Source organism: Hirundo rustica, chromosome 11 (assembly GCF_015227805.2).
Source record: "Hirundo rustica isolate bHirRus1 chromosome 11, bHirRus1.pri.v3, whole genome shotgun sequence".
Classification (NCBI taxonomy): Eukaryota; Metazoa; Chordata; class Aves; order Passeriformes; family Hirundinidae; genus Hirundo; species Hirundo rustica.
The window spans coordinates 10,065,928-10,137,267 of NC_053460.1; the positions used below are offsets into that span (position 1 = coordinate 10,065,928).

General features: G+C 42.4%; 1 protein-coding gene and 2 long non-coding RNA genes across 5 annotated transcripts; 2 read left to right on the forward strand and 1 right to left on the reverse strand.

Moving 5' to 3' along the window:
• Positions 1 to 1,618: 1,618 nt before the first annotated feature.
• On the reverse strand, positions 1,619 to 5,143 carry IRX5 (iroquois homeobox 5). Of its 2 annotated transcripts, none has more exons than XM_040075516.2 (3): positions 4,827 to 5,143; positions 3,170 to 3,575; positions 1,619 to 2,930 (listed from the first exon to the last, which is right to left on the reverse strand). In XM_040075516.2, exons 1-3 carry the CDS (start codon positions 5,073 to 5,075, stop codon positions 2,164 to 2,166), a joined length of 1,422 nt encoding a protein of 473 aa, XP_039931450.1. In that variant the 5' UTR covers positions 5,076 to 5,143; the 3' UTR covers positions 1,619 to 2,163. The 2 variants fall into 2 exon arrangements, with proteins under 2 accessions (XP_039931450.1, XP_039931449.1); XM_040075515.2 differs by having other exon boundaries at positions 1,619 to 2,927; positions 4,827 to 5,136.
• Positions 5,144 to 6,908: 1,765 nt separating this feature from the next.
• On the forward strand, positions 6,909 to 20,880 carry LOC120757858 (uncharacterized). 2 transcript variants are annotated; one of them, XR_005702696.1, is made up of 8 exons: positions 6,909 to 6,971; positions 7,768 to 7,817; positions 8,296 to 8,423; positions 10,912 to 10,972; positions 12,029 to 12,133; positions 12,822 to 12,986; positions 13,201 to 13,332; positions 20,659 to 20,880. It is a non-coding gene; the product is annotated as an uncharacterized LOC120757858 (long non-coding RNA). The 2 variants fall into 2 exon arrangements; XR_005702695.1 differs by lacking the exon at positions 6,909 to 6,971 and adding an exon at positions 7,283 to 7,524.
• A 12,948-nt stretch (positions 20,881 to 33,828) lies between these two features.
• Positions 33,829 to 59,807, forward strand: LOC120757975 (uncharacterized). The gene is made up of 3 exons (XR_005702714.1): positions 33,829 to 33,944; positions 42,823 to 43,100; positions 59,533 to 59,807. It is a non-coding gene; the product is annotated as an uncharacterized LOC120757975 (long non-coding RNA).
• The last annotated feature ends 11,533 nt before the right edge of the window (positions 59,808 to 71,340 follow it).

The following is a 71,340-nucleotide window of genomic DNA, read 5'->3' on the forward strand; positions in this document are numbered from 1 at the left end:
TGACTGGAAATGAAATATCTAACGGATGAATTCCAGCGTTTTTTTTAAAAAATCATTTATCATTAATAAAATGACAAAATAACATACTATTATCCCAGGAATATTTGATTCTTTGTACATTCAGTTGAAACAAATTTGATTTTAAACGAGATTATTTACAAAAAATCTTATAATCAAGCGAACATAGACTGTATCTTTAAAACTCAAAATACAAACTACTATTTAAATTCCCGTAAAGTGTAAATATGCATGATTAAACCTGTTACAGCTAATAAATGGCTCTGACAAAGTTGAAGAGATTACAAAATAATTATCTGGCTCGTAAAGAAAAAAAAAATATGCAAGCAAACGGAGGGGTGTCTCGGCACCAGCCCCAGAGGTCCCAGTCATACTGCCATCACATCAGCAGTGTCGATGTCAGCGTACAGCTGACACCCCCAAAATCCACACTGACCAAGGAGAGACCCTTGCCCGAAGCTGGGTGCTGGAACAGTCCTCACCGTTATTTCTTTGCAAGGGACCTGGGCTGCTCGGGCAGCCGCACGAGCGGGAACCGGCATTTGCTCGGAGGTTCCGCGCTGGGGAGCCCCCGATCCTCTGGGGGACCCTCTTCCCCCTGCCTTGGGCCGTGGAGCGGCAGAACGGCGCGGAAGGGGCTCAGGGCGCTCTCTGTCCCCGCACCCAAGGGACGTCTGGCGGCTGGGATCGCCCCGGCGGCGCGGGCCCCGTCCCACCATCAGCCGCGGCTCCGCGGGCTCAGCGCGGAGCGCGGCGCGGCCCCGCGGGACTCCCGCACGGCCGAGCGGGCGGCGGGAGCCAAACCCGGGCCGAGTGTGACACCTACCTGCCAGCGCCGGGAGCACCGCGCCCGCGGCCGGCCCTGCGCGGGGCTGCGCGCCCGCGGGCCCCGCCGGGACAGCTGCGGGCCGGGGGCAGCGGCGCTGCCCGCCGGGGCTGGGGAGCGGGGGAAGGGAAAGGGGCCGCGGCGGCCCCCGCCGCACCGAGCGCCTTTGCCCGGGCCGCCGGCGGCCCCGGCTGCCGCCGCAGCACCGCTGCTGCAGCGACGCGGGCTAAATCTGGCAGAAAATCGAACTCATTAGCAAAGTTCACCAGCTGATTGCTTTGCATAAAACACGACACTGATTGGAAGTAATTAGGTTAAAAGATGGGACTGCGCTTCGATTTGGTGTTTCTAACAAGTGCTTTTGTGCGTGGCCTGATTTAAGCCTTCACCTCTGGGAACGGCGTCCCTCCCGCATCCGGCCCCGTCCCGCTGCCGCTCTCGCCTCCGGAGCCCCCCGACCTTTTAAAAATTTCCTGCCGCATCCAAAAAGGCTTCAGGTACTACCGTGAGGTCCTAGATGGAGCCCCGCGTCTCACTTAAGACGTGCTTTTATTTTTCCGCACCTATGCACGTATCTATACATTGCAAAAAGAGAGTGGTTTTGATTCTGTTAAAAATCTCTTTTAATTAAACATTTGCATTTTACAAAGGCGGCCGCAGGTTGTTTTTTGTTTTGGTTTTTTTTAATCTAATACGTATAACCTATTTTTTTTTTTTTGTCTCGTTTTTGCGTTATAGTTTAACTCACACCCAAGGGAAAAAAAACCCAATAGGCATAAAAAATTAAATTAAACTTGTATATATATATTTTAAAACTATTAAACAATTTGGAAAAAGACACAGAAATGTATATATTTATATTACGAAAACAACATTAATGCCTGTACAGTTGTCTTGATTTCATAATTTACTTCAAAGATACTGTATTATCAATTTAAATACAAAAAAGCTACATTAAATATACAGAATAAGATTTCATACAAATCTTTCTGTTTTGTGTGTGTGTGAGAGAGCGTGTCACTCGTTTGCTTTTCACTTGCTTAAGACATTTCTGGGCGGCTTCCACCCAGCCATTTCAAATAGACTCTATAAACTTCTGAAGAGGGTGCTGGGAGGGAGGGGGGAGCTGGTCTTTTTCTGTTTGTTTTGTTTTTCTTTTGGTACTGGAAAAATAACTGCCAAAGCAATTTATTATTTCTCTCAAATAAATTAAAAAAAAAAAAAAAAAAAAAAAAGGAAAAAAATAAAGAAAAAGAAAAAAAAATAAAGAGGAGGAAAAAAACACAGTCCCAGGAGGGGTTAGGGAGGAGAAGCCGATATTAAATGTTGGACATACCTTTCTTCAGTTCGTAAGGTGAGTCTTTGCAAAGGTCTACTTGGGACTGGCTCCTGATCATTTTAGTGTCTTTAGCCAGGCTCTCGGCTCTGCTGAGAACAGTCTGATTTAATCCATTGAAGTGGGCGCCGGGGGCTGCGGCGGCAGGGCCGCCGGCGGGGTGCCCGTGCAGGGCCCCGAAGGAGCCGTAGTTCGTGTAGCCGGGGTAGAAGGGCGCCGTGTAGTAGAGCGGTCGGGGCAGGACCGCCCCGTTGGGGAAGGGGCACTGCGCGGCCGGCGAGCGCGGCCGCGGCGGGGATCGGGACGGGCCGCCGCCGCCCAGCACGGCGGGGCCGGGGGGCGCCGCCTCGCCGCCGGCCTCCTTAGCCTTGTCCGCCGAGGTGGCGATCTCGGCCAGCGACCAGAGCTTGGGCTTGGCGAGGGCCGCCTGCTGCGGCGAGTGGATGACGGAGGCGCCGGTGGCGGCGGGCAGCAGCGGGTGCAGGTCGGCGGCGTGCGGCGGCCCGGCGGCGGCGGAGGGCGGGCGGTACGGCGGGGGCTCCTCGCCGCCCGCCGGCGGCGGCCCGCGGCCCGCCGGGCACGGTCCCAGCGGGGAAGCGCCGGGCGCCTTGTGGGGGACGGGCGGCCCGTCGAGCCGCTCCTCCGCTAGTTCTTTGCAATCCGAGTCGCTCAGGCCGCTCTCGGCCTCCCGGGGGCCGGGGGACTCCTGGAGGCGCTCGCAACCCGGCGCTGCCTTGGGATCCGCCGCTCCTGGTAGGGGGAGAAAGGACAGGGGTGGGGGGGCAGCTCTCGGGCTCGCCCTGCGCCCCCAAACCCGCCCACCCGCTTCGCCGCCCACCCCTCGGTCCCCGCCGTGGCCGGGCCCGCAGAGCTGCCCGCCGGCTCCCCCCGCCCCGGCTGCCCGCTCGGGGGAACAGGCCGCGCCGCACCGGGCCGGGGGCAGCCCCGAGGGCGCGGCCGCGCTGACCCGGCCGAGCCTGCTGTCCTACCTGTGTCCGGCGTCCCGGGGTCCCCCTTCTCCTCCAGTTTCTGGGGCTCGTCCTCGTCGTTTTTCTCCAGGTCGATGTTCTCCTCTTCCTCCTCGTCCTCGCTGCGGTTTCGTGGGGTCCAGGTCATTTTGTTCTCCTTCTTGAGCCGCCGCCGCGCGTTGGCGAACCAGGTGGAGACCTGGGTGAGGGTCATTTTGGTGATGATGGCCAGCATGATCTTCTCGCCCTTGGTGGGGTAGGGGTTTTTCCGGTGCTCGTTGAGCCAGGCCTTGAGGGTGGCCGTGGCGTCCCGCGTCGCGTTCTTGCGGTAAGCGGGGTCCCCGTAGGGGTAGGAGCCGAGCGGCGCCGCGTACGGGTGGTACCCCAGGGAACCGGCCATGCCCGGCGTGTGGTCGTAGGGCGAGCCCTGGGGAGAGAGGGGAGAGCGGCCCGGCGGGGCGAGGTCAGCGGCCTCGGGGCGGCAATGACAGGGCAAAGGCAACGCCGGGGCCTGCCCGCAGCCCCTGCCCGCGCCCCGCCGCCTCTCCCCCCCGCGCCGGGCCCTGCCCGGCTTCTCCCCCGGCTCTTTCCCGGGAGGAAGGGCCTGAGGGCTCTCCGGAGCCCGTAGTCTCCGGCCCCAGGAGACCACCGGCTGCCTGCGGCAATCCAGCAGCTGTCCCCCAAACGCAAGAGCGGAAAAGCAAGTGGGCATCGCGGCGTGAGGGCGGACAGCGGCAGGGGGAGCGGAACCATCCCCCCCGCGCTGAGATCGGGGGCAGACAACCTGCCGGGCCCAGGCGGCCGGGCCACCCCTCCCTGCCCAGGGACGGGAGGAGAAAAAAATGAAGGGAAGAAGAAAGGAGAGAAGACAAGAAGATAAAAGAGAAACAACAACAAAAAAAAAAAAAAAAAAGGGGGTAAGAGGGGCAAAAATAATAAGGCAAAAGAAAATAAAAGGATAAAGAAAAAGGAAAGAAAGGAACTGTGAAACTCTGCCTTAAGCATGGGAGAGAAGCTGAGCCAAAGTCCCCGGTTTTTGGGGGGAGCTGCGGGGCGTTGGCTGTGGTCGCAGCTCTGCGATGTGGATGTCCCGCACTCGCACTGGCCCCGCGGTGCCCCGCGGGCGCGCACGGCGGCGCAGTGCCCTACCTTCCCCTTCCCCTTCCCTTCCCCGCGCAGCCCCGCGGAGCAGCTCGCGGCCATGGGATTAGAGCTCTGCAATATTTAAACCTAATTATCGCCGTGCAGGGGAAAGTTGCCTGGATTTATCGCCCGGATTTCTCTCATCGCCGACCGGTCCTGAGTTCATTCCCTTTTCAATCACAACAAGCTTATTGTTGCGGAACTACGATTGGTGGTTTTTATACGTTTAATTTTAATTTTTTTTCTTTTTTTTAAGGGAATGAAACCGGTCCTCGCCTGCCCTGCTCGCCCGGGCCGTGCCGGCGGCTCCCCCCGCGCCCGGCCCTGCCCGCCGCTGCCGCCAGCAACAGTGTGAGGCAGGGGACGGCGGCGATGCGGGAAAGTTGGGCGGTGAGGCGGGGAGCCGCGCTCCCTTTTGTCCCCGCGATCTCAAAAATAAAATGGGAACAAAAAGCAGGCCCGGGAGGGGGGGCGCAGGCACCCGCGGGATGCCGTCGTGCCCGGCGCGGTGCCGGCTGCCCGCGGCTGCTCTTACCACGTAGGAAGTGAAGGCGGCGGCGGCGGCGGCGGCCGGGTCGGTGCCGTACTGGAGGTGGGAGTTGTAACCCGGGGAAGGGGCGGTAAAGGCGGTAGATCCGGCATAAGGGGAAAAAGCGGAGCCCGAAGAAGATCTCCCAAGTTCATCGGTCCTGGGTCCGGAGATCACGCTGGTGCTGTACGCCGGGCAGGAATAGAGAGCCAAGGACGCTGACGGCTGGTACAAGTAACCCTGAGGATACGACATGGCCAGGCGCACACATATACCCGAGAGCCCAAGGCGCCGGGAGGGAGCCGCCGCGCTGCCGGGTTGGGGCGGCTGCGGCCGGGGCTTCGCGGGCGCCTCTCCGCCCTCGCCAGCTGGGCAGCGGCGGCACCTTGCTCTGCGCCGGGGCTGCTGCTCCGCTTTCGCCTGCAGCCGGGCACCGCTTCCTCCTTTTTCTCCCCCCCTTGCTTTCCCCTCTTTCCCTCCCCCCCTTCTCTCTTTCTCTCTCTCTCCCCCTTGCACTGGGGGGGCTTTTTTTTTTTTCCCTTCCTCCTCGCTCTCGCTTTCCGAAGGGTCCTGCCAAGATGCTAAGTTGGAAATTGCAGCTCCTGACGCCTTCAGCACGGCCCGGCGAGGCTCCTCCTTCGCGGGGTGTTGTCAGTGGAAGGACTGGCAGGACCCCGCTGGGCTGCCGCGGCCGGGCCCAACCAGCGGGAGGGCTCCGCGCTTCCCTGGCCCTCCCCAGCGCTCAGAGGCTCAAGTGCGCCGGCTCCTGGATTGCAGTCACCTCCGAGCCATTTAAGATCAGCTCCAACTTTCTGCATGTGCTAAATACTGTGCGGAGCCGCGTTGCGCCGGAATGCAAGCCAATCAGTATATGAAAAAAAAAAAAATAGATCTTTAATAAGATTTATTAGCCGCCCGGCTCCCCCTCTGCACAGCCACCCCTCCTCGTGCTCTCTGCCCCTGCCCCTCCCTCCGCTAAATCATTGGAGGTGGGATATACGGCGGACTGGTGCTGTTAGTTTTAATTTTCTTAACAAAAGAAGGAGGTTTTCGTCGGGGAAGAGCTGCAGCCCTGTCCCTGTGCTGCTCGGCCGGTCGCTCCCGCGGCCGGGGGCCACCCCGCCGCCGGACCTGTTGCGGCGGCTGTGCGGGCGGAGCGGCGGCGGGGCTCCGGCCAGGAGCGGGGATCAGCTTCGCGGAGGGCTCGGATTTAGTCTTTCCCAGATCCGGTCGCGGGAGAAGGGCGATCCGGAGGGGAGCGCAGGGGGCTGAGATGGGCCCGCAGACACCGCTCAGACGAGGGTGTGCCCGCGGATCTAAGGAACACACCGGGTATCCTCCCCCCGCCCTCGGCTCATTGAAGGGTCGAGGCGAAAGCAGATTAAAACCATATGAACCGGGATAAATCCCTGCCGATCAGAAGATGTAATCTCCTGTGATTCCACCAGATATATTTCCCAATAGAAACATATCCCGATTTATTCCTTTCTCGCTTTTTTTTTTTTTCCCCCCTTGCGACTAAGGAAAGGAGCTGCTCCAGCGGCTGCGGACCCCCGGCCATGGGGATCCGCCGTGCCTTTCTCGGTCGAGGGGCGATACATAAGATTTACATTTCTAGAATTTATTTTATTCTGTAACTTTTGCATTTCCCGACCCTAATGCTCTCGCCGCGCTCCCCCGCGGGACGTACGCGGAGACGCGAGGAGCAGGGGTGTGTTTTAAAACGGGCAGGCCGGGCCAGGAGCTCCCTGTGTCGCCGGGGAGGCGACACCGACACCGCCCAGCTCCCTCTGTCCCTCCCTCCCTCCCTCCCTCGCTCTCCGGGGCTCCGTCCCGGCGGCAGCGTCCACAGCCCCGCAGCCGGGCGCAGGCTGGGATCTGCCGAGCGGCCGCGCTGCGGGGCCGGGCGGGAAGGGCGCGCTGTCCCCGCTGTGTTCGGGGGGACGCGGCAGGACCGAGGCCGGCGGGGCGGGCGCTGCCCGCCGTACAGCGGGGTAACGCGCCGTACCCTGCCCTGCACTACAGTACCCATCAGGCCGCGGCCCCGCCGGTCCCGCCCCCGGCCGTGCCGGCGCATGACTGGCTGTTCCACCGCCGGCGGCGGGCGCTCCGCTTCTTCCACGGGCCCGCGGACCTGTCCCTCAGCGCGGGGTGCGGAGGGGCGGTGGCAGCACGGGCGCGGTTACGGCGGAGTCCGGAGGCGGTGCTGACGGGACAGCGCGCGGAGGCGCTGCGGGCCGCGGCGGCCGTCCCCGGCCCGACCCGACTGCGATGAGCCCGGCCCGGCTTGGCCCGGCCCGGCCCGGCCCGAGGCGAGCGGAGCCCGGCCCGAGCGGGGCCCGCGGAGCCGCTCGGCGGCGGCGCTGCCCCGCCCCTGGCGCCCCCTGACGGGCGGCGCGGTTCGGCCCCGGCCCCGCGCTGGTCCCGGCGGCGCCGGGCGGGACTGGCGGGGCCGCCCGGGCTCGGCTCCTCCTCGGCGCTGCTGCCCAGCCGCGCTCGGTCTGGCCGTTCCCTCCTCTGTCCTCTTGCACTTTCCTCGTCCCCCGTTTGGTTTTTTTTTTTTTTTTTTTTTTTTAATTTATTTACTTATTAATGTGCGGTGTGCGGAATTTCGTCTCTTTAAGCTCCATGCGGTTTTGCCCTGGTAAACGAGACGGGTCCATCGCCGGCTCGCACGCTCCCCTTACATGCTCAATCCACACAGGTGTGCACTTTCATCAGTTTTCGACTGCACGGTGTCACCGGTATTTGTCCCCGGCTTCATTATAGCGATCGCTCTAGAGCACTGCATTTCTATCTCCACTCGAAAGCTCTTCTGTCATAATCCTTTGACAATCCCCCTTGTTCAGGGAGTGAGATATCATCTGGTCAAGATTTATACATTTAACACTCATTTTATATGTGAGTAGAATAACTAACTGCTTTTCCGTGCTCCTTTTCTTTGTAGGAAGAAGTTTTAACCATCTTCCCATGGCATCTGACTTTTTTGAAGAGGAGGTAAGGTTAACGTCATGTAAAATTACCCTCTTTATTTCTGATGTTCCACTAATCTTTCTTCTGTAGGCATACATTTGGAAACTGTGGTGAGTTCATGCATACTTTCATGCCTTGCAAACATAATACCAGAGCTGATTAATAAACGGTAGTGATAGGACTCTTATGCCGTCAGGATTGTAAGTGCCTATCAAACTGACATTCTCACTACATTATGCCACTATTATATTCTTTGCAGTTTTAAAAGAACTGTAGATAATTATTCAAGATATTGAAACATTTAGTTTATAGTTCTATTGCTGTGGTTGTCACCTTCACTTTATATCAAATTTGAGGCTCATTTCTTAAGGATGTCTCTATTTTCTGCTTTATTTGCACATTGATAGCTCTATGAATGACTGAATGACTAGTCACAGCAACTTTTTCCTCTGATAGCAGCATATTAAAATGTGAAAGCCTATAAGACTAATCTGCTTTGCAGGACTTTTCAGCCACTTGATTGAAAGGAAATAAGAAGTTTGCTTCAAGACCCTTACGTCGTTCGTCAGTTGTGTTAACAAACATTGGGCTTGAGGATACATTTGCTGCTCCTCTGCATTTTTGCTGAAGGTATGTGCATTTGAAGGTGTGGATGAATTCTTGGTATCAGGAGTTTGTGTGTTTTGCAGCTGCCAGTGAAACTCTAACAACAAATCTAAGTGCAACTTGATTTTAAAGTTCTGGACTTTGTATATTTTTCTCATAAATTTTTTGGAAGACTAATTGTTAATGCAATGGAAAAAACACTTGCCCTTAAAATCTTATTTAACAATGGGAAGGATTTACATGCTGGCTGTGCGCTCTTCACTTTATTTAAATGTAGGCATGTGAATTTAGATTTAGCTTCTATAAATAAATAGTTAAAATCCATGTTTTTATAGCCTTCAGTCTGATGGGCTAGTCCTGCAAAGCTATTAAAAGGGTCTTTGGTTAGTTTAGTAGTTGAACTCCAGTAGGGTTTGTGGTGTGAGAGGAACTTGGATTTGAGATGACTGCACAAAACGTGACCCAAAATATAGCAATGTTTGAATTTGCATATATTTTTTTTCCCTACACTGGTTTCTTTTGCATAATTTCATTTAGATTGTGCAAACATGGTACAGCATAAAATGGCTTAATAAATTAGCGCATGAATGTACAGTAGGGATCTGCTGAGATTATTTTCTTTCTGGGAGAAGCAGAATGATCCTGAAAGTAACAGCAGACTATATTTTAAAGTATGGCTGTTGGTAGGCTTTAACTGTAAGTGGTTTGGTTCCAGGTGGCTTGTAGTGAATAGAATTAAACTTGGCTATCTTGGATATGATACATCTTAATTTAATGAATTTAATAGCTACTTTCTGTTGAAAGTTTAAAATCTAACGATCCTGTTTTTATTGCACTCTTTAAAGATCTAATCGTTCTCCTGTGTGTCTGAGATGTAAAACTTAGTGCAAGGAGAGGCAACAGATTGGTTCCGTCATAGGATTTTGTTGGGTTTTTTTGAGAGTACTTAAAAGATTATGATGGATAATGCTGTCTTGCCAAAGAATGCCGACACAGGTGTTCATCATTATCTTAATTAAGATCCTGAGAAAATGTCATCTTTCGGCATGAATTATGAAGGGAGATGCATTAGGAGATCATTTCAACTTTTTTTTTCTTTTTACAGGGGTAGATGAGAAGGAGGCTTTTTTCTCAAAACCTTTTTGACATTTCTTTATCAGAATACCTGACCTTAGACACTGATTTTGTTTCTCCAGTTCAGTTTGTGACGATATTACCAAGAGATCTGTGTGTGATGCTGAAAAAAAAAAAAATTAACAATAATTCCCCTACAAGATACCCTGTTTCATTTAGAGCTGTGCTTTGAAAGAAAAAAAAGCTGTAAGACTCGGATGGTAGTGGGAATTGCTGCTGGAAAGATCTGATAAGAGATGTTTTATGCAGTATATTTAAATGTATTAACAACTCATAACAGAGAAAAAGAAATACATGTGAATATTCATTTTTTTTAATTAGGCATGAAGAGAAAAGAAAATTTTCTTTCTCATCTTTGAATTACTGTAGAAGTAAAACTAATTCACATGCAAAGAGGAGGGAGGGGCCTGTGTCTTTCTGTGTTAAATCAATACATAATTAACTGGGCAAGAGCTAAAAAAAAATGGTGTAAAATATTGTCTGTAAAACTTAGGGGCCCTTTCCTGCAGACTCTGCTGCAGTTTCCCTCAGGTGCAGCTCTGGGAGTCCCGGGGTCAGGCAGTGCAGTGAAAGTGCTGCTGTTTTGTGGCTCTCGGCCTGGGTAGAGGATCCCAGGAGAAGCTCTCTGGGCAGATCACCCTCAGCTGCTCTGTTGTTTCTTCTGCCTGCACTTCCTTTGCCCGAGATGCTCCTTGTTCACGCTCTCTGTGTTTGTGGTCTGAGAGCGAGGTGTAAACTCGTGAACACCTAGGATAACTCTTCTGTGCCTAACATTTGGGTATTAGGTAGGTTAGAGTTTTGGTTTTTCTCTCCAAGCTTTTCTATGTTAAATCACTTATTGTCTGCTAAAAGAAACCAGATTATCAGTTCCAGCCTTTTTGTTGTTGTTGTTTTAAATTGCTTCAGCAACCTTTTTAGTGTGTGGAATAAAATACAGAAGTGCAGCTGACAAGCCTTTCAAGCACCTAGTTATTGTACTGAGCATGTAACTCCAGAGATCTTGACAGTATCATGGGAGAACCTGAAACTGTATTTCAGTTCCCTTGAAGTTTCCTGTAATTAACTTAAATGGCACTGTTTGCTTGAATTTGTTGTCATAGTATGGACTAAGTTAAGAATGTCTTTAGGGTTTATTTTACTTACAGTTCCATGGACATATGCAGAAAATAGACTGAGTGAAAAATGAAGAACTGCTTTCTTTCATGTCTAAAACAACTTTTTCACCTAAAGCAAGCCACGTCTACTGTTAATTGGCTCTTATAGTGAATGAGGAGAGCAGCTCAGTGGGAAGGGTGGCTGTGGCTCCCTGTGCCGTTTTATGGGATGTACGTGAGCCCATAGCTTCCCTCATGGTGGCAAATTCCCTTTTTGCCTGCAGGTGCTGCAGTGTGGTGGGAGCTCCTGTAGCTGGAATCTGGCCCCCAGTGTGGGTGTTAGAGGTGAGTGACTTAATAGCAGTGTTGTGTTCCAAAGATTTTTGTGCTTTATCTGCCTTACTTACATATATTTGCAGTCCTTATGGCTGGTGTTTGCAGGAGCTCAGCAGTACCTCTCTGAGGAGAAGCATAAAGCCAGCTAGCCTTTCTCCCCTTGCACCCAAGGAATTCTTAACAGTTCATAATTCCCGGGGTTTTATTAACATTAGAGCTTTTTAGTCTGTATTCTTTCATGTGGGTAGTGCAGATGTAGATGGTTCTTGAGGCTGTTTTTTGCAGATTAAAATGAATATATTTGTAGAACCAGCTTTTTTTTTTCTTTTTTTTTTTTTATAATATAAGTCATGGCTTGAGGAAAAAAAAACAAACCACTTGGACCTTTCAAGGTGAATATGGATCACAATAAAAGAGTTTACTGTACTAATAAACATGTGACTGATGACTCTTCTGCTCTTCCTGAAGGGGATGCACCTTCCTGAGCAATATCTTTTTTCCCAACTGAGCAAAAATGAGCTTTTTCTTTTCGTAAGCACATATTTTTCACAGTATTTCTTAGCGTTTCTAGCACAGATCAAGAACACAGCATTTACCTCTGAAATATTCTCTGCTGACATCTACAGAAATTTTCATGCCCTTCAGATTTAATTTTGTGTAGAATAATGCATGGTATAATATGTAGGTCTTGTGTTTTCAATTAAGCCGTATTAGGTAACTGTGCTCTCCTTTCATATCCCATAGCTAAGTATCAATATCCAGATGGCAGTGTGCTGGGATAAAAGATAGCTACAGGCTTGGCTGCTACTGTAAAGCCAAGAACAAACATTTTAGCCTGTGTGATAAATAAAACCCAGGTTGAGACTCTCGGCGCATTGGAGTTGCACTAAATAATTCTACAGCGCTGTTTATTACTGGTTTCATTGGATAATATGCAGCTGTAAAACCTGCTTGAAGCTTTTATTAAGAATACTCTGTCATTATAAAAAGGTGCCTACGAGTTCTTTATGATACTGGCAATGTGAGAATTACTTTGTTTGTGCTGACTTTCTGCCTTTTATTTAGGAAGGACCTTGCTGTCTCCTAGCTCCTGTGGGCCTTAGGCTTTGTGAATGTCTCTTGGGAAGAGGACAGCTCTGTAGACCCTAAGTTTCAAAAGTAATTTTAAAGGTATTTTTTTCCTTTATGCTTTTTCTTAAGTTTATTTCAGTATTTAATTTATTGCTTCAGTTGAAATTCAGCTGGATATTCCCTGTAGTATACACTGTGCTACTGTGTCCCTAAGTAAAACTTAAGCTGAAGTTGTCCAGGTAGTTCTTTAAGAGGAGGCTGCAGAAGGGTGGAGGGACTTTTAGACTGGCTGAGAAGGGATGGTTGGTAGCAGGCAAGGGGCTAGACCTGGGTTTGTTTTCTCCTTGCATTTCTGGCACATCCTGTGACCTAGATTTGTTCACGTAACCTCAGCCTCACTTTACCTAACAGGAACTCTGCTTGTCTCAGAAATGTTCAGATGTAAATTGGTGTCCATGCTCATATAATTGTTAGAATGTTGTGCTTTTGAGCAAGAGCAAGTGATTAATGCTGTTACTGGTTCATTAGCAAAATGCCATTAAACTTTGCCATTTAAACTCAGATTTCCATAGGCACCTGTTTGTGGTGCACCTCCTGGAACATGCAGGATTGAACACCATCCAGTGGGATTTAACAAACATATTGGATCAATGGGTGAAGAAATCTTTGCATTGCTCAGTCTGTAATCCTTGTTTGTCAGAGAAACATGCTGTCTGAATTAGTGACAGATACTATATTTTTGTTCCATCCCCCATTCTCCGTATGTTCCTTTTTCTTATTTTTATAGGTTGCACCCAAGGGAGAAGCAGGGAGATCCACAGTGGGGAAAATGAACCCAGCAGTCCATCCTGTCCTTTACCTGCCTGACTATGGGAAGAGACCTAGCACAAAGCCAGAATGCAGCTGGGCTTGCAGTCTTTTTAACCATATTAAGTCCTGTTCAGAGTTAATGGTAAGTAATCTGCTATGAGTATGATATGATTCATTAAGCAAAGCATTACAACACGGGCACTTTCCTTTGTGGTGCTGGGTTCAGTCACTTACAAAATGCAGAATTAATGTTTCCAGATACATCAACTTTATTCCAATTTCTGTTGAGAAACTCGCACAGTGCAGGTGACTAGAACTGTAATAAGTATGTTCCTTTCTATTTTTGTCTTCACCAGATGAGCTCAGTGAGATTGTCTCAGCAATGCTGAAGAAGGGAGGGGCAGAATTGGAAGGCAGGAGCTGTTTCAAAGCAGGATTCTTCATCTTTCAGTAATGCCCAAACATGAAGACTTTATAAACTTCATTAGGTAGAGTATTGCTAATAGTGTCATGTCAGTAATGTTGCATGATGTATTATGCCATTGCTATATTTTTTGGTGATCATGTGGAGCTGCATTAAATAAATGAATGTATACCAGTGACTTAAATGAACGTTATGAGTGAGAGCACTAAATGGAGAAGGTGGGTACTAGAGGAAATGCCAGTAGCTTTTTTTAAGCCGGTGTCTTTCTTTTTTTAGCTCTTTCCATAACCAGTAGTTCTTTTGTTTCTTGATAAAGATGGAATAAAGAAAAATACCTTTTCATTCAAGAAATTGAATCTAGTTCAACTTCTTAACCAGAAAGACTTCACAGTCCTACTAGCTGTTAGAGCATCATATTGCTTTGTCCAGCAGGAAATTGCACTCACGGTGCTGACCCATTAACATCTGTAGTGCAGCAGCGTGTGCTGCTCTTGCTCCTCAGGGCTTGTGAAATGTCTGCTGTGGCACAGCCCTCTGTGACCTCTTGCACTGAAGGATGGAATTCGTGAGTCCTTTTCTGTCTGGAGCTTGTGGGAGCTCCCTCCTGAGCCAAATAGTTCTGAAATACTGCAGAAAAAAAGATCTGACAGTGTTGTCTGGGAGATGTGACTGACTTAATTATTATTAACATTTATTAAGTGCCTTACAATGGAGTGGAAGAGCCATTGCCTTCATTTTTACAAATAGGAGAACTGGCATGTAAAGAAGAATGAATCTCTTCTATCTTCTGCAATTCTTGACCCACCTAATTAGGTGATTGTCACAAGAAATGAGAAGCTGGCTCAGGGGAATGGCACGGGGGAAGCTGCAGACACGTTCCGTACGCGCCGCGCTTCTCCCTCGCACAATGGCTTAGTGTGGGGAGCGGGGCTTCCCTCTGAGGGTCTCTGGGCCAGGGAGGAGATTTAAAAGGGCTGAGAGCCTGAGGCGGTCTATTGGATAGCTTCATTATAGATCTCATCCAGGGGAAAAGTGGGGACCTGCAACTCATTTCTAGGAGCTACTCTGGTTTTTAGCAATTCCTCGCCCACTGCCTCCTCCCGCTTCCTTTCGCTTTGGAGTGGCCTTTCCCCACAATAAGCTGATTCTCTTCATGGCTGATATTTACACTTAGTTAGCCTCTAAGGCACTAACTGCTTCTTCTGGTCTAAGACTTCAGTTTCTTTTTTTTTTTTTTTTTTTTTTTTTAATAATTTATTTTGCTAAGAAAGGGAATCTGTCCAGCTGTTACAAACAATAATGGTTTTGATGTATATCAATAAAGAGTTAGAGTTGTATGTTTTCCATGTAGAAGATAAAGAGACTTAAACCCTGCTTTATAAGAAGGCAAACCTTGGAGAGGTTTACTCAGATGTACAATATGCCCTATTCTATCATTTTTAAAAAACAGTACTAAGGGATTTTTTTTCAAAAAAAGAGAAAATAATTTCATCTCTTTGGTTGCATTTTTTTCTTAGTCTCACAGTTGTAAGATAAATATTCAGAATTAGGAGTTGCTAAGGCTAATGTGATTAAAATGAGTATGTGATAACAGGCTCTGCACGTTAAAGATTAAGAGCTCAAATTATAGACTCCAGAGGGAAACACTCCATGAGCATTTGTAAATTTTGTTTGTGCAAGAAATGCAGGCTTAGGCCTACGGTTGCAGTTGCACAACAGTTTTATCCTGTTGTATCTGCAGAGGAGTCTTTCAAACATTGTAGTGTTGGGGTGAAAATGTAGGGAAGTAGGGGGACAAATGAGGAAATAATTTTGGTCTAAGCATTAGTGTTACTCTGTAGAAATAGATTTGTTTTACACAGTTTATTCACATTTACAAAGGTAGGTTATAGCATTCTAAGTGCAGTAGTTAATCCTTTATCTATCAATTGAACCTTTATACAGATGTAATTCTATATACAACATTTAATCTTTGAATGCAAGTTGAAAATATATTAGCAATTAATTTATATAGGTTATGACTTTCTTTCCCATGTACTTTGCACTGGTTCCTACTCTAAAGTTGAGTCAGTGTGTGCTTAATGAAAATTAGATGTGAAATGTAATATGTAGAGGACAAAGAAATGTTGAAATCCTTATTGCTCTTAAAAAGACACAGGTACCTCAGATAATTCTCCTTTCCTAATCTCCTAAGAATTTGATGCATAATTCTTATGAGCAATTTGGAGTGAATAAAAATATTTTTAGAAGTAGTATTAGTACCAGATATTATTTCTCACCTTTTATGAAGCATAGTTTAGTTTTAAAATTTAAAATCCTTTGCATATTGAGAGGCTAATTTATAAGCAGTCTTCCCCTGAGAAGGAAAAGCGCCTTGGACGTTTGTGGAGAGGCAAGCTTTGTTGTTTTATCTGTGAAATTTGCTAATTTTACAACCATTGAAATAAAATGTTTGTTTACATAACAGCAGTGGCATTTCTCCTCCTCTTCCTTGTGGTTTTATCCAACTAGATGTTATGAGTGGCAGTTGCAGTGACTGCTAAGTGTTTAAATGATGACACCATTATGTGAAGTGATTTTGAAATGAGAGATTCCAGCCAAGAATTACATCTGCTCTCATCTCCTTCAAATCATACTCTCTGGCTGTGCAGATTATGATTGATTTGTTTGTGACAGATTGCAGGAAACAGTCATTGATTTTTCAATATTTTACCTTAAAATTATTTACAGTTGTAACCAAGGGGAGGTATTTCCATGGGCTGTCAGCCCCTGAAAGACTGGGATAATATTCCCTGCTCCCTGACAAGACAAATTACCCGTAATGAGTGCAGTAGCTGAAGGGTATACTTTTATTTTAAAATATGTCAATAACCCAGTGACTAAACGAATATTGATTCAGCATAATGAAGCCTGAGTAATGTGAAAATGAGCTCTTCAAGGAGCATGGTAAAGACTTTCTTTTTAGCTTGTAGCAAGAAGCTTTTCATTCTTTACTGTTAGGTAGTTGAAATGTGCAGTCTGAAACAAGTCATCCTTAAACATTGGTAATATGTGGAGTAATGTAACAAAAGAACTGCAGGGTTTTTTTCTGTTTATTTTTTTCTTTTTTTTTTTTCTCCAAGTTCTTTTTTCTTCAATATGTTTCAGTAGATCAAATGCTTAAAGAGGACAATGCAAGTTATCTAGGGTAGAGACAGAATTACTATTGGTGTAAATGTCTTTTGCAGTAATATTCTTAAGCTAGCTTAATGGCATTTTTAATGTGGATTCTGAATATGGGCATGGAAATATATCTAAATAAACTGTAGATTTGATTTCATGTTATTGACTTCTTGACATACTGATGCGTGTTCTGTGTGATCAGTCTAATATTCTTGTCCTTCAACAGTATAGAATGGCTGGTTTATGAGCACCTAGATATACTGTGGTATAAAACTTAGTTACCATAATGCACATTTTTCTTTCCATAGCATATAACACTGCGTATTTCTTACCAAATGAGAATTCTCAAGCAGTAATTCATTTAAATTACAGTAATTTATGCAGTGCCATAGGTGTGGTGTGGAAAAGCATCTAATAGATTAATACGAATGTACTTCAATTGTTCAGGGTAAGGATTAGATTAAAGACCATGTTGAAGTACAATTTTTTTTTAACATTAGAAGTATTGAATGCTAAAAAAAAAAACCAACCAAACAAAAAAAAACCCACAAAAAAACCAAACCAACAAAAAACCCACCCTATCATGTGAAAGGATCAATTGGTCATTTGTATTCAAGAGCATCATGCAACATTGGGAAGGCTCTGCAGAAGCACGGGGTATAAATAGCCATGTCATCCATAGACAAAAAGATATTTTCTTGCGGTGTTTGTGTGTAATGTGTCAATTATGAAATAATGTCATTGCCAGAAGCATTTAGTGAGCATGTTTGGGCATGAAGACGACTTTCCTTATTTTCTGAGGACTAACTTCAATTACATCCAACTAGCTTGATGTTTTCCTATCAGCACACAGGTGATTTTTTTCCAAATGTCATTCCTTTAGCACTAGAAACTATTTCAGGAGGCACTTGAGAACCGGTAGCATTGAGAGTTAAATGGCAACCCTGGAATGTGAGATATGCTCCTGGTTTTGTTAGTTTTCAGAAAAAAAAAAAAAAAAAAAAAAAAAAAAAAAAAAAAAAAAGTGTGATGTACTTTTGAGTGGGTAACAACTGTAAGTAATTGTAGTTTTGAGAGGGTTTGTGCACAGCACTTGGGATTTCCAAAATATTGGAGAATTAATAATGGTGAGACAGTAATAAGCTGAAATATATAGCTGTGACAACAGGAGAATTTGGGGCTCTTGCAAATGTTACAAGAGATGTACAAATGTTGCAATGTTGAACCTTAAGTTCCTGCTCAGTGGCATTTTAAACACCTCGAGTTCTCTGCCTGTTCTTTGTTTCTGTACCTTTTTGTTTCTTTGGCCGACAGCAGGAGATGGAAGGGGAGGATTCTTGTTCGGTAGCTTTCCCACAGTAGCGAGGAAGAGGGAGACTGTTCAGGGCTGCGTGCCAGCTCTGGTGTAGACTGAAGGGCAAATAAATGTTTGTTTTAACAACATCTCCTTTTCCTGAATAACACTGCATGAGCTCATGGTACCAAACTGAGTAACAGCAGATACTGCTGGAGGTACTGCTGGCAGTGAAGCTGAAGTGGGCTCTGCTTGCAAGGCGTTTTTCACTTGTGAGACAGGCAACAACTCCGGCTTTGCTGCCTTTCCCAAAGATGAGTTTGTTTATTGAATATCTGACATTCCAGCTCAGGCCTGAACCATGTGCTTGGCACTAAAGGCAAATGGTGCATTCTTGGCTTTTTATTTTAATTTGTGGGTGATACTGGAGATGTCTGATGATGGTGCCTTGGAAGCTCTGTAGTTTATTCATACATCTCTCTGTGTTAGAGCTGTGACAATTGTTAGTCCACTTTCAGATCGACTATGGAGGAGAAAATAATAGCCTTAGACAAAAAAAATCCTGAATTATTAACTGGTTAAAAGTTCTTGTGGTATTTGGGATCTTCCAGGAGCAGAACATAAGTCCAATTGCTGTTCAGTTAGGTAGAAGTAAAAGTAGAAAACACTGTGAAATTAAGATCATGGGTAGAGAACAGAATAATATAATTTGTGGCAGAGATGAGGCTGTTGGTCAGTCATGAAGGGCTAATATTTAGGGGCTGTATGTCCCTCAGCACTCAGCAACTTGCAAATTTTGACCCATTTCAGTTAATTTCACAGTGAATGCAGTGCATCAGTATGTTCTTGTAGTGGATGTTTTTGTGTGACAAATCTGATCTTGATTCCGTTTTGAATAAAGTAGCAACCAAAACCAGTGGTGGATTTTTATTTTGCTTTTTCCTATTTGCTCAGCCTCTATCTATCTGCTCTACAGATCAGCCAACTAAAACAAGTTTAGTTTAGAGTGAGAGAGGAAAGCATGTTGATGTAGGTGATGGAAATTGTGCTTACTGGCCGAGCCTTCTCTATGCCACCTCCCTCCCACTGCCAATTTACTTACTTGAAATCTAAGAACTAATATGTGATGGAACCCAAATCAGAGCAGTCTGCAAGTGGGCAGACAGCACTATGTCGAGTTTGCTCATCTAAATGTCACAATGACTTGAAACTCTTTGTGCCCTAAACTGCGCTTTGAAGGTGTTGTTTCTTTTTGTTTAAATTTGTGCACAAATTACTGCTTTCCCAAAAGCAATTCCTTATATGTGACTATTCTATTCGTTTGGAATGACCATTTTATGTACTAAAAGCTGTCAGTAGTGCCGATAGTATCAGTCTTTGGTGTGTTAGCATATGGTTTATGGTGAACTGTAAGACTGAGATAACCCTATGAAAATATGGGAGGGATCCAAGATGCTGTGAGAGTCTTGCTTAACTGCAATGGTTAAAAAGGCATGGCTGACTTAATGCTTGAGTGTTGAAATCTGTGTCTGGAATTATGGAAACAAGTTGAGAAACATCAACAGAATTGATTGTTGATTATTTTCCTTTTTAAGAGCTGGGAAAAAGATGTATTGTGCTTTTCTGCGGTCTTTAAAGGCCCGCAGTGTCCTTTTTTTCTTCTTTTTGTTTTCTTCTGTTAACTTATCTTTTAATATGAAGTGTCATTCCCAAAATGAAGTGGTGTCCTTGGGTTGGTGGCAACAGCTGGAGTTGCAGAATTCATAAATAATTCAGGGAGGGATAAAGGGTAGGGGAATTTTTTTGTCATTTGAATCTTTATTATGTGCACACATTTCATTTTAGATATGGCATCATTTGAATTCATTCAGTATGATGATTGCACTGACCTGTCATATTTATTTTGATGTCCCTTCGAAGGACCATATGCTCTGTCCTCGGCATGAAAATGATGCAAGTTGCAAAGTGAAAGGCAGCTCTGTTCCTGTAGGGATGAAGCCCCTCACTTCCCGTTGTCACGTCAGTGGATGTACAGCTGCACTGCAGCAGAGAAGGTGGAGTTGTTATGTCAGTGCAGTGGCTAAGTGGCAGTGTAGCCTAGCAAAAGGTGGAAAAAAGGGCAAAACCCATTTGCATCAAGGTATTGTGTGGCATTGAAAACTCAGCTGTCACTGAGGGCCAGTTGGTGTGAGGAGCCTGGCATGTGGAAGGTGGAAAGGATTAAAGCCAGCTAGAAATCTGCCAAGGTGGAGGTGTGCCATGGTAGCTTTAATGTGGGAATACAATTAATTACTCTGTATGTTGGAAGTGGGGTTGCTATGCACACAACCTCCTGGGGTTGCACGGGACTTAGTCTGGATATGCGAGGCTCAGAGCTTCTTCTTTGCCCAGTCTATGTCCTCCTTTCCTCTTGAAGCTGCTTGCTTACTCAGGCAAAATTTTGGGTAATGTTTTTTGGGGGGGAACAGGGGGAGAATTATGCAGTTGTAGTTTGCCTCTTCATTAATTCTGCTGTAACCATTTAATCTGGTCCTTCATTTATTTCACTGGTATGTTCCTGTGGATGAGTGGTACGTTTTCCAGAAGTTACAGGCTCAAGTTCAACCATGTCCCATAAGTAATGAACTGCATGATAATGAGTAATAAATATGGGGTCCCTACTGGCTAGAGCACTGGCTGGTGTTAGCAATTCACAGTTGGTGGATAACAGGACTCTGGTACCAGGACTTTGTTACTGTTACCTTTGTGTGTAACATTAACTCCAGAAGATTGCAACCACCTCCATATTTTCATGGTGTAAGGTGTGAATTTGTATGAAGCACATGGTCCACTGTGCTCATGCCAGGGGCAGAAGGCAGCCAATTAAGTGCAGGCTAGTGAAATACAGTAATTAGGAGCTGTGAATAACTGTATGCAAAATTGTTTCTTTTCTAGATCCTGCCATCAATGACTGAGCCTCCCTGAAATCTTCTTATCAGTTACTGCCAAGATGAGAAGGATAACGGGAAGGAGGAGTGCTTAAGTGGCTTTAATGACAGTTAATTTCATCTATTTATCAAATGACAGGTTGTTTTTTCCTCAAAACTTGATTGTCATGACAAGATGCTTTTGGAAGTCATCTTTCTAAAATAAAGCTGACAATTTTTAGGCTACAAAGAGCTATTGTATCTTTCTGTAGAATGTTGTCATTATGGTAAACTGCTGGAAAGTCTATTTCCGAGGTAATTTGACTTGCATACTTCATTCGTTTATTTGAATGTCTGTTGAATGCCATGTGAAAAGTTTCTTGCCAGAGTTCTTTTATTCAATGGAATAGTTATTGTTTCAATGCTAAATTTATTGTTGTCTGAATTACTGTTGCCCTAGCTTCCTGCAAAAATGTTTCTTTTTAGTAATTCTTAAACAAATAAGGAGTGAATGAGGTTTTGTTCCCTTTGTGTGTTGATCAGCATATTTTGCTTTTCAGTGTCTTCAGTTTTTGGAATGACATAACACAAACAAAGGTGATTTGGTTTTTGGGGTTTTTTTCCACAACAGCACATCTTTTGTGCAATGATTTTTTTAATATATACACTGCCAAGATACAATTACTGGAAAGAGAGAGAAGCTGTTGGGAATGTCATGTTATGCCAAATTAAGAATTATTAGCTCTTACTTTCTGTGCAATCTCTTCGACTAGAACTCGACCTATTGCGTCTGGCATATACTTTGACTCTAGTGGAACTAATGTGTCCTTGGAGTAGCATTTCAGAGTAACTTCAGATTCATGTTTTTTTCACAAGTCTGCTTTAAACTGCTGGGATTAACTTCAGAGAAGGCGAGAGATACAGGCTTCTTTGTCAGCAGCTGTGCTGCTTAAAGGAGGAGGCTTCATACACGCTTCTTGCTCATTCTCTCCCTGCTAGGGAAGCAAACTGAAATGTTTCCCTGAGCACACCCAGACTTACTTCAGCCAAAGTTGATCATGTTATCAAATATTCGTTATCCAGCGCCCTGGGTCACTTTGATGACAGGACAGGGCATACACAGACCAGCTGTGCAGACGTCATGTCTGGGCAGGGTGGGGTGTTGACAAGAGTGTTGCTGAGGGTTGGCCCTGGTGTGTCGCCCTTTCAGCAGGTGCACTTACATCTCTCAGATGCGTAGAAATTAGATGTGTTAGAAAGCTGTGCAGATCTGTCATGCATAATATTCACATTCCAGGGACATCCTGGATAATGCAAAATAAACCTGTGCTCTTTGACCTACTCCTTGTGTGTGCCAGTGTGAGGGGAGAGAACTGGTGTGAGTGTGTGTACATGGCAGACATCTACTTCAGGAAGATGTATCTGGTTGAGGTGTGGGAATGATACAAGTGTTTCCCTTGTCTAGAGAACACACTTTTTACTTTACTCATCAAAAAGGCTGCCTCGACCAACACATGCCTCAGGAGAACTACTTTTGACACATGAGCTGCCTTGAGTGGAGAAAGCAGTGGAGTGGAGAACACCTCCAGCAGGAGTGGCTGCGTTTGCTTCTCTGCAGTGTTGAATCAGTAGATGCTGGAGCATGGTGAGGCATCCAAGCTCTTGCTATTCCCTGTGCCAAAATTAGAATGGTATGGATAATCTCTAGTACTCAAAGACATACTGAGTAAAAGCAGTGCACTGAACAGCTCCTTCAGCACTGACCCTTCTTGTGCAAAGGCTGGGGAGTGTAGGTGCTTTCCTGGAACTGGCTTGGGCATACAAAGGGCAAGAGGTTTTCTCACATGTCAGGAACGTGAGAGCAGCAACAGTGCTTGCATCTCCTCTCGGGGCACTGCCAGGTGAAAAGAACACAGTCAAAGAAAGGACTGAGCCTCCAGCTCAGTTTGGGTGTCATCCATTTTCTTTGATTTGTCCTTAAGGTTGAAGGATGAGGAAAATACAGTGCCATCCTGTACATATGGAAGGGAGGAAAATAACGTGCCAGGTGTGTAAGGAAGGGGCAGGTGTGGCTTCAGGTGTGAGAGCTGTGCCCTGTTCCAGCAGCCCAGGGTTGAGCCATGGCTGAGCTCTCAGTGCTGGGTTCAGGAGTGATGTGCCTCCCCCAAAAGACTGTCATATGTCTCTCCTGACCATGAACTAAGTGCAAATGAGCCTCCACAGCTGTCTGGACAGCCCATAATTCATATAACTCTTTTTATCTTAAAATAGACTATTGTAGTACTGAGACTGAAACACTTAATGAAATGCTTGTGATTGCCTAGGAATCTATTTACCTGCCTAAGTGATAATACACAGTTAAACCAGTACTGCAGAATAACGTCTTACATAGAGCACTGTCATGGATGTTAAGCTGATGAGTAAAATTTTACACCCAAGCACTTAAAACGATCAAACTATAGTTAAACTGCCATACTGTTTATGTAGGGCTAAAGAGACAACAAAATTAAACTTCAGGGAAGGCAGATTTTCTTCTTATAAATATTCCAAATAATGGGTTGGTTTCAAGTAGACTTCCTGGCTCTTTGGTGATTGCTGCATTCAGTCTGAATCTATCAGGAATCTCAATCATAATGGTGTGTTTATTATTATAAACACATGATTTCTATATATGTTCTCCACAAATATGTTGGACAAAACATAGTTTACCTTCTTAACTGGTACTATATGGTTACTTTCTAACTCCTTTAATTTCATTTCTAACTTGATTGAATAAAAGGTGCATTCCTGACAATAATCTTTACATCTGTAATGGAACACTTGATTTTATATGTTTGCATACTCCAGACATAGCACAGCATTTTTGAAGCAATATGTGTTGACAATACAGAGATAAAAATCAGTTTATGACAAACTAAGGAGCAAACTTTCAATAAGACCAATGAATCATTAAAAATTATTAGAAAGGGAATATTAGATATTTTATCTTTTGAATAAGGATGAAATATTTCTATAGAGGCATATGCTTGAACAAATGGCTGGGTGTGGTAGAGGAATTCCTCACAAGCTTCTCTGGCTTTGGCAATACCTGGGGTCAGACTGGGTCATCTTAGACATCCTTCTGGCTCGGAAGGGAGTGAGAAGTCTCAGTGTAGCAAATATCTTCATAGAATAGCAGCTTCTGCTGAAAAGTTAGTCAAAGCTAATTAAGCTTATCTTCATAAAAGGATTGGGAGGGGCGTTGGGAATGTTCCTCTTGCCTAGTGCTATGCCTTTCTCACAGATCCTCTTTCACCTGACCATTTGCTCCTGTAGGGTATTTCATTGGCTTAAGTGTGTTTTTCTGGTTCATCCATCCTTCCCCCCACCCACATTAATCAAACAGCACATGAACATCTTTTTTTCAGAGCAAATGTCTTCTACAGAGTGTCTACTTCTACAAAGTGTAATCTTGCCTTTCTGCTAGAAACAATTATTGGGTTGAAAATAATCTGACAATATCCTGCTGTGGATAAATTAGGTTTGTTCTCTACTAAGATTAGTTAGCTGGCACCCATTCACTAACACGTTACAAGAAAATGATTGCAAGTTTATTGTATCCAGTTATCTGCCTTTTTCCTTTTTAATGGGCTTTACGTTGCCCTGCTGTCACCAACTGTGTGCAAGTGGTTACTCTTCCAAATACCCTACAGCCTGGGGAGATGGTGTTTGCTGTCCTGTACCATGAAAAGACTCGTGGGCAGAAGGGAAGAGGTTGTCTCTGTAGATTTCTGAATCTTGTGCACCTTTGGTTTTGGCCAAGAGGGGTGTGTTCTGTGCTATGGCAATCAATACATTGCCACCAAAGTCCAAAATGCCAGGTTTAATTAGCTCATGTATTTAAATAGGTGTTATTTTTCAGCTTGTATATACAAGCCTGTTTTCGTGCAGAAGTCCATATTTTTGGGGGAAGAATGCTGTGCAAATCAGAAAAAGCATAAAAATTATTTAAAGTTATGTGCTAGTGTTTAAGATTTTAAAAATAACAGTGAGATCTTTATTTCTTTGTTTACGATTGATTAAGGTTAGAGTTTTAAAAGCTTAATGCTGACTCTAAGTGCTTTACAGTCAGTCACTGAGAATTATGGGCTTGGCACGACTCAGTTTTTGTCCTTCAGTAAATCCATTTTTGTTAGATGCTGAGTGGTCATTGCACATAGATGACTGGGGTTTGTGTATTTTGCATGTTTACATGTTTAGAAAAATACTGTGTTAAAGCAGCTGCTGGGTGAATGGAGTAATTAAAGAACTGTACTGCTTTTATTGAAGCTGACATATGCTGCACATTCCGTAAAACTCAGTATGTGAGCAGAATGTTTCCAAGATTTATTGAAGGCAGACATCTAGAGATACTGGGGAGCTTTTAATAGTAGTAAAGATAACTTCCAAGTTTTATGCTGTTATATAAATCTGTCTTTAAGAAGAGAGCTGTTATTGCAATGCATTGCTCATGTTCTTCATATTTTCTCCATGTGTATGTTTTATGTATGTACTTGTACACCTACACACAAATGCTTGACCTGAGCACTTTTATTTGACAGTGATTGTATATTCTATTTAGTATTTATTTGGAAAAACATAGTGTTCTAATGCTGACTGAGAATCTCACTTTGATTGGTACCAAAATAAATCTGCAGTACATTGTGGGGGTTTTTAATTAATTTACTTTTTTAACTGAAATACAGCCCTGCTTAGTTTGAATTACAGCTCTTATTGTGTGTCATGGTAGCAAGCAAGGAATCTTACTCAGCATTAACTGAGGCTGGGTTTCATTTTAACTAGTATGATGAGTGCAATGTTCCACTTGTGTGATACTTTTGCAAGCTGTGAAAAAATAGACTTGTTTATCTATCATCCATATTTCATATGATTTCAGCGTAGAACGTTGTCATTACTGTTAAATTACTTGGCTAAAACTAGCAAACTTTCACCTGTATATTTTGTAATGTTTAGACTTTAAACACTTTTCAAGCAATATGTTTGACTTACCATTGTTGCAGACTGTAAAATAAAATACAATATTAAAATACATGCTGAAAGAACATTCTTCATCAGCTATGAATAAACATGTGGAAAAGCTATTTTCAAAATTTCAGTGGTTTTTTGCTAAATTTTTCCCCGTTGATTTTGCATTATCTTTAATGTGGGATTTGGAAAAGAGCTTAGTTTCCCTTACCAGGATACATAGGTGCTGTTGTGTGTCGGTGTTCTAAACTTCAAGGACTGTGTACATGGCAAATACGCTTTATAATTTTAGCATTGTGTTAGGTATACAGTAGAAGTTAGTTTTATACCTGGTTGTTGCATGAGCAGGCTAGGTATTTTTAAGTGTCTTTGTAGTCCAACAAACTCATTTATGGACAAATCTTTTCATGTTGGGTTCTGCAAGTTGGAGACAAAAACATTTCTAAACTACTCGTGTATTTTAATATTGTGAGTCAATTCCCATGCGTTAAAGTGTAAACTACTAACTAATCCATCGGAGTTTATGCAGTAGAAAGTCATTTAATTAACACTTTTAATTTCAGCTATGAAAGAAGGTGAAAATGAGGTCTGGAGAATGGAGAGAGGCTTTGTTTTTCATTGCTGGAGTCTCCCTGCACTGTAAGTCTACTGATGCCCGTGGTGCATAGACCATCTCCTGCCTGCTAATTAGGCCTCTCCAGTGCGCTCTCTAGAAATGTGCTCGAGAAGTTTTTTCAAAAAAACCACCACGCCATCATAAATAAGGGAATGGTACAGTATGTAACTATTATACACCGCTCATTTGGCAGACTATAATTTAATAGAACAACAATGATCAGACCAGTATATCAGTTAATTTTCAAAACATTTTATTCCACGCAAATTAGCTCAGGTCCTGGAGGGCAAAATGACAAGAGGTTACTCGTACACTATGTATTTAATTAATTGAAAAATGCTCAAATTGCTTTTACAGTTGTTATTAAAAAGTAGAATCAGTGTTGCCAGTGCTCAACCATAATTAGAACCCCGGGGAATTAAATATTTAGCATTAGTAATGTAACAGCACTTAGGACACAAATTTCTATTTTTGTAATGAAAGCAATACAGTGTAAGTGCAAATGGCTGAAACGACAGCTGTGACAAGCAAACCAGGCTGGGATATTTCAATAAGACACCTCGTTGGACAGCAAGTCTTACTGCATTACTCGTTTGTAAGAGTCTAAATCCCAATAGCCAGGCATTACTCCCAGTATTTAGATTTCTAATTGCTCACAGGATGAACGGTCGGGCAGATGTCAGCCGTCGGGGTGGGGGGCACGCGGCGTTTTCCCAAATATCACGGCTGAGGTGGGTGCCTTGGGCCGTGCGGGGCAGCCGAGGCGGCAACGAGCCCTTGTTTGTTTTAAGTTTAATTACATTTTAGGCATAAGTGCTTTCAGTGATACAACATGAAAAGTCGGATATTGGGCTCTAATGAGCTGTAGTGGTAGATGGCTGGAGACCCTGAGGGATTCATTCACTAAATTAACTGGATAACAGTACTTGGTTTGGGCATGGTAGGATGGCTGAGCTGTGCTTAAAATCTCCCTTTCAGAGCTGTCTCTCATTCCTGTTTTCATTCTAAACAGTGTGGTGACTTCCACAGCCGCCTGCTACAACTGTTCAGCTTGTCACAAGTATTACATTACCAACTAATAAGTAATAAAGCATATCTGACTTCATTTCTCTTCTGTTTTGCTGCATGTGTCTCCCCTGGAATGGCAGGGGAAGGAGGAAAGCTTGAAGGCACTTGTGTATCTTCTGAATAGAAAAAATAGCTGTATTTGGGCACGGCATGCTTTGGCCTTCTTAAGCACTGATTTGTTTCCCAGAAATAGGACAATTGGGCAGGGGGATGCAATACTTGTTTTTGAAGATGCTTTTGTTCCAGTTGGCACCTGCTTGCAGGATAGAGTTTGTGTTGGAGCTGAACACGAAGCAAGGACGTGCTGTTTGCATGGCACTAGCCCAGGACAGCCTGTTTCTCGGGAGAAGCAAGCAGGGACTGCACAGCACCACATCCAACACCAGCAGCAATGCCCCAGCTGCTGCTTTCCTGCTTTGCAAACACTTTTTTCTGCTGCAGGTCACTCTGTAGAGAATCAGGAGCTTCAGTTTTATTTCCTTCCTGAGCAAGTGAAAAATTCCAAGAAAATCAGCTTTTCTCGAGCAGGTTTATGAGTTCTGGGAGCAGAGTGTAAAAAGGAACATTTTTTGAGTACACTGAAACCTTGTGGGGCATCTCTGAACTTCCCTGGGTGCTTGCATCCCCACCTACTTTGATCCAGCTCCCTGAGCTTTTTCCTGGCTAACAGAGACTCACAATTAGAAACCCTTTGTGCTCTGTAATTTGTGTGTATGAGGCACAGAATTAAGGTACCCAAGGGTTTGATGTAATTGTGAATTGCTGCTGTGTGTAAATAATCCTCATCAGCTCTCACTTTCAGAAATAAAACTGTGGCATTTTCCCACTCTCCTTCCCTTTGATGCAATTAGAAGGCCTGGGAATAGGGCTGGGTCCTGCCAGCAGCCCTGACTCGCAGCAGGATGAGCTGCACCTGGACTGAGCTTTCTGTCCTGGCATCTAAAGCTGTGCTGAGCCTCTCCTGTGCATGAGCCAACAGCTGCACTGACATGGATGCATGGATGTCTTGTCAGGGATCTGGGATCTAAGAAGTCTCTATTCTGGCCTGGGATGAGATATCTATCTATCTATCTATCTATCTATCTATCTATCTATCTATCTATCTATCTATCTAGTTAGTTAAAGTTTGTGTCTACAGAGCTGTTCTTTCCTAAGGTTTCTGAGGCTTGGGTCGTGTCTGTCATTGCCAGGATCAGTTCCTGTAAGTCCTGCAGCAGTTGGTCTCTCTCTCCCTGAGGATGGGGAAGGAGGGGGGCTGTGGGCTTTAGTTGCCGGGAGATTGGCAGCTGGAAAGGCGTTTCTCCCTTCTGCTTTATTTTTGTTCTTTGGCATCTCTTCTTCCAGTCTCTGTACCCCTTGTGCCCAGTGCTGTAAAGCACACAAAGGCAGTCTCAGACTTTTGCTGGTCTCTCATCCTTTGGGGATAAAATTCCCTTTTTGTCTCCAAAATCCAACAGCATTGCCTCTTCAGAGGCATATTACAAGCTACTCCATCACCAACTTCTACCCTAAAAAATGGACTAAAAATACAAACTTTAAAGAAGGTTTGTCCTGCCAAAGGCCATTAAAGTTATTTCTAAGGCTCTCCATAGCCTCGGCTGCTGCCTGGTGGGTATGACAGTGTGCTCTGAGCCCTTTGGCAGGCGGGAAGAAAGCAGATAGGCAGATATGAAACAAAAGCTTTCCTTGGGACCTTCTTCCAATCCAGCCTTGGCCATTCTGACAGCCCCTGATACCGAAGGCAGGGTTTTGTTTTAGCACTTTTCATTACATTTCACCAATTAAGATAATTTTTTCACAGAATAAAAGTGTTCAAAGTATGTTTTTTAATATGAACTCGGACTAACATCCTCTTTAAAGCAGCTGTATGTCCAGTGGTATTGGTAAGTGTGGTATTGGTTGGAGCCAAGTTTTTTGAAGACTGACCAGCATTGATTCAGCATTGTACTGATGGATGTCTCTGTTGTTTAAACAAGTGAGCCTAGTGTGAAAAATCAGATTCACGAGCAGAAATATCTGGGCACTGCTGCAAGTTTTCCTGCAGCCCTGGCTGAAGGACTCTCCAATGGCTTGTGGATTTTACCAAGTTAATGGAACAGTTCTCTGTTGATGCCATGCTAGGAGAAAGCAAATGAGCTGAAAGTAAAGTACAGCTGTGTACAGGAGTCCTGCTCATTGTTTCTCCTTACATTTTTGCTTCTGCTGATATTGAAGCTCTTCTTTCAGTTACTATTTAGCATGAAAAGGAAGTAGCTGGACAAGAGAGTTTTTCTGTGTTTCTGTTTGTAACTGTATGTTGAGGCAGGGTTAACTTCTTTTCTCTGTCCCTTTTAGATATTGCCTCTTATTTAAAGGCTTAAACTTCTAAAACTACTTTCAGAAAAAAATCTGCTTTGCTTTCTGTGACTTGTTGTTCATATCCCCTGTTGTATTTATATTATTGAAATTATATTTTATACACACCCCTGCAATATTTTAGATCTTTGATTATCTCCTAAGGCTTTCACTGTTTTTTTGTGGGAAGGTTTCTTGTTGTTGTATTGTTTGGGCTTTTTTGTTTGGTCATTTTTTCTGTTGTTGCTTTTCTTTTTAATAATCTCATCCTCAGGTAGTTGTCAGTGGTATTAGAGCCACCCTGCCACTGTAATGTGACGCCTCAAGTCATCCTCAAACTTTCTGTAGTCTTTGGGACTCAATTCTGAGGTTGCTGCTGGGTTTCCTGCTAAAATCCATGAGCCTGCCAGTGCTGTAGGGATGGGAGCTGCCAGGTGTCCTACTTGCGTCGATGACCCTACCAGTGCTGTGGCAGCTCATCTAACAGTGCTTACAGGCTGGGACCCGAGGGCTTTGCTACTCTTTGTTATAAATACAGAAGCTAGGCTCTGAAATAATTCAAAAACTTAGATCCGACTGCTCAAAAAGCTCTGAAATTGGGTTCCCGCTGTGTTGTGCTGCTGACCCACACGTTCCCAGATGGCTGGAAAAGTTAAACTGGTGTCACTGACCTGGGCCATATGAAATGAGCGAGGGGCAGGTTTTGGGTCTCAGTCATGGGGGTGGAAGCAGGGTTCTGAGGCTCTCAGTGTTACACTCCCATTTGCGTGCGTGACGATGAAATGAATTGGTTAATGAGTGCCTAAGCATCTGTTCAGCCTCTGGTAGATGCTTTGCCAAGGTTCAAGTTCCCTGAGGAGGATTAGCCACCTGGTCTGGTTTTCATGATAAAGTGACAAAGGGGACACCCACCTTTCATTTTACTGCTGAGGATGGCCAAATGCACAGGGTCCCCGGGAGGTCTGCGAGTTTGATGTCTTTTTGTAATTTAACAATTACTTTTGTAATTGTTACAATTTAGGTTACATCAGAGACTGCAATCACTGTGTGTTTTTGTAGGAAGAGTGACATGTGCTCACGCAGTGTGTCCCAGTCTTGCCAAAGAGACTTATTTATTTCTCTTTTCTCAAATGACACACAGCTCTTTTCACACAATTATATCTTGCTGTATAATATATATAATCAATATACACCATAGGGCAACAAGAAGTGGTGATAAAAAGAGGTTTAAAGAGAAAAATGAGCATTTCATAGCTTGAACTTACAATTAGACTTTGCAAAGTGTCTAGATTTTGCTGCATGGACAGCATTATGACTTGATGAAAGGCCTGCACTAAAAAGCCTAAATTTATGTGTGGTAGTATTGCTTTACGATGAGCTTGATTTAGTAGGGGTTTGACCCATCAGACACAATACAGCAAAGGAACTCAGTATTCTTTCAGTATTCTTGACAGACAGAAACATTACACATTTGTTGCCGTACTTTGAAAAAGCTGAAATCGTGTAACCAGCCTGGATTAAGGCAATGAAATGGATGAAGCCTTGGCAAACTGCAAGGAGGGCTTGACTGGACTTTTGCCCTCTGGGTTACCTGCTGAAGCCATGCAGAATCACTTTCTGATGTTGGTTTGTTTTGGGGTGGGGGGAAAGGAAGGAGGTGTGGGTTTTTATTAACCTGTGTCTTGTTGGGTGGGTATAAACCCCGCAGTGAGCTCCATGGCAAAGAGAAGCTGGAGCAGCCGGGTACATGTGCTGAGCTCTCTGGAGGAGGAGTCTGAATTACGAGATACCTCCAGCTGGGCTGCATTGGTGACCCTGATGCTGCATTGATGACCTGTGCCTCAGGTGCAGGGTACAGGTGCCTGTGTACAGGCAGGTCTGCCCCACACGGGGTGGTGCAGGTGTCACCATGGGGGAATCGCTGAGGCAGGACAGTGCTACAAGAGCAGCTGCACCTCCTTGCCCCTGGCCTTTGTGCAGACACCATGCATGTAGCCTGTTGGCAGGGAGGTGAGAAAGAATGGGAAGGAACCTCAGAGCCCCGTCTGCTGGCTTTGGCAGTGGTTTAGGTGCGCATGGGGGAAAGGAACAGTATGGCCATTTGGGCTGATCATCCAGCTGAGTGTTCAGCTTTGAACAGCTCATGAGTAATCCTGGAATGGTTTGGTTGGAAGAGATCTCAAAGACCATCTAGTTCTGACTCCCCTGCCATTAACAGGGACACTTTCCACCAGACCAGGTTGCTCAGAGACCCATCCAACCCAGCCTGGAACACCTCCAGGGATCCAGGGGCCACCACAGCTTCTCTGGGCACCCTGTGCCAGGGCCTCAGCACCCTCATGGTAATTTTTCCTACTATCTAATCTAAACCTTTCTATGTACATTTATCCTCGTATGTAATTTAACCCTGTCCTCTGTCAGTTTGAAGCCATTCCTTCTTGTCCTGTCACTCCATGCCCTTGCCTAAAGTCCCTCTCCAGCTCTCTTGGAGCCCCTTTAGGTATTGGAAGATGCAGTAAGGTTTCTCCAGATCTGTCTCTGCTCCAGTCTGAGAAGTCACAGCTCTCTCACAGGTGTGCTCCAGCCCTCTGGTCATCTTCATGACGCTCCTCTGGACTCACTCCAACAAGTCCATGTCCTTCTTATGCTGAGGGTCCCAAGGCTGGACACAGTGCTTCAGGTGGCGTCTCATGAGAACCCATGAGGGGAAGAATCACCTCCCTCGAGAATTTGCTGCACTTAGGCGTCCCCAGTGCCACCACATGTGCTGCTGGAACTTGCCATTTTTAGGCAGAAGGACGTATTTACAGCCTGTATTGCCAAACCTGATGGTTACTCTTCCCAGACTGACTGAAGTTATTTGTAGTCACAGGTTTTGGTCTCACATTTTGTTCAGCTTTAAAAAGTCAGTGTTATTTAGCTTTACATAGAAGAAAAGGTGGTGTTTTCTGGCAGCACAAGGGAGGACCTGCCAGTTGGGCTGGACACCAACAGCACAGTATGCTCTACAATTCCTAGCTTTAGTTTCTGAACTTTTCTGCCATTTAACAGTGGTTTTAATTTTTTTTTTTATTTTTTTTTTTTTAAGGTAAAATAATGACTGAATAGGTAATCTGTGGAACATGACCAAGAACAACATGGTAGAAAATTATTCTAAGTCTCACAGTTGATCTTATTGCACTGTTTCCTCTCCTTACAGTCCCCAAACAAGACTTACCTCTGCAGGAGCTTGCACTTGGGAGTGCAGGCAATCCATGCTTCTCCAGCAAAAGCTTGCTTTGCTGCAAGGGTCCTTGTGCCTTGGGAATAAGGGGTGTGACAAAACTTGGTGATTAAAAGGGGGAGGAAAATAATGCACAGGGACTGTTTTTAAATTCAACCAACCAACCAAGTAGCATCATGTAAATCGCTTTCCCTTCTTTTCCTGTCCAGTGAAAACTTTTGTTGGAAAAACCATCTAAGAAATTCTTTCAGGTTTCTAAAACCTTGTACAAGACCAAACATCTGAAGCCCCAACCTTTCAGCTGCGCGTAACAGGACCCACGCTGCCTGGTGGGGTTTAGTGCTGCAGCTGGGTCCCTGAGATTCTGGAGATCAGTTTACTAAGGCTGGTTTTGGCAGATCGTACCAGTCTCCCAGTATGTCTTTTACATATTGCAAAACCATTCATTTGATATTCACCAGCATCAGCTCAAACCCACTTTGGGAGTAGTTCTGAATTGCTGCATGTGTTTTAGATATATCGGGTTTGCCAGGAGTGAGAATAAGCAGCACTGGGGGGATTTTCCTTCTGATTTTGAAACATTTTCTGCTGATTTGCTTGCTCTAACAGATCACAAGTAGATTTCTGAGCTTTCAAACTGAAATGTAAGTCTGAACTGGCCTTTCTGAGGTAATGGATAGTTTAATGAAACTGGAATGAATGAAAGGATTTTTAATTAAATATGGCAAGAATAGTAAATAAAAGTTGTGTAAAATAATCTCACTTGGCAGTGTGCATGCAGCCACAGAGGCAGTTAACAGACAATCTTTTTCACTTAAGGTCATGTGGATTTCGTGTACTTCTTTAGCAAATTCTGTTACTGACTAATTTGCCCCACCTCCCCATGTATGAACCCACCTGCTCCTGATAAGGGCTGGTAATTTTGCTGGGAAAGCTCAAAGGATCCTTGGTGGGTGCTCTCTCTCCCTTCCACTGGCTCTGCCTTTTCATCTTTGTAAGAGTACAAAGGGGAAAAAAACCTATCTTCTTAAAGGCTGAGCTTGTCTGCTGGAAAAATGCCCATTTGCAGGTGAGAAATTGTCTGTCTCAGGACAAGGGAAGGGATTGTTTGGCCCTGACTGGCTCTAAGCACTCTGAGCAATCTGGGCTCTGTCGCTTCCTCTGGGAGATTACGTTGCTTAATACATCAGAGTACCAGGAAGTTGGTTTCTTGCCCTGGGTATTCAATTTAAAACTTTCTTTAATTTAATCCCATTACTGAAGCTGGCAAGAAAAATAAAATCTTATTCAGGACAGGGGTTTGCTGTTTTCTCAGAATCCTCTCAGCAGCCTGAAACTCTGGGAGTCTCCAAGGGAATTGACAGCCAGGTTGTAAAGGTTCTGATGGACCTTCTTCCAGTTCCCTACAGACTCCTCATCAGGTTGGCCTTCAAGAGTCCTGATTGGTTTCTGTAGGGTGTTATAACATGTATGACACATTTACATGTAATTACTTTGACCTTTCTAAGCCTAGTAAAACTTTGTCATGGAAGAAAGCATGTAAAAATGTGAATATTTCTGAAATATGAGTAATTAGGGGGAGATGGGAAATGTATGTGTGAGAGGTTCTGTCTCAAACACCTGGTGACTCAAGCACCAGCCCTCGTGTGACCGAGGTGGGGATGAGGAATGGTCTCACACCAAAGCTCGTGACTTGGAGACAGAATACATGAGTTTTGCTGTGCCTTACACCGATTTATTTGGCGACCCCGTACAAATCACTTAACCTTCTTCTGCCCACAGTCCGTACAAGAAGGATGGTGTTTCCCTATCTCACAGCAGTGCTGGACACTTAATTCATTAGTGCTTATAAAGCGTTCTCAGGTCTTTTAGAGGAAAATGCAGCATGTCTGTGAAGACTTAATGCTGATTCATGTGCAGATTCTGAGGTCTGGCCCTTGGCTTCCCAGTGCTGGGATAAAGACTGGCTGATGAGTTCATTTTTATCATGAACCTAAATCTCCTCTGTGCTATTCCAGGACTTGCATAAAAGAAATTCCCAAGGAATATTGAAAATAAATATTGAAATGTTTCTATTTTATGATGAATTTTGTATGTTTACTTAAAAAAAAAAAACCTCTAAAGGCTACCTAATGCCTTTTGAAAGTGTCTTGACCCTATCTGCTGAGCCCTGTGCTGATTTTGAAGAGAATTGAGTGAGATGCTGAGAAAAGAAATATTTTTTTCAAGCCATGCTTTATATTCTTATGTTTCCTGGCTAAATTTAGAATTGTTCAGAGATTTAAAAAAAAAAAAAAAAAAAGCATCATAGATATTCAGATAAATGTTATCATATTCAGTGTGGTGGGACATGTCATTTTCCATTGGCATCATGTCATAGGCCAGTGTAATATGTCAGAAGTATTTTATTGCACTGGCTTCATCGCGTAAATGAGATGAGACGGGTTGCAAATCAAATTTACCATACCTACCTTTAGTATGTACCAAACAAGCTAACAGCATAGATCTGGCTAATACACAGTGTGGCTGCAGCAGCAAAGATCTGGTCTCAAATGTTGCTACAGGTTATGAGGGACAGGAGGTTTGTTACCTCTTCCTGTGTGCCTTGCAATATCCTTTATTATCGACAATTAGAATTGTGTTTCAGTTCGAAGATAACTCCTGGAACAGGCAGCCTGATGCAGATTTGGACAAGACAGGGCAGAGGTAGACGTGCATTTGATAGCAGTCCCTTGTTGCCTTTTGCTTTGTTAGCGCTGTAACTTCTCCTCTTCAGCCACACAAAGTATGGCAGAGCTGCTCGCTTCCAATCTCTTGGCTTCAGTCCATGCTTCTAGGAGGAACTCCTCATGTCTACCAGTAATGCCTTGGAAGAGAATAGGTTTCAACCATTATCAGATTAATTTGAAACCTTGAAAGTAAAAATGAAGAGCCTTTAGCTTCCCGTGGAAATCAATATCTGCTCCCTCACTAGAAGTCAAGGTAGGCAGGGAAAAGTGCCCTCTGCTTCAAACACTGCATTGCTGCTGCTTGCTGCATTGGGTAACTCAATGTAAAGACATCATTCAGTCATGCTTATTTGGAAGACTTGCTGTTGAGGAATAGCAATGAAGCCAAAATAATTACAACAATTATGTATATTACCATTTATTTCAACAACCCAGTTTAATCTTAATTTACAATAAAGTTTCATATCTAATTATGATAATTAAGTAATTTGGTAATTGTAGGTTGAAATAAGTTTGTAATAGAAATGTTACAAACTTCTTTGGGTGGCTGAGATTGCTATTATATTTCTTCTGAGGTGGAAAAAGAGAGGCATATTACTTGTGAAGTGGTAAAATACACAGATTATTCTCTATAGAAATTCAGGACTCAAGCTTGAGAGAACTGTAGAAATAAATGTTATCTATGTTATCTATTAATTTCTAAACATTGAAGTATGATTCTTTAAAATAATAAAAAAAAAAAATCTGTCCTGAAAAAGTATGATAATTTGGGACTCTCTTGTTTGTAGCATGCAGACAAGGAAAAATTACACAGAGAACACTGAGAAACCTTAGATTGGGTAGAAAGGGAAAAGGTGGAGGAGGGAAGAGAGGGAAGGGGTCAAAAGGAAGGTGATTACATGGCCTCTAGGAAAATATGTTCTCAGGGTACAAATTTTGCTGTCCTGGCACAATTGCTGAATCTGGGAAGGATGTTTTTACAGGAGGTGACTGCACTGCCTTCCTTAAACTTGGCCTTGGGCTTCCATTGTAATGCAATCCCATGGATATGGAAATCTCACCGTAGTGCTACTGCCTTAAACGTAAAATCTAAGACAGTGATGCTATGATAAAAGGGACACATGATTTATTTGCTGCTTGCTTCACAAGGGAGTATTTCAGCCTCTTGCTAGCACAGAAGGACTGTCTGGCTGCAGCGAGTTCCCCTCCATCTCCTACAGAGTGAATGCTTGTGGCTGATGATCTCAGCAGTTTGTCACTGCAGGAAAGCTTTGGGACGTCCTTTTTTTTCCCCTTAAAACAATAGCTATTATCAGACTTTTGTTGTATGTGCTATTCTGCCTTTGCTAGATTTTTACAAGCATGTGTCCATGCAAACTGTAAGTTGGCAAAGTTCTCTCAGCATTTCAGCAGGTTGTTGTGTCTCTATAAATAGTTAATTGCATGGAAATGGTTCACCTTCTCTTATGTGATGCTCGTTGGTAAAGAAACTCACAGTTATACATTTCTAAAGGGTTTCTTTTTGTTTAAAAACACATTTTTTTATGATCAGAATACAGGCTTCTCTCAGTTTCTTATACCACAATTTGAACCATTGGCAATATCTTCTGAATATTTTGTTACTAATTTTGCATTGATGCTCTGATCCAAATATAATGGAAAATTTTAAACTGGGATATAAGTCTGAAATATCAGAAGATATTACCTACAGGTGGGGAAGGGACCTTTTCTGGGATCTTCATTAAAAGAACAATATTCTCATCATTCCCAGCTGTAACCTGCAGATCAACCACATTTGTTTGCAATGTGCTAGGCAGAAAAATGCCTGTTTATTTTGTCAGGAAACATTAGCAATGAGCACTGTGTTTCCAGAACGCTCTAGGCACTGTGGGGATATGAGGGTTGATCTAGATCTGATTGGGTCCAGACCAGGATTCTGGATATCTGGGGACTCCAGTGAGAACCAGAAAGCACAGAAACTCCATCTGGATGAAGATTTCTGGTGAAGGAAAAGGAAGACCATCCAGGGAACCCCACATGTCAGGAAGTTTCTCACTGAACATCAGATGGTGTTTTCAGTCATAACATGAAAGGCATTTGATGGCTTCAGAAGGATTTTGAGAGCTGCCAGTGGTCTGCCTTCCAGAGCAATTTGGGTATTGGGTTACTCCTTTAGTTGTGCAATATTTGTCATTGTCCTGAGCAAATCCAATCCAATGTAGATGCAGGATCTCAAGCATGGGGAGGAGGACAATGAGAGAGTCTGTTTGCTCTCCCTGCTGTAACAGGGTTTAAATGATGGGCATGGTTGGCAAACCCACAACAGAGGAAGGTGCTTAGCCCCACTTCTGTCAGGGGAGGGAGGGTGTGGGGTGTGCCCCGGGATGGGCTCTCGGCTGTGGGACACTGCAGGGAGGGGTAGGCAAAGGAGGGCAGAGCTCACCTGGCGTGGGACAGAGGAGGTGTGTGAGAGAGGAGGGGAGGAGAGGTGCCTGTGGCAAAGCTCTGAAATTCAACACAGGTCTGCGGTGAAAGGGGAAACAGGGTGTGTTTGATTCCCTTGAGAAAATGTTTTTATTTTTTTAATGTTTCTTTTGTTTGACAAGTCAGGTCATGTATGCTGATACTCAGGTGTAAGAAGCCTGCTTGCTTGTGTTGATCTTGGAAGGATCAGAACAGTAAGAGTGGAGGCAAACTGCATCTTGACTGGGAAAAATGGAATCCTGTTTTCATTTTTACCCTATTTCTCCACTGCTTTTCCCTTCCCCAAATAAGTGTCTTCTCCTTATTCCTGTCTCACTGCACTGTGCACAGCCAGACACTGGGGTTTAAAATACCTGGTTTTTATAAAAGCAAAAGTGGTTATAGTTTATTTATTTTTGGTAAGCATGATGCCTTGAGTAATAGAAAGCATAAATAGAAATGGCCAGACCTGCACCTCTTCTTCTTTATCCCAGTATTACCAACAATAGGGAAATAACTGTTTTGGGAGGCATAGGAGAGTAAAAACCCCTTCAGCTGCTCCCCAGGCCACAGTCTCACCCATGTGCTGTCAGCATCATCCCATTCAGACACGGTTCCTCAGTCATTTGGATTGCAAAAGGAGACAGGCTTCATCCTTTGTAATTAGGTTGGATTTTAGAAAAAGGTTCTTTTCCCAGAGGCAAATCAGCACTGGAACAGGGTCCCCAGGGAAGTGGCTACAGCACCAGCCTGATAAGTTCAAGCAAAGTTTGTGCAATGCTCTCAGGCACACGGTGTGACTCTCGGGGATGGGCCGGTGCAGGGCTGGGAGTCGGACTCAATGATCCCTGTGGGTCCCTTCCAACTCAGCATATTCTGTGATTCTGTAATTAGCAGGTGGACTCCCTTCTATTAATAGTTTTTGCTCAACTACTTTTCCTTCAACATTAATATTTTTAATATAATGTCCTTCTTTTCTGTGAAGTAGTCATGTGGCAACAGTGGAACTTGGACACCACCCCCTGTCCTGGGGCAAGCGTGAGGCTCTGCTCCCCTGGCTGCCTTGCTGGGGAAGCAGAGCAGCTGCAGGTGAGGGTCTGTGCAGTGCGGACGCCGAGGGCAAGGCCAGGTGCTTGGTTTTAAAGTGAGGTGTTTTTAAAGTGTTGTTTCTCGTCAGGCTGCAGGACGGTTAGTCAGGAATGAGAATGAGCTCCCAACAGTCAGTCTCCTGGAAACAGTGACATGGAAATTCTGGCAGCAATCTGTTATGGGTGAGGCCCTTGGAATGGTATGAATAGCAGTTCAAGAAGATGCTCAATGCAAAATCTAATCAGCTTAGATGGATTTGTTACTGGAGATAGCAGGAAAAGATAGGTCCTTGCAAGGTTTTATTTGTTCTTGGGTGTGAGTGGGTGTTAAACTACCAAGATCCTCCTTTTTGTTTGACTTCAGCTTGAATGTTTGGCTCCATTTGTTTTTGAGTAACTAGAGTGTTTGGAAGCTTAGGGTGGATAGAGAGAGATAGACTACAGCTGGTAATAATAGTAGAGCCTTTTATGCTGTCAATTTAACAGTTGTAAAACAATTAGGGAGAATTATGTTAATAGCAGGCTTTGTTCACACTTTCCTTGCTCAATTTTCCTTTTTTTTTTTGTGGTATGTCTTTCCTACCATGCTCTGAGAGCACGTAAACAGTAGAGCTCTGTGTGTTTGTATTGTGTATGGTCAGTGTTATCCATTAAACCATGGCTGGATGTAGATCTTCTAAAATTTTCACAAATCAATTTTCCAGTGCTTTGGCTATTGCATTTTAAAGTGGCTGCTCCTAAACAAACAAAATCATGTTTTCAGGAAGCTAAGACAGGATGAGAAGTGATTTGTATGGGAAATGGCGTCTGATTTGCTCGGACTGCTGCAGCTGTTTCCTTCTGTGGTAGGAACAAAACCCCTTCAAATCGATCGGATCCATGTTGGCTGAGCCCTGCTACCCACGCAGAGGGGCGGCCGAGCCTTCCCCGCCCCGGTGGGAAAGCAGTAGTGCCAAGGCAGCCTGACCCACGCTGAGATGCTGCTTTGTCTTGCTCGGCTCCTCCCAGTTCTAGACCATGGATTAGTACTGCCCATTAGCACTGAGACTAATCTGGATGATGTCTCTCTTGCAGATAATGCAGCTCACGTGAAGGGCATCTCCTGCTGCTCTCCCGTACCACATCACAGCACGGTTTGCCTTCACTCCTCTCCCTTCCCACACCCAAGGCTCCTTCAGCCTTGGCACCTTCTTCCCTGCAGTTTACCCATGCTCAAGACTCTTCCTGGTACTGACGACATGGGAAGGGCTTAGCACTGTACAAGATCTGAAATGAAGAATGAATTTCTATCTTTTCTATTTTTTCCAGTCAAAACCACTTTGATTACACTGAAATCAAGAGCATCATAAATTAGTTGTTTCATCTGGGTCCCAAGGGAGGAAATAGACATGAAAATCTTCATGCTTCATTCTTCCCTACCCCCAAAATAACATGTACATGTAGATGATCCTTTAAGAAAGGCTTCCCAAACTCCATTTACCTTGACAGCTGTCACTTGGCACTTGTAGCTGTCATGGCAGTGTGTAGTTTTTCATGAATTACCGGCGCTGGCGGTTTTTTTCTCTTTATCTGCCCTCAGCCCATCAGCCAGGCCCTTCATAACGGCTTCTGGCACCTTGCTGGGGAGATGGGTGCCACTGCAGCTCCCCCACCTCGCCGGGAAACTCTGTTTACTGGTGTGCCTTTTCCTGTAAATATTACACGCAGCACTCATGGAAGGGATGTGTGGGAATGGAATGGCTTCACCTTGTAACAGTTAGCTGGGGTGGCAGCTCTGCCTTGACTGATAATCCGCGAGTCCTCGTGTTCCAGTTACTTCGCTAAATAACATGTAGACATCCCACTCTGAAGGCTTGTGTATGATAGTTAATTAGACAACATTTAATTTGGCTTAACATTTGTGTCAGTTTTGTGGAAGTGAGCCTCCATAATTAGGGAATACAGATCAGATTTCTGTCAGACTTATAACCTCTCACTCTAATTTAATGCTCGCTCCTCCGGTGCCGTGTCACGCTGGGTGTGCAGGATTAGCCCTCCCCACCCCATCTTTTCTGCTTGACTAGTAAGAAAGTTGCCCATTTAACACAACTGACAGCAAATGGGATTGTTCATGGAGATGTAAGGGCAGGAACTGAGCTGGACCTGTTTCTGAGAAGTTGAGCTGGTCCTGCAATTTGTCTGTTGGTTTTCTGAAACTGTTGGAAATGTTTGGGCATCTGCAGCATTCTCAGGAAATACCGAATGGAGTACCTGAGTTCCTGCTCCATTTGTGGGTCAAGATATGATGTCATTGCAAGTTGTACCGTGAAAATATGTAGTAGTAACTCAGTGGTACTCGGTGTTCAGATTTTGATCAACACAGCTGCTTTCTGCCTGGTAACCTCGATGCTGGGCAGCACATATAAATGAGTGAACATAAATAACTTGTGAATTTACTGTTATGAAATATTGCTTCTTATATTGTGATGGTGCTCCTTCAGAACGAGTTTTGTGTGCATTTGAGGCCATACTGTGGTTTCCAAAGACCTGAACTTTCCCCAAATGCAGATATCAATTTTGGTGTCTAAGTGAGCAGGGATCATAATGACTTCAATGGGGTGTAAATGGATGGTGTAAATCTGCTACACAGATTTATTAAGTGAAACTCTAGACTTATATGTGGTCATTCTTGTCTTATCTGTAAATCCTTGAGACCATGCTTTGCATGGAAATCAACATTATGTCATTTTAGTCACAGAACATTTCCCTTTTGTAGTAAATTATGTCATGTGTCATTTGGAAAGTGATACTCTGCCAATTTTATTTTTTTGGGGGGGAGGGTGAAGTAATGTCAAGTTCTGTTTATTCAGAGACCAAAGTAAAAACAATTAGAATAATGATTGTAAATGAAATAATTTGTCTTTATTATGCTATGTTGCATAGCATATGTCTGTGGAAAGCTTTTAAAAGGAGGGGTTGTGTATCCTCACTTGTCCATCAATAAATGCTTGCAGGCTGAGGAGATGTGCACTGCATGCTCTAGATGAGAAACCTTCCAAAGCTGAAATTCAGAATTTAGTGGGAGATGGAATATCACATATGTGGGAAAGGAAGGAGTTCAACAACACTGCCCTGAGCTTAAATTACTTGGATGTGTAATGCATTGTATTTTGTATATAAACACATTGCTAATAGGAGGAGTTTAACTGCAGTGCCAATACCAGTCTGGCACCGCTCCTGGAGAGCTGCACTCAGTTCCCTGATGGGTTCCAGAGCTGCAGAGCTGCTGGGAGCAGTAGCCTGCACCAGGTGTTTGGGAGAGGGAGAAAACCTCACAGTGCTCTGACTTGGGAGTGTTGTCTGAGTGTTGTGGTAGCAGTGAGTGCATTAAAAAAACCCCTGTTCCTCTTGCTGAGGCTTGCTTGTTTATTTGATGCAGAATGTGTACAGATTTCTTTTTGTGAGCATGAAGGATTTCTCTCTGAAACAGAAGAATGTTGCTGTAATAATTTTTGTTTTGCAGAATCCTTCCCTGAGAAAGATATTATACAGGCTTTAAAATGTTAGGGTCTCCGGCATCATACATGCTTAGGATCCCTTGTGCATCAAATACAGCTCATGGCAAAGCTAAGGAAGTCGGTGTCCTATTGAAAGGGCCTTCTTATCTTATATTTTCTTTGCTCAACAGGGAATAAAGTTTGTCATGGTGAGACACCAGACCTCTGACGAGGCTCAGGTAACCTCGCGTGCACGGTGCCAACAAAGGGGCCCTGTCAGCCCTTGTAGAAGGCACTGAGACTTCAGTCAGCCCTGACTCCCAGAAGATGAGGAGTGTGCTGCTGAAGCGCTAGGCTGTGGATCCTCGGATCTCTTGGTTCATGGAGGAGCTGCAGAGGCTTGGCATGAAGATGAAAAGGTGACAACAGCAGCAGCATCCCAGAGTTTGTGATCACACAGCCAGATGAGGTGGGTGATAGACAATAGTTCATATAAAATTCTCTTTTGTCTTACCTGGTTTGTATTCTTGGCTGCGATCAGAAATATGGCTTGTTGTCTCTAATTAATTCTTCAATTTTCTTTCATTTGTATTTTGAATTTAGCAAAATTCTACTTCATGTTGGAAATGCCCTCCATCTAACCCAAAATACATTAAAAAGGTTATTTGTTTAATCAGCAGGGTTTTTTAATCTTATTATATGCTGCTCAAAAGTGAATATTTCTTTGTATTGTACAGTACACATTTACATAAATTAGTGTTATCCTTGGTTATTTTGCAACCCATAATTTATACGCTTTTTAGCTTTATCATAAAATAAAATCTTGACTCTTAATATTATGGGAACATTTTTAGCATCATAGCAAATTACCTTGGGAGGAACTATTACACAGTCAGTGAACTATCCTACTTGAGTTTAAAAAAAAGAAGAGGAACTTAAATGTGTATCAAATGCTCAGCTTTCACTAGTCTTTCATTTTTGCAGGCTTTTGAAAACTGTAAATTCATAAAAATTCTGGTAAAATTCATCTGGAGCATAAAATATTTGCAATACGTTTGGTTGTTTGAAAAAGTTCCAAGATTTATGGCCTCATTTAATTATTTTTTAAGTGTTAAGATAAGTTTCTTCCTCCTACCAGGTTTCTTTGTTTATATATTGTTTCCACAGAGGGTTCATTTTGAATATTGCATTCAGAAATGTTGACAAAACATTTGTCAAGAATTTCTTTGAAATAATTTTTCAGGTACCTAATCTTGCAAGGTACTGCTAAATGGAGCTCTTGTCTCTGGGACAATCAAGGCCCAAACCACAAACAAATTGCATAAGCTCTCCATTTCATCACCATAAAAGTGAAATATAAAAATGCTATGAAAATATTTGCAATGCCTCCCTTGGGATAACTTTCCTTTCTTTTCTCTGTAATTTTATGTTTGGCTAGCTTGGCTGTCTTTGACCAGTCCTCTGTACCTTGTCGGGGTTGCTAAATTCCTGATCCAGTACTACTCTTGCTCTTTGTGTGTGCTGATAGCTGCAGGTCAGGATCAGGGTGTATGGAGCTGTGAGCGTTTGAGACTGGGGATTCTGGCCCCAAAAAACACACTGAATAAATAAGAGTCAAGTACTGATACAGACAGTTGAAAATAATTTTGGTGGGGTTTTTTAATGTGGCCTCTAGCGGTATTTAAAGACTGCGAAGATCCTTGATATCTTATCACTTTAACTCCTATTATTGTTGAACTCTGTGGTTATACATATTTCAGCATCTTCTTTTCATGTCTCCCTACGTCTTTCTAACTGTTGGACAAGTTAGTACGTGAGTTTCCTCCTTTTATGTGTGCTAGATGTTGTAGATACTCCAAGGGAGGGAGTAATTAAATTATTGTTTCAAAGGAGTTCTCCACCACACTAATAACTTATCTGTAAGCTTATTAAAGTAGTTGTTTGTACTCTAAAAAAGACTAAATAACTGTTGTATAATCTCAAAATTACAATAAATCATAATTCCTCCTGGATGGCGGCAGCTGTGACGTCTGGATATGCCTAACCGCTGATGTCTGACAGGTTTAAATACCATACTTGCATGTACCTGGAGGAGGGCACAGGAAAATATTTACAATTCTTGCTGTTGTGCATTCTGCATATTCACACCGTGGCTATCTGTGCTCCTGGTGTTGGGCCATCAGCTGCTGCTCGAGCAGCAACCTCGGCTGAGGGCTGGGGAGAGGCAAACAGCAGCGATAGCTGCCTGGAAGGTTTTGTTAGCTTTTGAAATCAGAGGTAAAAGCTCCTTGTCCCACTTGTACTGCAAAGATGAAGTGTATTTTTTATTTTCACCACCACCCATTTGGGCAGGATGGAGGGAGGAGGACTGGCCTGGTGTCGAGTTCTGTTGCCTCCATGCATTCTGCTAGTCATTATAAGTCCTTAAAGAGAATAAGTCCACACAAGTCTTTAGGGACCCAACTGCTATGATAGAAGGCAGGCAAATAGGTGTGTGTTTGGACAGAGGACTCAGCCTTTCCAAGACCTCTCTGCTTCCAGGGACAAGACCTGTGTAGTGAGGGAGGAGAGGGGAATACAAGTTTGAGTCCTACAGCACAAATACATGTGTGCCTGATAAAATTCTTCCTGCTAATGGAGTTCAGCCTTTTTTTTCATACTATTGGATCAATGAAATGCTCCTAAAATAAGCTCCAATGGCTGGTTTTTATTGCAGCCTTAAGGAATAGTTTAATTTTGTCTTAGAAATGCAGTGCATCTGATATGGCCATTTGCTCCTGGGATCTGTAAGATTTTTACCTTCCCTAAAACAAATGACTACTGCTGATCTTTGGGGACCAGCAGCTGTGTGTACACTGTGTGCCTGTCCTAGAGGAGCCAGAAACCAGGTGACTGGCCCAGGCAGAATCAAGTATTTATAGCAAAATAAAGGGTGTAAAAAGAAATTTAACTACAACATCTCTTAATGAGTCTACATTTGGAAAGTGATTGGGAAAAAAAAGTCTCCAAGTTAAAAGTTTTACGAACAACTGCTTAGAGTGACGTATTCCTTAGCCTTGGAAAAAACCATGTTTTGGGATGGAATGAGAAATTTTTTGATGACCGCAATATGAATATCCTATCCAGACTGAATTGAAGGCATGAGCAAAATGCCCTGCCACTGGAGTATGTATGCACTGAGGGACGCTAGCGCCTGAAGGAACATGACTGAAAAAAATAGGATGACTTTTTATCAGAGCATATGGAACACCTCTTCCCCTTGCTCACTGTGTTGTTATCCTTTCTCCAGGGCTGTGTCTGAACTCTGAGTGTCTTGTGGGCCAGATGTGCCAACTCACTCATCTCTGATGAGCCCACTTAACTCCAGTTTGCACTTCTGGTGCTGGCCATTCCCTATGCCAAAGCTGTAGGGTCACAGCACACAACAGCATTGGGTTTGGAAGAAGGCTGAGCCATAATAGATGGTAACAGAGAATCAGGAGCTCCTTCTTCATTTGCTGTGTTACTTACGGGGAGTAGACCCACAACTTCTCTTTTATGATTGGCTTCTTCTAAGGCAATGAAGAAACTGGTGCCCAGTGCTCCTGTGTTCTTTGAGAGGGGTGACTTTAACTCCCCTGAACTGTCCTACAGGTGCTGCCGTGGCTTGTGGTCCTGCTCCTCAGAGTGGGAAAGTCCAAGGGCTGTGAAATCCTCCAGCACACTCCATGTGCTGGCAAATATCATAAAAATCCCATGTTTGGGAATACCTTTTTGGTATGCAGAGTATCACTTCCAGGCTGCATTCCTAGGAGAATAACTTTCCATCTGTATAAGATTTCACCATCAGCACTGACACTTCGGTTTATTAAAATTAGCCATTTTGCGTTGAAGTGGTATAATGAATTAAAAATTAATAGTTCTACTTGAAAAATGTTCCTATATTTCAGTGACTTGAAATGGAGCCCCATGAAACTGATTTCTGATTCTCTGATTTTATTTCAGTTAAGTATATTTATCCTGCTGATGGATGTGGTATGGATTACCATACCATATTTTAACATGCCCCAAAAACATATCAGCAGATATGTAAAAAAGTGAGTTAATAACACAAATGTCTGCTATCATGCTGCTTTGTAAAACCATTCTTAATTTAATCCATACACTAAATGTGCTTTCCAGTTACAAAAATTCATTATAAGCATCAGGCAGAAGTGAAACCATGATACAGAATTGTGACTGATGTAAAACAGACACAGAAAATGAGTAGCATTAGGACACTTACTTTGAAGTTTGTTAAAACTAGTAAAGTGATAGCCACTTTAAGTGAAACCTGCTGTTACAGATACCTACTGGATTTTGGGAACATTTCACTTTTGAACTTACTCCTTGCAGTCTGCTTTAGTGTTTAATATGTTGTAGTTGCCTTTTTTTTTTTTTTTTTTTCCCCTTAATGTAGCAGGGAAAAATAAAATAGCTGATCTACTCAGATACCTTATTATCTTTGCTCACAGACAGCTGAGTACATTTGGTATCTGGGAAAAGAGCATTTATTCAAATACCTATGAGACACTACCATGCTATAACAAGTGCAAATTTCAAAAAAAATAACAGTGTACTCCCAGTGAATACCCATCATAACGTTGCCAAATGGGAATCATGGCAAAAATAGTGAATCATTTGAGCAGGGATTTGAGGATGACAAAGTAAAAGAGAGCAGTTAGGTTGGCCACTCCAAGTAAATTTTCAGCATCTTGTTGGTGCTGGTGATAATTTGAACATAGGGATTGATTGCAGACTTTGTGAGCCTTTCCAGTTAAATGGAGGCAGGTGCCTCCTCTGAGTCATGCCCATTTACCTACAGAAAATGGACAAAGAACTGGCACAGGAAAAAGTTCCTGAGCATAGCAGAGATTCCACAAGAAACAGTTCAGCATCTCAGTATCTAATATTTATCCAGATAATAACCATACATGTATTTATGTTGCATAAAGATGTATTTCTAGTTGAATTATAACAGTGATGTGTGAAATAGGGCTGTGAATTACAGGACTGTGATTAAACAGAGTGCTCCTTGAACACTGGCACTCTGTTTTATATATTTTTGTATATATAAAAATATAAGTATTAACATGGCAATCTGAAATGGACTGACAACACTCATTTTTCAGAGAGGTCAAGGTGGGCCACATTCTATGCAGGATGTTTATCTTTCAGACAATATATCCTTACTGACCATGAGTCAGTTTGCATGCAAAGTGATAGATAAAAAACTTGAATGATGATTTTTCTCATAAGAAAGATCATTTTAGTCATGTGTGTTGTTTGGGGCATGTGTGTGTTGATTATACATGTTCTGACTCATGACAATTAAATAACTCTTCTCCCATTGTAAACTACCAGAGTCGTTCAGGGTTTTTCCTAGAAAGGATTTTTAATGTTGATTAAATAAACTAAAGCAACTCTCTTTGGATAAACCCCATGACTTCTGGGAAGACCATATCCAGTGGATGGAGCATCCTCTGTTTGCCAGTAAAGGAATGCCTGAGCTTTGCAGTTCTGTGAGTGTTTGGATGTTACAGGAGCTGGAACCTCCTGTTTCAGCTGATACACAGAAGCAACTTGGTGGTCTCTAATGTGGGTTCTTATCATGACAGTTTACCATAGGCTAGCCATGATTTATACATATTTCTGTGGCATTGATTAGAGCTGTGGTGTTGCAGATAAAAATGAGAAAGCAAAAGCAATGTGGGATGCTGGGATGAGTACTATGCAAATGAATGAACATCCCCTTGGATTTTCTCCTAAAGTTAAGAATGCTTCTGCTTTGGCTGTGCTTGTGAACATGTGAGAACTGTGTTCCCTGGACCGCAAGCTGGGACTGCATGCACTCCTCTGCCCTGGACAATTCACACTGGGGTTAGCTGGACTCTGTGGGGATGCTCTGTGACACAGAAGGGTCAGTCTGCAAGGCTCCTGCCTTGCTCCCTGCAAGGAAGCAGCTCAATAAACAGGGGAAAAAGTCATACCTTGCAACCAGAACTATGTCTGTACAAACTCACTGTGCTGTCACAGAGGTAACAAGGACTTAAAGCATAAATCCCACTTAATTGTCCAAGGAATGTCTCACAAATTGGGTGTGTCCACTCTTGTCCGAGAGAAGAAGGTTTAACAGCCCTAAACGTATCTTTGTGCTTTTGTCAGGTCTTGGTTCCCTCTTGCTGAGAGTTTTCAGTAGCTCTCATGACTTTTCCTCTTGTACCTTCCAGTCAAGAGGGAAGTTTGTAGAAAATCAATGCCATATAATCTACAAGGCCATTCTATGCATGTGTATTTCTGAAATACATATAATTAGCCCTGTTCGGATAACTTGAGAAATGTAATTTGCAAAGTTAATTATTTTAGAAGGAAATTTAGAGACAGTGTCTAACTCGTTGTGTCAGAAGATAAAGAGAACTAATTTCTTGAGTTAAAAGCTTGCCATGTATAATTTTGTTGATTGCAGTGTGCTGTGTGGCTGCAATTATCTTCTGTGTGGTATTTGGGTGTGCTCTCTTCCACTCTATTATCCAGCACGCAGTGCTAGTCCAGTGAATCTGGGAGAGGTGACCTGGGAATACGCTAAATCTGATTTAGTGATGAGGCTTGAATTGCTTTTTTGTAGTGATGTTTATTTTTTGAGGATAGTTGCTCGAAGGAAATAGGCAAATCGTAGCTGACAGAGTGGAAGAGAGTTTGCAGTGCTCTGAGTGACGTGGGATTTGATCCCTTTCTGCCAAGAACAGCACCCCGTTTGGTTTGCTTTAGATTACACATTTCTTTTCAGAACCCGTTGTCAGAAAGCTGCTGAATAACTTTCTCAGGAAGAGCATATGACAAGGAGCGTGGTAGCAGGGACAAATGCAGCTATCCATTTTCCTGCCACTTTCTTGGGATGCCAGACTTAAAACTGTGCTTCATTTCCCATGTGACAAGGGAGATTTGGGCTGAATCTGCTTTAGCTGCTTTACCTTAGAGGCATGTTTCTCATTCCTTTTTTAAAATTTTGGTATTTATTTCTAGGCTAACAATTTCTTTCTTTCCTTATTTATTTATTTATTTATTTATTTTTAAAAATCTAAAACCCCTCTCTTTTTGGCTGGTTCCTTGTCCTAAAAATGTGGTATGTGTTTTTCCTCTTCTCTGCTGTCCAGACCACGTTCTTGGTATGGGGAAGCAGATCGATCTGGCAGCATGATACATTCTGACTAATTTTTCTGGCATCTCTGTGATCATGATTCCCTAATGTTATCCTTGACTTGTCGTCAGTGACAGAAATTTGAGGGCAACTTGTTCCTCAAAGTGTTCTACATGGAAAAAATATATTTTTGTCTTTTTTTTTTTTTTAATCTCTAAAGCTCCCATTAAAGTTAGACTCTTAAAATGGATTTGACTCTATGCAAGGCTGTATATAAAAGACCTTCCCTCTTGCTTATCGGTTCCTCAGCATTTCTCACACGTGTTGTTTGGGATTTTGATCCTAAAAAGATTAGACTGGATTAATGTTTTGTTTTCCTTTCAACCATGTAAATATTGAGCGGCAAAAATGAAACAAAATCCTCATTTCTATAAAAATACAGCAGGACTTAATAGAATCTTAGAAAATAACCTTAAGATTTCTCTTTTTTTTCCTGCAAAAGGTTAACTAAACATGGCCCCAGTTCTGCAAAGGATTACTCTTGTTTAATTTTACATACTGTGCATTGACTTTCAATGGCACTCTGCATAAAATACCCTCACTCAGCCTTTGGAGATCATGGTCTGAATGATCACACAACATGATGCTCCATATTCCACTTAACTCAAAACAGTTAGCCAGAGAGTATCCTCTCAGGCCTCTGGTTGTGTGGATCTCTGTCACTTTCAAATCCTTCTCTTTTCCTGTGGTCAGCTGATGACACTGCCTTTATGTTTCACCTGCAGGAAAGTTGGCACCTCCTTCTCCATGACTCAGTTTCTAACAGATGTTATCCTTTTTGGCTAAAATCAGCAACTGCCTCCCAGGATTGTAGAATGGGCCTCAGATATTAGGAATGTGGAGGAAGAAAATATATAGAAAGAAATATTAAAGCTGAAGGTACTATTCCTCACTCAATTAGAAAGAAAAGTAGAATATTAAGTAAGCACTGAAGAGTGTAGCTCTTTAAGTTGCTTTGTTGCTTTTTCATAAATAAGAGTAACTCTAAGGATACTCTAATTCTGGATCGTAAAGATAGATTGATCCCCAGATATATCAAACATTATCTGGAAAAAAACCCCACAAACTCTACCAAACTATGTCAGCAGAGGCAACTTCCTTGTATCTTTGGTCTCACTCAGTGTTGTTTTAAATTAATGTTTCCTTTCAAAAAGAGCTTCTCAATTGTCAAATTTCAATGCTAAAGTCCTAAACAGTTAACTAATCAGATTGCTTCAAAGTCATTCAGAAATCCAGTAGAATACAGCCATGCCATAAACTCCATTTTCTGGTTCCCTTGGGAAAACTGTCCTTGTTCAAACAGAGGGAGAACAGACACAAATACATCTGTGACTGCCCTGACACTTCTGAAGGAGCAGAGCTGTTCTCGGCAATGTGAATGGACATTAGCATTGCCAGGGATTCGGATTTTATCCCTGTCTGCTCTGGCTCTCTTTTTGAGTCTTCTGGGATGAAGTAGCAGCACAAGTGGCTCTGGCTGTGCGAGTGCGGCACGCTAGCAGCGCCTCATGTGAGGAAATGGAGAGACACATAAAACTGCAAATGAAGAGGGAAGCTGCCTCTGCAGCCAGCAGCTGCAGTGATGCAGCCACTGCATCTGGTGTCGTGACAGTCCCAGCCTTCCAGTGTCCTCTGCTCCCAATTACCCATTCCTGTCCCCGGCCCCAGAGTGGCACGGGTGCTCCGACCAGCAGCCAGAACCGAGCTGATGGTAAACTGAAGTCAAACTGTGGATACTTCTTCAGTTGCTCATAACATCACCACAATTGCTGTTATTCTATGCTAGAAGCCTGTTTCAATGCTGCTGGTCTGTGCTAATGTACATGAGTATGGGATTTTGTGAGGGAAGAATATATGAAAGTACATGAATCAGTGCTAGTAGGGTTTTGCATTCTGTGTAAGGGCCTGCAATGCTGCTTGACGCACACAGAGTGCACTGAACTCTGGGTCATGCAATCAGGAGGTACCAAAAAATGCCTTCATTGGAAGTAGCAGTATCCCCTTGGGCTTCCTCTCAGCACCAGGACTGATGTCCCTGCAGTGTTCCCATCTGCTTGGGGCCACCCCTGCATGCATGGGCGGAACTGGCAATGCACAAAGAGGCAAAATAAGTTCCCCTACCTTGATGGTACAAAATCTTGAAGACAAGAAGAGACATCTTACTCCATTTTGTAAGGAAGTTTCTGCATCTCTCTGAGTCCAGACCCCTGATCTGTCTCCTTAAGTGGGGCACCTCTAGTTTTCTGCACCAGGACTCCACAGAAATCCTTGCTCTGGTGAAGCTGGGCCGTGTGTTTTGAGATGTCAGGGCTGAGGCTCGTTGGTTGGGTTTTGGTCTTTTTTTCCAGGGCTTCTAAAAGTGCTGGGAATTGGCTCCCATGGGACAGGAGTGCCCTTAGCCTGCTACTGGGTGCTTTTGCAAGTGTTAACACGTGGTTCAGACTGTGAGAATAAGGGAATGGTCTCACAAGTGTCTTCACAGCACTTGGTCATTTGGATTTTGAACATATTGGTACACAGTTGTAATTTGAACAACTTACCTTGAAGGGAAGAGGCCTCTTTGAGAGATTGCATTGGAGTGTGCTCATTTCTGACTATGTTCTCCCTCCCTTGCTTGGGGACACTCTGATAGTGTAACTTTTTTCCAGCATGCTATTTTTACATCTGGCCCTTTAATTTTGGCAAATCCGTTTTCTGCAGCCCTAATATCTCCCTCCTTTTTTCATTTTTTTTCCCCTTAGACAGATTGCAGCATTTTTCTTTCCCAGCTGGTCAATGGCTGTTACATTTTCATGTGCTTTTTATTGTTACTTTTTAAGATATAAGCATTCTTTAAGGTTGCTGTCAGCAATGAGCAAGGTTTATACTGATGTAGTGATGGGTGAGAAGTGTTGAGGGTGGGACCATACGTGAAACTTGTTTAATGTTTCACTGATCAACATGGACCCTTTTCTTTTTTTATTTTCCCAAGTGGAACTTGGGTTCTAGTACTTTTCTTTGTTTAGCAAAAAGATGTAAAAATTACCTGCTTCCTTGTTTTATGTGCTGTGTATGTAATACAAGGTAGTTTTCATTAAGAAATATCAGAGAATCATAGAATAGCTTGAGTTGGACAGGACCTTAAAAATCACCTATTTATGAAAAAGCACCAGAGGGCTTAATGTGAAGAGAACAACTTTATAAAGACACATTGTACAATAAATTCTCATTTCTGTCTTGATCCAAATTAATTTTCAAGTGTAGACAAGCCCTTGGAGCTGCTTGTTAAACTCTGTTTATAAAGTATCTATGGCATCTGGAAGAAAATAACACACTTGGAGACAGGCAATATTTTCCAAAGCAGCCTAACTACATATTTTTTCTACTTGACTTTTACAAAAAACTCTCCCGTCTTTGTGCCTGGCTGGACTTTTAAAACAGTGAAATGATAGTGACATATCCAAAATGAAAAGCCTTTCCATTAGCACTGCAACACTGAAGACTCTCTACTGCCCCCCAAATATTCTCTGAGTTCATAGAGCCTTACAGACTCAAAATAAATACATTTAATTCCGATCCAGCAGTGAATGTTTGAACCCTGGTTTATGAAATCAATCAGGCAAAGTAGCAATACCTGATGGTAGTGACAGAGGCACTTTGAACAGCTGGCAGAGATCATTATAAAAAAGCTACAAGAAAAACATGGATTCAAAGCCTCAAAATCATTTATAATGTAAGCCTCAGTTTGCTTTCCCCACAGTGCAACTCAGAATAAATTTGATTAGAGGCAGAGTGGCTGGAGAGGACTCTTACACAAGTTTGTAATACCAGGCACAATCAAGCTTCTAATAGCCTAAGGGATGGTTGTGTTTGAAAGCTAATTTGGATTAATGCAGGGCCTGAATTTAAAATAGGGCTAGGTATTTCTGAATAACTGTATTCTTATTCCAGAATAAAAGTGTCCACATGTGAAGTTATTCAGAAACAGCTATTTTGGCAAAATCTATTTGTATCTGAGCCTGAAATCTCTGCCTGTAGGCTGCTAATGGAGAAACAAAGAATAGTATCAGCTAATAGGATCTCTCACAAAATCTCTTCCTTCCAAAACCTGCAAAAAGACTTTCCAAACTGTAACACTTTAATTTAACTTTGTATATCTTGATTTTTTTTTTTTTCCTCAAATGGAAAATCTTTTTAATTAAGAACAGGATTAGCCCAGACGGCTTAAATGATAACTTCAATGTGCTCATCATTTTGTTAGACTTGATTAAAAACAAGTCTTTCATTTTCAAGGCTTGTATGCAGTATTGACTTCTAAGCATCTTTGGATTTAGAGTAAAAAAAGCATGGGAGTCTAGTCAAGACAGAGAAAGGGCCAATGGTGCTGCACTGATAGAATAGGACAGGATTTTGCAGTAAAGCCTGGAAGAAGCTTGGCCATCTCCTTGCCTTTGTGTTTTCTGCCAGCATATGAATCCTGAACGGGGAATTTGCTTTGGATTTGCAGGTTGTGTTTCAGCACCTCTGCAAAGTGTCAGGGTGTAATGTGTGTGTGAGGGGCAGCCTGACCTGCCCTTGTGGGTGGGATCCTTGGAAGTGCTGAGTTGCTTCCTCTTGGTGCAAGTTGAAGAGCCTGGTGTGTGAGGCTGGTTGTTGTCACCACTGCTGGATGTAATGCCACTGTGGTGCAATGTTCATTACCACTGCCACAGCACTGGCAGGATGGAACTAAGTGCTCAATTTCCATGATTTTTGTTCTTTCTCTTTGCATGCAGCATTTAAAATTTGTAATTGGGCTGATGTATTCAAGTTAAACTAAGGCAGGCCAGCATAACAAAAGATCAACCTCCAAATTTGCAGCCTCTCTGCAGAAATCTTTGATAGCATTTGTAGATAGAAATGTAGCTAGTAGCTATTTGATATCTATATATATATATAGATATATATATAGATATATATATATATTTTTTTTTTTTTTTACATAGGAAATTAAGTCACATCCATTGAAAAATATAGTCATTACACACTGGTAGGTTTCAGACTTACCAGGATAACCTGTGTATTTCCACTCAGAATGAGCAGCAGTAGGATTTAGGAGGCACGCTGTGAACTGCTGCTGTAACGAGCTATTACACCATGGATGGTGCAGTTGGCTTTGATGGAAGTCTGTTCCCGAGCTCCCAAATATGCTCTGAGATGTTCTTGGCCGTGTGCTGCACAGGCTTTCAGTGATGCAACCATGTGGGGCCTCCTTGAAATCACACCACCTCTGGAAGGAGTTAGTGGCCTGCTGCATCCTCTGCCTCACAGTGTCTGATTCTGGAATGTGTTTGGATTGGGACTGGGAATCACACCCAGCCCTTGGCTGTGTCTTGCAGCTAGAGCACCTGCTTTTCAGCTGTGCCCGCTGCTGCATGTGCCAGATTTATTACCCATGAATTTTCTTTTTCCCTTTTTAGCAAATATATATATATGTATATATGTGTGAATAAATGAAATATTTTGGTCACTGGTGCAATAATAGGTATCTGCTATTACCTCCAAACCTGAAAAACTTACTTGTATATCCTGAAAAATATCAGGATGGCAGGGTTGTTATCTTGAACACCACCTACTTATTTTGCTAAAACAGTGGCAAAAAATGCATTACAACGCAGAGAATAATTTCAGAAGCACAGGTAGTCAGCACGGTTGCATTTGTGATAGCTGAAAGTTACAGTGCTCTGAAATGCAGAGCAAGGTAGGGCTATAAAACACACAATTCCCTGAATGTATCTGTGAACTGACTCTGTAAGTAGAAATAAGTTTCTCTGCCAGCTTGAAGTTTTAATTGTTTCCCTTTTTAAGATTCCATCTACGATTAGATTAGGTTGTTTATCGTGGGTAGGGTATGATGGTTATTTTTGCTTTACCAAAAGCCAATTACATAGGTTGGTTCCAGTCCCTCGCTAAATAGCTTTTTCCTTGGGCATTAATTTTAATGTTTAAATAGCAAGTGCATTTTCTTACGGCTGCATAAAGATATGTATAAGTAGAAGGCTACTTTAGTTGGGAAGATCCAATGCTCAGTGAAGCCTTTCGCATATATAGAATACTGAATATCTAAACCATTATTTAGCATCAGAATCAGTTATGGTTGTCTGACTGATGGACAATCTTTTCCTGACCCAGTCTCTTTGCAGGTGACCTATACTGTCTAGACAGTTGCATATTATTTATACATTCATTTCAGATTTATAGTTCTTTTAACTAAAGTTGAGGATGTTAGTTTGCCAGTGACTCCATATCCATATCAGTACTTGAAACAGGCTGGAGCAAACCCAGCTTAAAACTAGCAATTCAGGCCCTTTCTATTGCTGCCCATTGTTTGCCAGTTTGCCCTTCATCACTTCTCTTCTTCACCTCCCTCCCCACCCAAAAAAAAGAGGAACAAAATAAAAGAAAAAGTCTGACACAGAAGAAAGGTTTTATAAGAGCTGCTAATTTCAAAGAGCAGAGATCAATTCTGGTTGATCCCATTGGGTGATTGGGGAATTGCTAAAACAGTATTTGCATCCAGGTTTCAAGTCTGAAATGCCAGGGCTGAAATAAAAGAACTGCTCTGCAGGGCTCTTTCCTAAAGCGTGGGTAGAGGGGAAGTCACACTAAACCAGCTCTGGTTGGGTCATATGGGAGAGACCAATCCACCTGCAAGAGCCCTCCTTAATGTGTGATTTGCTTCTGAAAATCCTGTTCTTGACTCCTTGTGGGGTGAGGCAAAAAAGGACATGAAAAGAAAAAGACATGAAAAAAAAAGGACACGCAGTGCTGCTGGCATTAAATGCAGTTTTTGAGACTTGCTGTCGCTTGCCATGTCCTTGCCACTACAGATGGTATGTGAGTCCTTTATTTTGAAGATAATGAGATATTATGTGAAATTCACATCTACTTTTAGACTATTCACTCATTTATTAAAATTTTATCAACTGTGCTCTTCTAGGCAGCATGATCTTTTTAAGTGTACAGAAATAGAAGCACACATGCATCTCTGAGTGGCAACAGATTATGTCAGGGAAATATACACTGGCTTGTCGTGAGCACTGGTTGTGCTGGCAAAATTTAGAGCTAGAGGAGCAATAAATCCTCACAACTTCCTCTTTTCTTTTGCAAATGGCTGTTTATTTTAGAAAGGGCATAAGGAATCTGAGAATACTTGTCTTCAACATGTTCCCAACATCTTTTTACGCATGAATAATCACAGTAACGGTTCTAAAGGCATTGTTACCAAATGGCATTGACAAGCAAGATGGGCAAGGCAGAAAGAGGCATGTAAGAGAGGCTCCAAAAGTCAGAGGAAAGAGAGGGCATGCCAGGAAATCCATGTAAATACAGGAAAGTGGGTAGAGTACAGGGATGCTTGGGGTCTGGGAAGAAGGAAGGGAGGAGTGTGAGAACGAAAAAGCAGACTGAGGGCAGGAGATGAACTTAACCTGGAGAAAAAAAATGGCAGAAATGTATTGGTCACCCGCCTCTAGGAACATGTCAACAGGGGTTGAAAATTCATTTTACTGACCATTTTAGAAAGGATTTTCAAAATAGGCCTCTTCTTCCATGCTTACATTTTGTTGTTTTGTATTAAATTATAAAATGAAAGAAGTAGTCAAAAAGGAATTAGCAGTTACTGTACACAATCCATTTCAAGTCCTGTTACTACAGAAGAGTCCTACTCAAGTGTACCTGAATACTTTCTCATATGAATTTCTTGATTTTCACCTCTCATAGCAAAAAAAATTCCCTGTAATTCCTGATCATTTCACTGAGAAAAATATTCTTGACTCTGGTGTTTGTATATTTGTAGGAAGTGCAAGGAGATGATAGACTTTTAAATGAAAAGGTAGTCCTGTGCTGCTGTTCAGAGTTAAGGTGATAGATGAGAGGAAGGTAGTCAAAATTAAAGATCTGTTAAATTCATTAGGGCTATTTATGGACTACCTTTGTTGCAGACTTTGAAATGAGTAAGGTAAGGAAATATCAAATTAACCACTCATTGAAAAAGGTTTGGATTTTTAAAATCATAATCCTAAAAAATACACATTTTCTAGGTAATAGGAGGAAAACGTTTGGACATTTTCCATGCTTGTTACTTGGAGTCCCAGAATCTTTCTGTTTGGCTAATACAGTATAAGATTAATTCTCTCACAGCGCATTGCCTGGAGTTCAGTGCACATGTTTACTGATGTGTACAGCTCTCAAATAAGTTTAGTGCTTCTTTCACCCACTGTTAGGAAGTATATTTAAAAGAAATTGCCTTTTATAGATTTAAATTACAAAAGTACTGATATCATGCAAAAAGCACTTCAACTCATGCAAGCATACAAATGTGTAAATCTTAGGGAAAAAGATACCCAGGGCTAATATGAATGTAAATAGGATTAGCTGCTTGCATTAGTGTCTGAAATACAATTTTAAATGCTTGCTGCCTGGTTATTCCTACACATACACAAACACACACACATATATATATATGCATACATGTCTATATATGTGTGTGTGTGCAAGTGTGTATATATGTTTACCCAAGAAATGTATCTTACTAGTACTTGAAAAAACCCGTTTTTTTCTTCTAAACAGGAAGACTTTTAAAGAAATTACTTAATGACAGCTGTGCTAGTTATGGAATCTAATATGTTATTATATATAGAAGGTTTATATTTGTTGTTCTATGAAATATTAACACAAAATGAGGGCAGACTTCCATCCTTCACATATCCACCCAAACGCAGCAGTAATTTTAGACCCAGTATTCTCACTGAATCATGAACAATGACAGCCACCAGATTCTCTATAAGCCTATGAAAAGAACAATTTTCAGTTAATGGCACCACTAAAGCTGCATAAATCAACATACACGGCATTTCATTAGAGATTTCAGTCCCCTATGTCATGGCTTCTGCAGCAAAGCAAGTCCTTTAAGCAGCCTTAGTGGTAGTAGAGGGAATTTAGTTTTGTTATTACTTATGTTAAACTGATATAAGCATGGGGGCTATAAGATGCCTAAAAAAAATTCAGTTATCTGACACACTCTTGAACTCGAAGTAGGGTAGATGCCTAAGGAATAGGGCAGATTTTCTGTTTCTCAAAATGTCTAATATTCTTTCTGTTCTTCTGCTTGCTAATAGAAATGGTAATGCTTTTTCCAGCAATAACCATATGTACCTGTGAATTGTTTAGTTTAAGTGACAGCTAAAAAGCGATAATGTCATTTTCTCTCCTGTGTGTAGTAAATATGTTAGAATGATGCCATAGTAATTGTACATGAGCTTGTAGAGAAGAAAGAGTCCTAATTTGCCCTGTCAAAGTGGGCAAACTGTTGTCAAATGACACAACATTGCATACCTGGAGAGTGATGTCAGACTAATAATTGCTCAAGCAGAAAAGTTTGTTTTTTCTAAAGTATCAGCTTTCTCAAGGTGTGCTGTTGTGTAGAGGGGCCAGTGAAGAATGGTGCTGTGGTTCCTGCTAGGCAAGCCTATTGCTACAGGCTGTGTGTAGAACATGGGAAATCAAAATTAATTACGAAGAGTAAACAATTTGGCAAAAGTTAAACCTGCTGTTTTCAGTTAGATGTGATTCATTTTCATGTTTTTAAGTAAAACACTTCAACTTTTTTGTTTGGTGAGAATATTTTTCATTTACAAAGCTGTTTGATTTATGTATGAACCTCCAGGCCCTTTGCAATGCTCAGCTTTTGAAATCAGCGCAGCATGGAAGGCAGTGGGAGCACACCAGTGACACCAGGATGGGGTCCCCATGCACAGACACCTGGGTTCAGCAAGCAGGACTTGCCCTTTGTTGTGGGCTACCAGCTCCCTTCTGTCTCAGCTTCATTTTTTCTGGGTAATGCACCCCATTGTAAATAGATCAATTGCCAGCATTATGTAACATAAAGAAAGAGAGCTCGCTACATCATTTTTTCATAATTATACAAAAATAAAATGAGTGCGTAAACAAGACCAGAAAAGAGCTCTGAGTGTTTACAGAAATAAAAATAAATGAGTGTGTTTTTTGAATTAATATTTTCAAATGTTCAGGTTGAATTAATTTGAGAAATATGAATATGTATTGGTAGTGTTAATTCTTTGGGGTTTTGAAAATTCTTACAACCACATAATTAAATGAGTGCCTTTAGAAATACTGATAAAACCCATTGCCATTCAAATATCCATACAAGACAACAGGGGCTGTAAGCTGTAGGCTTTAGAGATTAGTTTGGCCATGGGCCAGCATTTATCACAACATTTCCATCTTAGAAGATAAAATTTAATCATTTTTATTTAAATATAACTCAAAATTAATGCAGGTTTTTTTTAAAAAGTGTGTATAACCTAATCACAATATCTTTATTTTAGAGATGCTTGCCTCTATTGTTTCTATTCAAAGAAGCAATTCTGTCTTTGTTGTGCTGCTCTTCCTTCATCATTTTTTTTTCTTCTACAAGGGTGCAAAAGGAAGGGGTGGTTGACCCAAATACAGTCCTATCTCCTAATTTTGCCAAGATCAAAGGCATTTCTAACGTTTTATGTGCTGCCTATTGGTAAAGTAAAAAAATGCAGTGTTTAGGCATGTCTCCACTTCCCAGACACAAACACAGGCAGCCCAGAATTAGTGTTTCACTCTGTCAGTGCCTTCTCCCTGGCACTGCTCTCTCCCTGCCTGCACACCCTGGTGGGTGCTGAGGAGGAACACGTGCCTCAGGTGCCCTCACCCTGCTTGGTGAAGGCAGTTCTGCTGAACTTGTGCCGAGCATGAGTATTCATACTGTAATTCTTTTACTTACGGGGAAAAGGTGTATCATAGACTGATAATTTTGAGACTAATTTTGAAAAAAAATTAAAAAAAAAAAATAGCTGGCTGCTTTTGTTGTGGGATTATGGCCAGCATGTTCAGGAGGCAGCAGGAATTTCTGGAGGATGTGGTTGTGTTCATACAGGTAGCTGGATGAGGGGGAATGCTCCTCTTACATAACAGAAAAATAAATGCTTGGATGGTCTTTGCAGCAGCCACCAATGCATATGAAGCTTTCTCAACTACACATGTTGTACCTATGTGGGGAAGAACACATGGTTAGTTTGCTGGTTTTTCCACCACTCCATTGCAGTTCTCCTGGTGTTACACTGACTTTTGCAGTTCTGATGTTAGAAATGAGCTGTCTTATCTCTGTTGTGTTTCCTGGGGTTGATAGTATGGTGTTTGTTAAGGCATAGTTAAATCAATTCTGAGCAAAGCCTGGTTGTCCTCACCTCTTGCTTCAAATTACAAAATGCAATGAGGAAGAACATTTCACAACACAGGAGAGTTGAGGAAACCTCCAACCGGCTTGCTGGGATTGTTCTGGGAGTGCTAATTCTGCTAAGAGTGTGCGACTTGTGTAGGATCAGTGGGAACACTGCCTTAGGATCCCTGCCTACTCCATACCTTCAGATTGAACAAGTGATCACACGTGATTTCCTACACAGCAAGCTTTAAAAGCAGCTTTTTACATCAGGCTTTGATATGAATGTGTATACATGTGAAATATTTTAAGTGGATGCTTAATTATATGTTAATATCTTCCGAAGTGGGGGACCCCTCATGTTGGGTAACAAAAAAACAAAGCTGGTCCTGCAGTATCTATCTTTCATCAGCTAAAGATGACTGCTAGAAACTTTCTCTGGGAGAAGGAAATAGAACTGTTCCTCTTTTTCATGATAGTTCTTGTATAAGGAAGGCAGACTGCTTCTGACTTTTCATGCAAAAGCAAGTTCTGTGCTATTCAGTGTTCAGCTTCATATTGTAATAACATACAAACATCTGGAAAATGTGAACTGCATGGGATTTTTATGGTCAGAGTTTTCTTCTGTAGGTGTCTGCTTATTTTTTTGCTTCTTCAGGACAATATCCAGGTCATCTAATGGAAAAAGATCAATTCTTTGGAAAATTGTTAGACTCCTTAATACTGGTACTATATATATTAAATGCATATGCATAGGTACACTCACATAGTTAGAATCTCAAGCATTGCTTACATATCTCAGCACCACCTGCTTAAATGACTGGATAATTCATACCTTTCACTCCCTCATGTGTCTTCAGTAAATAGGGCCAAATTCGAAGTGGAACTGAAGGTGGATCTATTTCTTCAGCTTCAATGGATTTCAGTGCTTGTTTAGCAGCAGCTCCTGAATACTAAAAGGTGGTTGCTGAGCTCAGGATTCTTTACCTAAGGCTATGTTGGTATTAGTTGTTCTAGCCCGTTAGCGATTCAGAATAAGTGGGGCACTTCATTAGCTCCAGTTAAAGACAAAACAAAAATGTTTGTTTAAACTGGCAGATCTTAAAGCTGTGTTTCTTTCACACCATTTAGGAGATTTCCCACAAGTTTCCCCCTTGGGGTTATCTTCAAAAACCAACATTTTTTCAGGTGCTGTACAAACTCTGACTAGCTTGCTGCAGCTCCTTCCTTGCTCTTAACCCACAGTGTGTGCTCACATTGTGTCCCAACACCTTCATTACATGGCATTTATTTCTCAGACTTCCTGGGGACAGTATCTTACTGTACAAAGTATGTTTCACTCACCATCAAGTGAGGTTGATTTCCAGTTAAATACTGATATCAGTATAAACCAGGAACTCAGAATGGCACCTTCTTTTTACTGCATTTTGGAGATTGTGTTCTCCCAGGGGTTGAACAGAAAGTGACCCCTGTGAAAACAACAAGCAAGTCGGGTCAGACTAGGAAAGTTTCTTTTTAGTGATGTTTATCCATGACATCCCTGTTTGAGCTGTATTTGTAGGTACGTCACCTTGGCACCGAGATGTGAAATTCTTTATATGTATCAAAACTGGCTCTGAGATAAAGTTGCCCTTTATGAAGTATTTTAATGGCCAAATGGCAACTTTGAGGGAGGGCAGAGAAGCTTATCAAGCAAAAGCAAGCAGGAATATTCCGTGGAAGGATTGTCTCTTCCCTAAGACAGGGGTGGGGCTGATAGCTGGTTGGTTGGTAACTGAGAAACTCCTGAAGCTTGGGGATGGTTCCTGTTTGAAGGTCCCAATGTTGCCAGCAGAAGCTCACTGAGGAGAAGGGGCTGTGCACTTAGGGGCTGCCTGTAGGAAAAAGGACACACAACATTGAGTACAAGACAGAAACAAGGCTTGTGAAGTTGGATGGACAGGTCTAGTTCAGGGTATGTGGGATAAAAGTGGTGATTTGGTTTGCTGGTTTTGTTTTTCCCTGATAGACTGACTTCAGCATCCTGAAAACTAAATTCTGGACTATATTCTTTGGTGCTCCACCAAAGATTAATCAAGATGCTCGTGTTTCAGTGTATTGTAAAATAAGGTGCTCCATCAAGGCTGGAAATAGCTATTGTTTAAACAGCTCCTCCAGCATCCTGCTGTTTGATTCTTAGATAACAATGTTGTGGGATTTTGGAAAAGCCTCTGCCTATCAGGTTAATTGGAGAGTGTAGTTTAAAGGACCAAATTAGAATTTTAAGCTGCTGTGGATGTGGGAAAATAGAGCTGTATTTTAGTACAACCAAGCCCTAAGAGTATATGAAAACTCACCAGTTTTCTGTATGTGATTTGGATTGAATGTAAGGAAGTCACTTGAAAACTTTGCTGCCTCTTTTGTGCCTCATGCTGAACTGAGACTCCAGTTCAGTGCCTCGTCATGTCAGGTACATTGGGGGAATTGTAGCACTGTGGACGTCATTGATTTCTTTTGATCTTGAGGCACTCTTCAAGGGTGTTACCTCTTATGCAGTTGCCTCTCAGCAAACAGGTAACCTGTAGGCAATGGTTCCACACATAGTCCTGGAACAGTTCCTGAAGTTGGTAAAAGAGTCAGTACAAATGTTCACAGAAGCTTCTTGGGTTTTCTTTATTCTTAGAAAACACTGCTGGTTCAAAGGAGCTGCTGTATGGGTAGAGGTGTGAGGAAGATTTATATTGTAAACATTCTTTTGATGACAATTGCTAAATCACTGTTTCCATACCCCATCAAGATGTGTATGAAGTCTGTGTGTCTGCTTGTCTAAGCTTGTATGTGCATTTTGTGGGTATGTTCCATGTCTAAGGATGTACTGAAATAGTCAATTCTGAAATGAAAAATAGGAAAAATCTGAGGTCTCTTGTTTCTGATCCATTCTGATCCACTGTGCTCACATTTAGTTTTTCCTCAGAAGATAAGGTGGTTTGTTTTTTTTTTTGTTTTTTTTTTTTAAACAAACAAACACCTCCACCCCCTCAAAAACAAACCAAACCAAAAAATTCTTATCTAATCACATGCTTCCAGAAACTGGGCTTTTAAATTAAACCTCAGCTATCTCCAGATTTGTCCTAAGAACACAGCTGCCAGCAACACCAGGTGGTGTTGTAGCAATCAACATCATTATTAAAAAAAAATTGGCCAGAACATACACAGAAATGTACTGAATAGTAATAAAAAAGTGAATAATAAATAGTTTGAATGCTTTTCAGCTGTTCAATAAGGCAAACAGATGTAGTAATGCATACTTGAGAGCATGCCATGTACTTTTAATCAGAGAAGTTTAGGGTATCATTTCATCATGGAAAAAAAGAAACACATAATAATAGGTTTGTTTCAAAAGGCAAGACTTTAAGGAGGGGAGCAAGAACTTCTCTGAATTTTGTATCAGACCAAGTCCTGGGAGCTACATCACACTTGACTGGAGGTGACCTACTGCACCAAGCGAAGCAGTTGCATGAAACAAAGAGTCACGAGGTGCAGTTAAATAGATTTTTTAGAAGCTGCCAAACTGTTAGAGGCACACAGTGCTGGAGTATTTGTGCAAGCAAGAATGCAAACGCTAATGAAAGATGAGATATGTAATAGAGAGTGCTTTGTAAATTTTCATATGGCATCAAAGCCTGTGAGGCAACCTGGTTGAAATGTAGGGAGCACAGCTTAGAACTGCTGCAAAGGCTGAAGTTTTGGTATGAAATCATAATTGATTTAGTTTCAGTCAAATAGGAATGCAAAAAAAAAAATCAAAAAGCACCTAAATCCTTATGTTAAGACATTAGGGGCTACCACTCTTTTGGTAGAAAAGAAAAATTCAGGAAAAGGATTTGCTGGAATCACAACTATTTTTACAGCTAAATATCAAGTAAATTAATACAGATAAATATCTTCTTGCATATGTTAATTTTACATAGACTTTTTTCTCAGTAGCAGCCCTTCCAGTATTGTTTCAGGGGCCTGGGATCCTAAGTGGGAGGAGTTTGTGGCAATGCACAGAAAGAATTCTGTCTGAAGAGCGGTTGGGTTGGAAATCTCCCAGATCCTTTCTGTGTTTTGCTTTTCACTGTGTTTTTCACACTCCTTTGATTTTTTTTTCATCCAGTGTTCTTCCTTGGCCAGTCCCACCATCCCTGAGCCTGCCCTGTGTCCCTCCCTCCTTCTTCTGAGTGCTCCTCTGAGATGGTGTCTGTCACCTGGCTTTGCTCTTTCTGATTTGGCGAATTTTCCTGGCCATATTTCAAGGGCACAATCCCCCAGCTTCTCTCCCTCCATAGCTAGTGTGAGGCTGGAGTCTGGCTGGTGAAGTTACCAACCTGTGTTATTGCTTCTCTGTCTTCTCCCAGCAGAGGAAAGAGATAAGGACAGGTGTGAATGGGCTCCCAAGAGCTTAAAACCTCTAATGATACTGCAGGACTACAAAGCAAACTAGAATTCGTGGTGTACCAACTCTGGGTAAGACTTTAAGCCATATAGTGAAACTTCAGGATTGTTTGTGGTGGCTTGGTTTCCCTTTTCTTCTCAGAACAAGGTGGTGGTCCTGAGATCAGGAGCAAAGAGTTGTGACAAAAGGACAAACAGCCTGAAATCAGTGGAATAACTCGGGGTAGGTTGATGGCTTGCTTGCAGTGAGGATATTGGAGTCTGTCCCTGAATAACAGCAGAAATGCAAATGCTGACATAGATATCTTCAGCCACACTCTTAAGATTTCATTCCAGGTGTTTGCTCACCCAGATGTGCAGTATCTGTAGCAGTGAAGTCCTGTGCACCCTAACCCCATACAGAATTTTCAGAAAATACAGAAGGAAAATAACATAGTTTTAATAACAAGTTTTTATATATGTAGTTGCCTAGAAAAGCTATGTACTTCCTATGCCAGTTAAATATAGATCCAGGAAATGCTCCTGTAATTCTACCTGCAGGAGAAAAAAATTCTCAAAGTTAATAGCAATAAACCACAGATGCTGCCTTTTAACCATCATTATCCCTGCTCCCTGGAAAGGGATGAGTTCAGGCTGAAGCATCAACTCTGATTTTCTGCTCCAGCTTTAAATTTCTGTACATTTTGAATTTGTCATACATTTACCATTACTTCAATGCATTTCTTGTGTGTGGCTGAATACGAAGAGCAGGAGGTCACGAGAGGCATCGCCTTGTTTTATCCAGAGGTCAAAGCTAAGAGAGTGTCAGTTTCCATTTTAGGCTTTTGTGGCATAGTTGACATTATATATGCTCTTAGGTATGCAATGCAAATCACATTCCTGCAAGCTAATTATAGGATAAATGTAGCCACTTAACTAGGCAGCAGGCATGTCATCTCAGCATGGAGCTATCATATTATGTACATTTGCTGTCTCCTGTATAATTAACAGGATAAAAATATTACTGCCAGATACCATAAAAAAAATTAACACTATCTTAATTGTCTTTTCAGCTCAGGTATAGCCTATTACCATTTCAAAAAAGACCTTCCCTAATACACTAGAATTTTAAACTCCGTTTGCTGGAGATGCCATTAATCCCTTTTCACACTTTGATCTGCCATTGTGATACGTTTGGACTTTGACTTCTCTGTTTTGCTTTTGAACTCTCCTTAAAAACTATTACTGAGATTTAGTGGCTTAAAATTTGAGGTTGCTCAGGACTCTATGTTTGCTTTTTAAAAACTTAGTGACAGTGCATTTGGGTTTCACCATAACAGAAATGTATGCAACCTTCAATAATCTTTTGTGTAGGACGCCTTGCTTCTGAGCTTTGGACATAGTTCTTGTTTAATCCAAATTTTCTGCATTTCTAATCTCTCATTTTTAATGTGTACCCCACAGCATTCATTGCTGTCTTGTACGTGGCTGTGAATGAGTGGAATCTCTGAAAATTTAAGCCTAATTCTTACTAGAATATGCCCTGGACTCCAACACATCAGTATTTGTGTAATATTTTGATGAAAAGTGTCTGATCCCTCTTCCTCCTCATAGAATTGCTGTAATCTCCTGGTGGTCTGAACACCACATCATCTGCATTTTGTAACTCTTATTTTCTGAAACTGGATTGGGAATCTCAAGACTCTGAATGCTGCTTTTGACACTTAAAATTAATTACATGATGGCTCACATTCAGAAAATACTTAGAATACATGTTTATTTTCAGGTGTTTTTGGGAGTAATTAAAGCTGAAAACTTCCATCAATTTAACAAATTGCTCTGGAGTTCTTTGCTGCAGCAGTTTTCAAATTGCTCCTAGAAAGCACACCTGTGCTACAGACACGTAAAACACCAGTAACTGGAGAAAAGATTGAGATAAACATGGCACCATTTAATCTGGAAAAGCTCTCTCGGTTATTTCTCTTGCAGTAGGTCTGAAGGAACCTTAGGCAGTTCTTGCATATTTACTTAAATGTTGACATCAGTAATGACACACATGGCTAACAGATTTTCCACATGTTTTCCTCCCTGGATGACATCTTCCTACTCCATCAGGACTCAAAGTCTGATTGTGGAGGCTGTTGATTGATAGCTTAGAGCACATGAGGTTTGGGGAAAACACAAGAATGACAGTTTATATAAATATCCTAATATGACACTTTTTTCTTGGTTTACCCTAACTTTTATTTTTCTCTGACCTAGAAATGATTTTTAGGTGTAAAAAAACCCACAGATACTTTAGAAACACAGTTGACTCACTCAGACATCTTGTTAGCATTTTGTACTTAATTGCTTCTTTCTCTGCTTACCCAGGGGGAATTGTACATGCCAAGATGGAGCTCTACTAGATCTAATAGGAGGGGAAAAAAAAAAAAAAAAAGAAATAATGACTAGTCTTCCAAATCATCTTAAGTGGTCCAGGAGATGAGAGGGAGTGCTTTTTCCTGGCAGCATAACCCCAAAACATGTAACTGGCTCATCCAACGTCTCTTAGATTTTCAGATTAGGAATGGTATTTTTATTACACACCATCTTTCTTCATAAAGAGCCCATTTTAAGCACTGTATAAGCTACTTGTGGAAAAAGTAGCTACTATCTGTAGAAGTCACTTTAAAAGGAATATTGTTACCCCTGAAAGCATTGCTGCTTTGTGTAAGCCTCTGGAAAAAGGAAGATAGCTTTATGACAGCTTCGGTTTTTTCTGTGGAGACCAAAGGGCAGCCTAATATTATATGTACAGATGCAGCTTTAATAGCAAATTGCCAAAAGGATCCTTTAGAAAATAGGAGACCTTCAAGAAGATGTTTGCATATTTACATATAAATCCACAGAGGGATATATGAATATGCCATGCTGATACCTGTCTTGCTAAAGCTATGGAAGGGAGTAATAGTATTTTTTTCATGCTGAGCTACTTGCACACAGAAGTGATTAGTGAATTTCCAGATATGTGGAGGCTCAAAATGACCATATTTTAAAGGATATTTTTCCCAGAACCAAAGGGAAGTTCCAGTCCTGGCTCTCCATCTCCTATAAGTGTAACTATTTTTCCTAAAGGGTTATGGGCTGGATTTTTTTGCCCTGTATTCAAGACAGAAAGCAAGTGATTCCCTTTTGTCAATATAATTGACACAAATTTTAATATTTTATACTTGCACATCCAAAAATAAATAATAATTTTTTAAAAAAATCTGAAAACTACATTCTCTTATGTAGCCCTTTCAACACTCCTGTCTACTAAATTTTCTGCTGATTTTGGTGAATAATGGCAAAACTAATCACTGGAGACAAAAATTCTGTACCTGAACAACTGACTACTCAGACTAGAGTAATTTTAAAAAGCAGAACAGTGTCAAGAGTGTTTCTCCAGACCATTTACGGTCCCTCTGCCTCCTGACTTTCATGCTGCCAAACTGAAAGATTCCAACATTTCCAGGGCTCTCAGACCAAGGCTGTCATGACATTCCCGCACTTCAGGCACATTCTTCCTCTTTCATTTCACTGAATACATTAGAGGGTTTTTAAAGGACAGAGTAACGTTAATCCTAATAGCCTCAGGTCTGAGACTCCATGCTGTTGGCTGATAAAACCAGCCTGTCTCCTTCCACACCCAGAACATTTATTCACTTTACTGGCTTTATCTTCCCCAACATCCTCGGTGATTTATCCTTTTAATCTCTCCAAATCAGTTATAGCTACTATTCTTTTAACTATGGCTAAGTGTTGGAAAATTCTTTTTGAATTGATGCAGTTCTAGAAAGGTTTTTCCAATCAGCTGTGCGATGTCTTGTTCTCAGGATTAAAAACTGACCTTGCCTGGAGCAGGTTGGAAGATTAAACCACAGCTCTTGGTGCTCCAGGGAGCTCACAGTTGTGTCCAGCTCCTCATTCAACAGCTCTGAGGAGAGTTCCTCATTTTAACCCACAGGTTTGTGGAGCAATCCTTAGCTTGGCTGGGCTGGCATGGCAAGGGAGGAGGAAAGGAGCTGCTGCTCTGAGCATTCTCAGCTTTCAGCAGCAGATGCCACTCACTGAGGTTTGTGCAGATGTTTCTGATGACATGGTCTCTGTTTGACTCTGTCTTGCTGAGAATCAGTCCCTGGGGAGCTGGGATTCATTTGCTCGGGGTTCTGACTTCCAGAGGCTTGTAGTGACTTCTGAATATATTTTCTTCATTCATAGAAAATGATTCTATCTGGTTCACAGATAGAAGTTCCCTTGGTGTAGCTTGCTTGTCCTCAAAGCACTTGGAGGAGCCTGTAAATTGAAGAGAATTAAAAGGGGCTCTGCCCTCAGGGGCACTTTGGCTCAGTACCCCAGAACTTTTACAGACACAGATGCCAATTGTTCTGGACATCAGGGATGTCCACACATGAGCTTAGAGAATTCTGTTTTATTCATCCGTGGTTGAACTTTCTACCCCCCCAGGCAGAGCCATGTGATGAAACAACGAATTATGCAAAAGCCAAGTGTATTTTTTTTCAGGAGGTTTATAGTCCATTTAGTCAGCTGTTTTTATTGCTTGGTCCTGTAATCCAGGCTTTTCCCTGTGTTGTTATAAGAGATGGATCTTGCTTCAATTGCAGCAACACTTGAATAGCAGTATTATTGTGATAATAAATGCATTTTTGGTACTTCTTCGGTTAATATTTACACAATCTGAAGTGGCCATTTACATTTTAAAATCTAACCTATATATTTTTGTAAGGAAGCTAGATAGGCTTAATCCAGCTCTGGTGACCCCAGAAGGAGTGACAAGCTCTGCTTTATTAGTCGTGACTACGAGCATGGTTCTTTCTTATCATGACTTCTAACTGCCTGGTACAATGAAGATTTACAGAAATACGTGATCTGCTAATCCTCCGTGTTTAAATGAAGAGTACAGGGATTATGTGGTCATTTTCTTACTGTCATGACCAGGTATCATGGTGGGGGTTATGACAGTTGATTTTTGGAACATCTTTGGAAACACTGGAAGATGTTTTAATAGCACCTTAGCTGTGAATTAAGCTGTCATCACTCAGTGATCACTCCTGTCTTATGGCTATTTTCCAGACAGTCTGGTCTGCCTGTAGATAAGAATGCTTGGTTCTTCATTTTAATGAGGACTGTGTGTTAGGAACTGTGATCAGAACTAGTAGGGAAATGGCAACAGGGAGATGGTTTGAGAACAGAGAATTATAAAACTCTCTGGCTATTCCAAAAGAAGCTCCCATATTTATATTTTTTCCCAAATGGTGCGGGGTTTTTTTTTTGGGTTTTTTTTTTTTTTGCTTTGGATGTACTGATGCAATAGCTCCCTTATTCCTCAGGTGCTTTCTAAGATACTTACATAGTGTGGGGAACAGACATTTCCAGTATCTGTTGTTTTAGATGCTCACCACTAAATAAACATATAAGATTCTGTGATAATTTAAGAAGCATGGAGGCAGTGGCTACCAATTTATCACTTTCTGGAGTCAGATGAGACTTTTTGGTTCAGGTTTTTTGGGGGCAGCCTCAGCGTTTGATGTCAGCTGTACAAGAGCTGATAGCCCCACTTGAAACTGTGTTTCATCACAGCCATTTCCTTCTGCCCGATGTTCACGTTGCAGATACCATCTCAATTCTTAGTCTTTCTTCTAGCAGTAGAACTGCAAAGCACTGTGAGTAGCTATTGACTCTAAATTGTTGGACTTTGTATCTCTTGGCGAGCCTTTGAAGCAGAATGTGGTTAGAAATGGAACATACTGGTACCAAACATTACTCATGTCTTTTAGGATTATTAATATGGCGAGTCCACAGGGACACAGAGGACTTAGGAACTTG

Coding starts and splice junctions, on each gene's coding strand:
- IRX5 (XM_040075516.2), bottom strand. CDS start 5,075: ATGTCGTATCCTCAGGGTTACTTGTACCAGCCGTCAGCGTCCTTGGCT. Junction 3,576..4,826: donor CCGCCTTCACTTCCTACGTG/GTAAGAGCAGCC, acceptor CTCTCTCCCCAG/GGCTCGCCCTACGACCACAC. Junction 2,931..3,169: donor CCCCGGGACGCCGGACACAG/GTAGGACAGCAG, acceptor TCCCCCTACCAG/GAGCGGCGGATCCCAAGGCA.